This window comes from Canis lupus, chromosome 3, assembly GCF_011100685.1.
Source record: "Canis lupus familiaris isolate Mischka breed German Shepherd chromosome 3, alternate assembly UU_Cfam_GSD_1.0, whole genome shotgun sequence".
NCBI classification, from domain to species: domain Eukaryota; kingdom Metazoa; phylum Chordata; class Mammalia; order Carnivora; family Canidae; genus Canis; species Canis lupus.
In genome coordinates this window covers 58,219,423-58,290,404 of record NC_049224.1, presented here as the reverse complement: position 1 = coordinate 58,290,404, position 70,982 = coordinate 58,219,423, and the positions used below count along the sequence as shown (strand labels likewise).

The window sequence follows — 70,982 nt, the reverse complement described above, 5'->3', positions numbered from 1 at the left end:
AATTGTGGATGAACAAACTCTTTTTTAACATTTGGATATTTTATATTATCCTTTTGTCTCTTCGAATTCATTTTGCCAGTTCCCTTTCATTGCACAATTTTAGCCTAATAGAATACATTTTTTATTTATTGGTCACTCCAGCCAAATCTTCTATATTAAGATTATGAATATAAATGGAAATTGAATTTTTAAATGATTTCCCATGACTATAAGGCTCTAAGTGCTAAAAATCTCTTCTGGGCTGAGTTATCAATATAATTCATTATTAACACACATTTTAAAAAAAGCAATACAGATGTATTACGAATATGATAAATAATGATTAAATATTGTATTATTTAAGGTGATGATGGCTGTTTAACCAAATCCCCGGATTCCAAGGGCCCAGCACAACAGAAGTTTGTCTTGTGCTCACTTGCCAGGCTCAAGTGGATGTTCTGGTCTGTGTGCAGCATTGCATTCAATGATTCGGAGAATCTGCCTTCACTCCATTCTGTGGCTCCTCTGTCCTCGAGCGGCTATATCATCTGAGCAGAGCCAGCTGGGGGAAGGGACAGGAACAAGAAGGGAACACGCACCCCCATCTCTGAAGCCTTGGCCTGGAAGTGACTGGCCTCATGACAGCTCGCTTTCGGTCCATCGGTGACCACCCTGTGCACAGGTCCCTGGTGCACTATGTTTCTCAGGGACAGCTCGTTGCTGTAGGACGGGGCACGCGGGGCACACATTTTGGCAGGCGGACAAACACACATACAAACTACAAAACACAAAGCAAAGTTTGTTGAAAGTACATCTCTTAATGTGATGGATGGCTTTTTAAAGATTGTATCATATTCCACCGATGAGTTTCACTTGTTGCTGGAATGTGACGTGATTCAGCACCTGTTCTGTTCCTGGTTTCCATTTCTACAGATGCAATTGCTGAGAAATCTTGTTCTCAGAAATATGTGGGTGGGGATGGAAATCGTGTCATTGAGCTGCCACTCGATTCTTGGAACTCCCTCTGAGTCACAATCAAAAATGGCGTCCTTATCTACCAACATTTCCTGTTCAGTTCACGGCCAGCTGGTGACCTCCCTAGGCCCACCTGCACTGCTGTTGAACCACCTTTTTCTCCAAGAGGATGTCACCCATTCATTAGTGTTCTTCCTTATTCAAGCCTCTGAAAGTATAACCAAAAAAACCTTTATAATATGTAGGAAGTGACAGTGCATGATCTGTGCCATGTCTTCACTCACGGGCACCTTGTCGAGTCAGGAACGGGAGGTGGGATTTCAATTTCTGCTTCAATATAAAATTTCAATGCAATATTATTTTATAAAATGTTTTCACTGCTTTGCCCACTTAATAACTATTTTTATTTTGGGTGAAACCTTGGAACTGCACAGAGAGCTTATCAAGCTCATGGAGAAGTATGCCACGTGACACACTCTGCAGAGCCATCCTCGCTGTGAACCAGCACATCACGTCAGGCTGGCTTGCTTTAATAAAATTAGAAAGAACCAGCTTTATTTTCCGTGTGTTTTATTTTGAAAAGAACCAGTGAGAAATACCTCCGAGCACATCTTGTAGGATATATTACTAAAAGCCGTCAATAGCAAAGGGACATATATCTAATATTTTGTCTAGTAACGTACAGTGTGAAGTGTAGTTTGCAGACAGAGATTTATGAAGCTAGCATAGGAAGCATGGTCTTTAGGAAACACATACGTACTTGTATATCCAACATTGGCATCTAGCTTCTTGACATAATTAAGTAAGAATCACGTATAAGGATCAGAAGTGATCAGTCACATTAGATACCACAATCACACTTTCCTATGTACTTAAAGTGTGAAAATGAATCAGTCTGATGAGTACATAGTTGTGGGTATTTTTTGTTGTTGTTAAAAGGAGACAGAAGAGTATTAAACATTTTCTGTAATGAAATAAGAGGATGTCAGACTCTAATTGGAATAAATGTTTCATGAGACGATGTATTAAAACAGGCTCTAACTCCCTTGCTGAATGAGGCGTGCCAAACTAGAAGATCACAGAAGGCTTTTACCTGTGTCTGTTGAAGACCTTGGGCACTGGGAGAGCGACATGGCTACGCTGAGAGGGGCCAGAGCCACCAGGCCGCGGAGGCCCTTGGGTCGCAAATGTCTCAGAAAAGATTGGCTCACCTGGAAACATGGAAAGGGGAAGTATGTCCCTCATGTTTGATTGGACGACATTTGGGAATGAAAGGATGAAAGCCTTCTTGCTGCCTGGCCCTGCAATACCCCCAGGTGCTGCACACCCTGCCCTGTGACAAGCAGGTGCCAGCACGGCACTTCACCCTCCACCGGTGCCTCCAGGCCCTGTGCACGCTGGCAGCCCCAGGCCTGAGCAGCCCCCTGGCGCCTCCATCCATCTGCAGAGGAGCTGCCTCCACAGGCAGGACTATAGTTGTCTCTTTGCTCCACACCTGCTCAGAGCCACCTGGCCCTGTAGGACCCTGGAGGCTTGAGAGTGCCTTTGTCGTATGCCAGGAAAGGCCACTGTGTTCGGGGACAGGGAGAAGGAGCTGTGTGAGCCTTCTGACCTGTCCTTGGGCCGGTTCACACAACAACGACCACACCTTAAACTCTCTGTGCAAGGGGGACCCCCTGCCCCTCCCGGAGGCAAGTCTCAGAAACCTGTTCTGAGTGATTTGAACATCATTTGCACATGTATCAAGTTAAATTCATTAAGCTTAACAAGCAAGTTGAAACTTTTAAAAACACTTTCTATAAAACAGCACTTCTAAATTCCAGTATCACGGAGATAGATGCATCAATTAAAAGAAGATCTATTTCGCTTGACAAAGGATATTTGAATTTTCAGATCTTCAAGAATATGACCTTACAATTCCTTTTTTAAACAGGGCAAGGAGCTAACGACCCAACAAAAGGAAGAGGATGAATCTGGAACGTGTGCTAAGCTTTTGGTTTTCTTGGCCAAACAAGCATCACACGAATGTGCTTTGGCCACATCTGCCCGACTTTGCTGACTCGCTGTTTTGTTCACTCTTACTCTGAAAGTTTTATATATATATTTTTTCAAAGTCTTCTTTTATCACAATTTGATACTCATGGGCTGATTCCCGCCTGAGGCAGCTCCTACCACCAGGGGTGGCATTCTCTGGTTGTTGGTGAGTTTTAAGCAGGAAGAGAAACTGGTCTGTAAGGGCCTCAGCCTGGAATGCATGGGCCGGAGCCAAGGCAAAGTGCGCTCAGGCCCCATGAACCGGGACGAGAGCCCCAGCACAGACAGGAGCCGAGGTGAACTCGTCTGGGTCTCACTTTCCGCTCAGCTCAGCACAGACGGCTTGGGAGGTGCACACGTAGCAGAATGGGATGAAGGTCAAGTTAAGGTTCTCCGGAACAACGGGGAGGTAGCAGGCGATCTGCTCCCCCCAGGAAGGCGGCCTTTCCTGGCATACGACAGTCTTCATTCCTCCCTGTGGGCAAGCTCTGCACTGCTAGCAACTCACCGACCCACTTGGCTCAGGACGACTGCTGTGTGTCACCGAGGTCTGTTCTGCAGCCCCGGGTGCCCAGGCTGGGAGGCCAGAGTCAGTCTTTTGTCATCAGGACGTTGGGAGAGGAGAACAGCCAGCCACTCTGGCTGGGTCCCCGCCTTGTTGTGGCTGCTTGCTATCCCTCGGGGTGACAAACACTTTTGTTGCCGGATTCTTCGGCTGCTTGAAACTGCTCTCTGTGCAAAGTCGCCCCAGACACTCTGACCTATGGTCCCCTTGCTCCAGGAACCCGCCTGGCTCACCTCACCAGGAACGGCGGCACTAGAGCTAGAACATTGTATGCACAGAGCACACGCCCTGCCTCAGTTTCCCCAATGGAAAATTATCTGTACTGTATCCAAGAAGAGCTTATCCTCAGCATATCCCCTAGGACTAGGACTTGGATTTCTCTGGACTTTACCAGAAGGCATTTCCTCCTTCCCCGGTTTTGTGTCCTACAGCTGGTGATGTTTGACTGTCCTCAGTGATACGAGGACATTTCCAGGGATAGGCCGGCCTGCAGCTATGGGGTTGTGGCACTGCTGGGTTCTTACTCTACCCAAAAGCGAGGATGCAATGAGCAGCTCTGTAGGCACAGCTCCTGGAAGGAACTTCTTTCTAGGAAGGCAGGCCTTCTAGCCTCCATGATGGGTCTTACTGGGAAAAATATAATAGCTGTGAGTAGTCCCAGCTTCCTGTGCTGACAGACCTGCATGGAGCTGCTATCTCTGATCCCCCCAGGAGAGCACCGTGCCTCAATACACAGCTCCACTGCTGTTGCAAGGGCATCAGCTGGCCAGGGGATCTGTGGTCTGCGCTGGTGGCCCCAGCACCACGGGGGTCTGTGTCCCGCCCCACCATGGGGGTCTGCGGGCCATCCCCATGGGGGTCTATGGGCCATCTCCATGGGGGTCTGCAGGCCTTCCCCATGGGGGTTTTTGGGTCATCCCCATGGTGGTCTGCAGGCCCTCCCCCCAATGGGAATCTGTGGGTCATCCCCACGGGAGTCTGTGGGCCACCCCCATGGGGGTTTTTGGGCCATCCCCAAGCTTCCAGAGGCTACTGTACCTGTCATGTGCTTTGCACAGCTCCTCTTGGTGCTCAGCTACTTTGGCTGAGGAGATGGCTCTCCACACCACTCCCCTCCCCTCCTAGCTGGAAGTCCTTATCCTCCCTTCTTGATGTCCTGCACTTCACTCTGAGCTTCCACCAGCATGGATAATGGCTTTGCTGCCTCCCACCCTGCCTGCCACCCCTGCTCCTGGAATGTGGTCGAATCATCAGCTTACGGAGTAGTGTGTTCAGACACAGCAGCAGGGAACTTCCTCTAGATGGTCTTTCACAGGTGCCTCCTAATCTCATTCCTACCAGAGAGGATGTCCTTTCTTCCTATGGATGGGAGTCAGTCACGAAGGTATCCAGATGCTCCATTTTCCCTCCAAGGGCCCCCAGGCCTCACCAGTGCCGAGACCACCACGGGGGCCCTGGTGCAATCACCACTGGGGGTTTCCCTGTTCTGACTGCCCGTTGACCTCTTGGATGTGCTTCCCCAGGCAGGGCCTCTAGGACTCAGATCTTCAGGCAGTGACAGTTTTATGCCATGATGTCCTTTCCTGGCTTCCCTGCCCACCCACACAGGGTCATCGTTGGCTAGTTATCAGTGTGGACACTTGTCCGGGGGCTGGCAGGGTGCCTGGCTCCTGGCTTTGGAAGGTATTTTCAGGCTCTCAAAGATGACAGTTCTATGATCCATGGTGCCCTTAGGTGGAGAAAAAGGAATATTGGGTGGAGATCTGCACAGTGAGGAGGTCTGCAGGCCAGCCTCGGGTTCAGTGACTCACGAGCAGGAGGACGAATCTCTTTCAACCATCGTTACAGATTATTATAGCAGAAGATGGAAATTAACCCCAGCAATGGGAAGAGGCTCCCAGAAGGGTGTCAGAACTCCAGTGTGAGAAGTCGCTCAGATGGCGTGAACTTCTGCCAGCAGTAATGGGTGCCGAGATGCTGGAGTACTGCTAGCAAGCACATGTGCCTACATCGTGATGTCCAGAGTTTTCCCAGGGGGAGGGGGATCAGTGGCGTCCTCACAGCTGCCCCCCCACATGGCTGGCCTTTGTCTCTATCCTCTCCCGAGATCAAGCAGATGCCGGGTGGCATGGCTATTGTAGACTGCCCGGTGTGGCCCCAGGGCCCACTCCCAGGAACCAGGGGCAAGGGGCCCACCTTCCTTTGGGGAACATCATCTTTTCCAGCACAAGCTTGAAGAGCTTCCTCATTCCATGGTTCTGTTTCCTGGGAATCATTCAACCCTGCTGAGAAATCAAAGAAACTCACGTCCCACTGCCAAAGAGCTCCCAAATGTCCCATCAGGCACACCCAAGGGAGGAAATCCTATACACATATGTGCCGGTGGTGGGGTCTGAGCCAGCCCAGAGCTCTGGAAGCTTCCTTGTTGATCTGGGGTGAGGGAGGGGCCTCAGGAGAGCTCACCCTCGGTTCCCCTGCCAGCGCAAACCCTCAGGGCCGCACTCCTGGCTCCTTGTCCTTCTATTCAGAACCCACTGGCTCTATTCCCACATCTCTAGCCCTGTCCTACCCCATGGAATTTCCAGAGAAAGTTCCCCACCAGGGGGTTCGTTTCTGGAAGGCTGAGCCTCTGCTCTTGAAGAGGTGACCTCCAGCAGCTGACCCAGTAGCTTGAGTGATGGTCCCTGGGCCAAGGGTCACGCTGAGTGAGGGTCTGGAAGGGAGGGGCTCTGAGCGGCCACAAGTACCTTGCAGGTAATGGAGCAGTGAGACCAGGGTCCTGGAAAATGAGGGGACATGTGTGCACGAGGCACATGAGGGCAGAGGTGGCATGAAAACCTTGGGGGGGCAGAGGAGGAGGGACGCCCCTCGGGAATGGTGGGCATCTGTCTACAGATGGGGGCACAGGTGCGTGCACAGTCAGGGACGGGGCTGGGGCTGGGGCTGGGGCTGGGGTGGGGCCAGCTCCCCGAGGGCTTCCTATGCAACCCCAGGAGCAGCAGACCCTGCTCTGAAATCCCCCACGATAAACCTGGTGGTTCTGAGAGAGTTCGACCCCGACAACACTGCCTTCTTGCAGGCCCTGCAAAGCCGGAGCTGCCTGCCGACAAGGAGTGGGGATGATGGGGCGTACACTGGCTCGGGGCATTCAGGCCACGTGTGCTGCCGAGCCCCGGCAACATAGAGCACAGTTGAGGTGACCTTGGAAGAGTGGCACCCCACCTGTGCACAGTAGACCCAACTCATTTTAATTCATTCCATTTTTTTTAAAGGTGTGTCTGCAGGCTCTTTGGTCAGTTCCTGGACAACAGTGACCACAGCGACCACAGCGACCACAGTGACCTGATAAATGAAGCTCCCTACGTTTGGACATTCAACGGACCGTCCTCCTCCATTCGTGCTCTTCTACGGTGTCTGGCTGTTCTTGGCCTTTTACATTTCCACCTACATCTTGGAAACAGTGACCCAACAGAAAACAAAAATCTAAAACCAGTATCACTAAGTTGGGGTTTTCACTGGGGGTGCCCTGAGTCTACAGGTCATTTGGGGAGAAATGCATATTTGCAATATAGAGCTTTCTTCCTTTTTCATGTAGTTAAATCCTCCATATGTTTCTCTCAGTAAAGTTCTATATTTCTCTCCATATAGGTTTATACATTTTTTGATTCTTTGTATTTCTACAAATTTGATATTTCTTGGTGCTATGGTAAGTATTAATTTTTGAAAATACTCATTTTTTGCTTATTGCTGATGTATAGGAACAAAATAGATTTTATCTCCTATAATCTTTGTTTTCCTTGCTAACCTTACTAGTTTTAGTAATTGATCTGTAGAACTTCTGAACTTCTGAAAATTTTGTGATCATAATCACAACACCTGAAATTGTAGGAGTTTCATTTTTCCCATTGCGATCTTTATATATTTTCTTTCTTTCTCTTACTGTTTTGGGCTGACGAGCCCCCCCACCCCGGTATGTTGAATAAAAAGTGGTGATAGTGGGTATTCTTGTCTTTTTCCTGATGTCAGAAAGTAGATGCCAGTGATTTATTGTTATTAAGTACAATGTTCTCTGTGGCCTTTTCTTGTGTTTTTTTTTTTTTTTCTTTGTCAATCTCTTTATCATGTAAAGGAAGTCTGTTTCTCTTCCTAGCAAAATTTTGGAAGGTTGGGCCCCAGTGACCTGGTCTGCAATTGCCAGAATTGGAAGCTGTTAGTACTTCTAGGCCTAGATTCCAGGAAGGGAAGCTGGTGTAGCTGGTCCTGGGCTTGCAGAAAGCAGAGCTGAGTCCTGGTGGTGAGAGGACACAGGGCACCTCCGCTCAGAGCGGGGTTGGGGGGCACATGGGCAGGAACCACAGTGGCTGTGGTAGGAGGGGGCTCTGAGGACACTGGGCACGGGAGCCCAACGCCACGTATGATGCCAGCCACTCTAAACCATCTACGTAGACCACGTTATATGGAACTCCTTCTGCCTGGTGGTGTTCGGGAAGGCTTCCTGTGGAAGTTATATTTGAACCGGGTTTCAAGGGGTGGAAATAACAGGTGTTCCCTAGATTGGAGGAACAGAGAAAGCAGGTGAGGAGAGCCTGGGGGACCTGGTGGAGTGCCCTTTGGCTCCTTGACACAGTCCATGCTTTCCTGCCTCCTTTCTGCTCTCACGTATGAGCAGTCACCAGTGTAGGTCCAATTCCGAATGGGAGCTCACAGCAAAGGATGTTTAATTATGTCTCAAAAGCCCGAGTGCCAGAGAGGGGTGAGTAGTCAGGGTTCTCGTGTGTGTACGGGGAAGTGTGTGGAGGCTGGGAAGCTCCACGATCTGCCGTCTGCAGGTGGGAGACCCAGGAGAGCAGGTGGCCTTGTGCAGCCCAGGTCCCCAGGCCTGGGAGCCGGGGAGCCAACAGTGTGAGCCCCAGTCTAGAGAAGACGCAGGGGCAGAGGTGGGTCAGTGCACCCTTCTTCTGCCTTTGTTCTATCGGGCTGTTCACATGGCAGGTGACATGCACCCAACTGGGGAGGGCGGGCTGCTTTCCTCCTCGGTGGGTTCCAGTGCTCATACAGCCATGTTACTGTCAAACTGTGGCAAGGGGTCTGAGGCCTGGAGAGGAACCAGGAGAGCTGGTTTGCTGGGAAGGCGGGTGGGCGGGTGATGTTTGCAAGTAGCACTTGCATCTGGAAGTCTCTGCGTGTCGGGCGGAGGCCAGGCAGTTCTCAGGTCCGCAGGCCGCACGCAGCCTGCCTCGCACCAGTCCTGGGAAAAGCTGTCCACAGGTGCCCTTCTGACCCGGCCTCCCTCAGGCTGCAGACGTGGGGCAGCTCGTGGAATGGTGTTCCTGGACTCTCCCTCCCATGCCATTTCTTTTACAGGGAATATTTCAGGCATGCAGCTGACCTAGAGGGCAGCGTAGAGAGAGGAGAAAGAGAACATACCACCTGTGTACCTATGGCCTTGCCTTTATCAAATTCTGACCCCCCCGAGCACGTGGTTGTGCTCCGTGGAAAGAAGTCAGGCCTTCTGGGGAACCAAGGTGCCTCTCACCGGCCCGAGGCCAGCAGCCTCCCCTTCTCCCAGAGGCAAACCCTGGGGGTGAGTTTGGGCATCGTTCCGGGTGCGGGGTTGTGCGGTCGCGGCAGATTGATGGCCCCAGAGCAGCCTGCATATGGTGTCTCACTCCCGAGCTGCACCCACGGGGCTGCGTCGCCAGAACAGCTGGGCTCCTCCTCCACATCTGCCCTCTTTGCGTCTTCTTTGGCTCTGCCATCTATTGGCTTGATTGCATTTTCTGTGTCTTTTTTTTTTTTTTATTGTTGTTTTCAGTTTCTTTTGAATTGGAAACTACAGATAAAGTTCCTTTGCGTTCAGTATCTACTCTCAGTTTTTAAAAACGCCTATTTAACTAGACTTAAAAAAGACCGAACAAATCGTATTTCCACCCCGCCCCACCCCCGATCGTGGGTATGGGGCTTGTGTGTTCAGATACCCGTCAAACACCTGCCACTGTTGCTGTTATTATTTAGAATCCTGGTTGCATTACTTTTTAAAATAAAAATATCAAATACTACAGCAGATGTGGAATCAAACTCACGCAAGTGTTTTATGGGTGTCTCCACCATCGTTTCCTCTGTGGCCTGGTGTCCATTCACATTTTAATATGTCCATCACTGGCTTTTAATGAAAGTCTGTGGATGATTGTCTCTCAATGTTTATACGTCTTCGCTCTGCCCTTTCTCTAGAGAATACCATGGCAAAGAATGACATTTCAGGCGCACTCTCGGAACACCGTGCTGGGTTTTCTTTTGGCTCCACCACCGCTGATGAGAAGTCAGTGGTCCGTCCAAATGCCAACCGGCTGCTTGGGAAGTCCTTGCCGCAGGGCTCCGTTGACGTCGCTCCAGTCCAGACACGGCCTCCCAGCGACAAAAGTCAGGTGTTTCTTCATCTTCTGGCTTTGAATCTACCGTCTTTTTATCGCGTCATCTCATTGTTTTCCTCTGAATTCCAGAAGCAGCTGTGACGTGCAGGGGGAGCGGTGTGGGCTCTGGGACCGGGCCATTCCCTGTGTCCGGAACCAGCATGTGATGAAGGGCTTTAAACCAGGGAGAGACACAGTCTGATTTGCATTTTAGAAAGGTCTCCGACCTGCCTCCCTTCGTGGGCAGAACACTCCTGGTACTCATTATTCAAATGCCAACCTACTGGGCTCTGGGAAGGCTACGTAAAAATTGTATCTGTGAGAATTGTCAGATGTGATCCTGCCCTTATCCGCAGTGACAGCTGAGGTGGGGGAGTGAGACTCAGGCCAGCGGGGCTAGTGTGTGCTCAGGCCCCGTGGGGTGGGGCCTCCGCTTCTTCTCCGGCTCTGCGAAGCCAATGACACCTCTCCACCTCTCATCCTTGCCCGCCGGCCCGCTGGCACGAGAGCAGGTGGCAGATGTGGCTGCCGGTCCCGAGAACCTTGCTGCATTCCCCGTGGAAGATTTCCCTTCCCTGCTGGGAGTCGAGCCGATGGCCCAGCAGTATGGAGACCCGTGTGAATGCAGGAAGCACAGGTTTTGTAAGAAAGTCTGAGGTTGGTGGTGAGGTCGCTGCTGCTTCTGCCTCCTGGTTCCCGAACGTGCTTGTTCTAGATATCAAGATGCAGCAGCAGGTGGCCCGGGTTCAGGGCGTACGTACGGTGCCCTCTGGAGGGAACAGCCCCAACTCTGCGTGCTGTCTCCACTGTGGCACTTTGGGTCCCTCAGTGACACATCACTGTTCCCACGGGCTAGCACTTTCCAGGAATGTGGTATATGGTGGTCACATGCACATGCATCCCCTTTGTCCCAAAGCCTGTCCCTGGGTTTGAAGCAGTTGCGTTGAATATTTTGTGCCAGCGAGTCTGTCCTCGAATGGGGGAGCCTGAAGGGCCTGCATGGCCTCAGTGACACTTCCTGTAAGGTTATATCACCCCTGCTACTCTCTGCCCCAGCAAGGGTGCTTGTACTCTTCCTGCCATCATGTGGCTGGTTTGTCTTCTTGAGGAACGGTGCCAGAGCAGAGGTTCAGTGTCAGCCTTCACTGGTGATAGGACATTCAGCAGCCCCTGTAGCGTGACGGGCACGGGTGACAGGGGCCCAAGCAGCCTGCCTGCTGCCTCTGCGGTGTCTCTGTCCCTGGTTGGAGCAGCCTCCTGTGCCATGCACTCAGAGCGGGGGTGCCCAGACATGAGGCGTTTGTACATACTGTGCTCCTCCTGCACCACTGCCCCCAGGCCGCCACCTCAGTGTTTCTGGTCTCTAGTCTCCCAGCCCTGCTCCTTCTGGACCCCCAGCCAATCAGCCATTTGCCAGTACCCAGAGGTGGACCTGGCTCTCCCTTCCACCTGCTTCCCGCTTTGTGCAGGGCTGACCAGCCCGCACGGCAGTATCGGTGTGCTCACTAGGAGGATTCCCACGCAGGTGTCCTTCAGACCAGCCGGAGAGGGGTGTGGGCAGGAGTGTCCCTGCCTCGGTGAGCACCCACGAAGGGAGCCAGTCATCCACGAACAAGGCCTCAGGATTTCCCACTCTTCCCATGAACCAGGGAAGCCTCCTCTGCTCCCTGCTCTAAGTTCAGAAGGAGGCACGGGTGCCTCTCATGTGGGAGACTCGCAGCTTGGGCTTCCCACCGAGGCCACAACCAAAAATTCCTGGACCCGATTCTGAACATAGGACTTCATACAGCTGGAAGACTGCTCATGGTTGCTCAGTCATACCGGGGGCGGTATGCTAGAAGGGGCCTTCCCAGGGCAGTGGTCCCCTGCTGCTGATGCTGTGACCTTGACCTAGAGCTCTGGAGGTCTCAACGGCAGCTCTCCTGCAGGGCTGGCCAGCTGTACACAGAGCATCCTTCCTGCCACTGCCTCCAGCTCCATCAGATCCCCCTGTCGGACCGCCGGAGTGACAGGAGCTTGGTGCAAGTTGGTGTCAATGCACCTCGGATCTGCCAGAGAGTGCTCTCTCGCTCTTGCTCTGCTCAAACCTGGAGGCCTTCCAAGTGTGCCTGATAAATTGGTTGCAGTGACTCCCAAGTGCTGTATGTGCTGTTTCAGAATCCAAAGAAGCCTACAAAACATCTTTCTCCGCGGAGGGGGTGCGAGGTGCAGCAAACGACCTCGGCAGGCATGTCCTGGCGAGCCTCAGACCCCCGAATGTCTGGGAACTTCACTAATGTGACCAGGCTCTGAATTTCATGGATTTTCCTCCCCCCATACCCTGGTCATGTGTCAGTGGAGAATCTAAAAGAAGCACCATGCTCATCGGGACCGGTTAGCATGCTGTCCTCCGTACAGGGCACCATCGTGAGGTCTGTGAACACCACGACCATCCAGACCTCGGGGCTCTCCCAGGACGGGAGCATCCCTGCAGCCCCATGGCAATGCGGTGAGCCTGAGCACCCGCCCGTCCCGTGGAAGGGGAGGGGCCTCTATTCTCGCTCCTGATGGGGTTTGAGGAGAACATGTTTGCTGGATATCTAGCCGCATTCCTGGTCTTGGAGACTGTGTTTCTCTCTCTGTCCGGCACAGCAGCTACAAGCGAGGCTGCAGTTTGGCTCAGGTTATAATAGTCTGTCCCCATCCGACTTCTGCAGAAGCCCCTTGGATGGATGGAAGAGCAGACACGATGAGCACCGCCGTGCATGTCTGAAAACTGTCGAAGACGCGCTGGGATCTGCCACCCTGGAAGCTGTATGGCTTCTCGCTCACATCTTGGTTGGGGCGGTGGGCTGTTTAGGGGCTTCTGCTTGCCCTTCCTCCTTGACAGCTCTCCCACCACAGCCCAGGGAACGAGTGAGAGGTCCTGCCAGCTGCCGGGCATGATCATGAGCTTGGAACCAGAAAAATGACTGGAAGGTGGACCTACATGTACAGGGGCCAGGGCTGCACCTGACCTTGTGAATCTCCCCTCTGCCTGGGAGGGTGGGACGCACGGTGGCGGCCGTGCCGGCTCAGACCGCATGTACGGGAGTCTGCACACACATGGGCTCTGGGGAAGAGCCTCCGGTCCCTTTGGAGAGGTCGCAGGAGAAATGTCCATCTCGCCTCTGACACGTGATGCTCGGTCTGAGGGCACGCCATCCCTCCATGTGCTGAGGCACCCATCTGTCCCGTCAGCCCAGGCCCGCAGAAGGCGTGGCCACGGAGCCTCTCCAAGATGCTGACGGACTATCTTCCATGCCCGTCCCTGGGAGTTGTCCAAGTGGTAGGTTCTCTGGTCTATGAGTCCCTCTGGCCTTCAAGCCCTTCCTCCATGTGCTGTGGCACCTCTGTGTCATTTACTGAAGGCTGTTGTGTGGAGGTTTCCAGGGGCTCTCCTGGCAGCACATTTGCCTGGCCCCGCGGGACTCTAGCAGAAGCGTGAGCCCTGTGCCATGGGACTTGGTTCTAGAGCCACCAGGATTCAGCATCGGTCCTCCTCAGCCTCTTTCCCTGTGCTAGCAGGTCCTGAAACGTTCCGAGTCTGTATACCACTTCCTCCCAGAGTAGGGAGCCTGTTTTCCAGTTCTGATCACGCCGAGGGTCTGGAGCGATGCAGGCAGGTGGGCGCAGTTCTTGATGAAGCAAACATGGTGGCCAGGCCTCAGCCAGCTGTGGCCTTATCTACTTCTGCTGGTTCCCATCAGAAACCCATCAGAGACGCCCCGTGTCTGTGGTGGGGTGGGGAGGAGCGCTCTGAGCTTCAGACACTGGCTTGGGACAGTGGGAGGGCCCAGCGTCTGCAAAGAGGAGCTACCTGCATGTGAAAGGAACTCACCACAAAACCGTTTGAGGGAAGAAAGTAGAAGTGAGCCAAGAGAGGAACTTTGAGGATGCCTGCCTTTCAGCGAGTGGAAGGAAGAGAGGATTGTGCCAATGAGCTAGAGAGGGTGGGAAATGTTACTTGGAAGCTGGAAACCCCGGATCTAATTTTGCTATGTGGCTTTGTTATGTCATTCCTTTGCTATGTGGCTTTGGAGAAGTCACTTGACTTCTCTGTGCTTCGATGTTTCTCATCCTTAGAATGGAAGTGGTGGTAACTCCTGCCTCCTGGATTCGTCATGAGATTCGACAGGGAAGGACATAGGGGTGCCACAGGCAGGGCTTTGAAACTTGGCTCTTTCCCAGGGCTGGGGAGGGAGGGTCCACAGCCTTGCTGGGTTTGCATCCTTGTCTGGCCACCACACTACCTGTTGGCCTCGGTAATTTCATTTCCCTCATACAACATACGTTAGAAAGATAGGCAGGAACTTGGGACACCCGGGTGGCTCAGCGGTTGAGCGTCTGCCTTCCGCTCAGGTCATGATCCCGGGGTCCTGGGATCTAGTCCTGCATCAGGCTTCCCGAGCCTGCTTCTCCCTTTGTCTCTGCCTCTGCCTCTATCTCTGTGTCTCTCATGAATAAATAAACAAAATCTTTAAAAAAAAGAAAGATAGGAGAGAACTTGACATTGTATAGATTTCTCTGTGCATGCATAGCTTCTCTTTGTTCTGTGATTGCGTTTTCCTGACATCTATACCTTGCATTCCTCAGAAGGCAATAAGATGTCCCCAGTGCCTGGCAACCTGCTTCTAACTCCCCGGTGAACCTTGTGACAAGGACGGCTCAAGGTGCTACAGGCTGCAGGTGCAGAGAAAGGCTTTTCTCCAGGAGCAAAGATGCATTTGTTCACGGTTGGGAGGCAGCGCCTTGGAGCATCGCACTTCCGTCAAGATTCTCAGATACTCAGCGCCAGATCTTGTAGCCAAATGATGTCCTCACAGGTTTCTACAGATAAAACCATTATGGAAATCACTGTGTTTCTGCAGCTTTCATTATACCTCAGCCACAATGCCCCTGATACGGCCGGGTGGACGGAGAGACGGCCACTGCACTGGGGCGAGGACAAGCTGCACTGTCCACGGGGTCAGGAGCAGTGTTCAGAGCGCCTGTCCCTGGGGCCGCTCACCTTGGTTTCCCAAGTGAGCCTGTATTCCTCATTGGTAAGCCCAGGCTGTTGCAGGAGAGGAATTGAAGTCCTGCACCTTTTATGGAACAGTCAGCCAAGTGAAAGCATTTTGCACATTTCCCTCAGCCTTCTGTTTCATCAGAAAGTTTGGGTTGCATTTTAAGAAAAGAATGTCTTGGGGTGCCTGGGTGGCTCAGTGTTTGAGCGTCTGCCTTTGGCTCAAGGTATGATCCCCGGGGTCCTGGGATTGAGTCCCGCATCAGGCTCCCTGCAGGGAGCCTGCTTCTCCCTCTGCCTGTGTCTCTGCTTCTCTGTGCATCTCTCATGAATAAATAAATAACATCTAAAAAAATGTCTTTAGTTTGCCTGGAGCTTGCTGCCAAGCGGTACTCTGGGGGAAGGGTGGTCTGGCGGAGGGGAGAGCTGGCGTCCTAGTCCAGCAGCAGCAGCAAACAACTTGCCCTGTGACTTTGGATTATACAACAAATCAGTAACATTAGTTGCCCTTGGAGAGAGAGTCTAAGGAGCTGGTGACCAGTTTTTGGATGTCGTGGGCTGAATTTCGATAAGAACTCTGCTCACTTGGATTTGTACTCCTCACTATACCCCATGCATTTTACACACACACACACACACACACACACGCAAAATCTACCACCTGCTACTTCAAGGCATAAATGTCTAAAGTTAAATTAGCCCATAGACCTAGGAAGCTTACGTATCTGCTTCCAGAAACAAAACCCATACTGTGGTATTTCTCACCCAGGATTCTGGAGGCTTAGAATGGTTGATAGCGTTCCCCCCATGGAGTGTCCGCATGGTTTTATAAACAGGACATGAACATTATGACTCTACAGCATCCAATCCAGGTCATTCTGGAGTGTGAAAGGGCCCCGTTCTGTCTGTCGGAAGCAAGCACGACCCCTTTTGCTGGCGCATCTTACCGCATCTTTGCATCTTCCACGTGGCCAGTGACCATGGTGTGGCCCGCAAGGAGCGCTTCCACTGCGGAAGACTCTCCCAGAGTCTTCCCTGCACTCTCAGGGGAACTGGTTCCGTTGATGTCATCAATCCCATCACCAACTTAATTAAATGAGAAGTGTTTGTTGTTTGGGACTCATGAAACGATGCTGGGTGATTTCCCATGGATTTAAGCTTCAGACTGTGGGGAACACATAAGATGTACATCCTCACAGATGGACTCGTATGAACGGCGGACGGTCCTAGCATAAGGGACAGACAAAACTGTGAAAATTGGCAGCGCCAGCTCAGAAGCAATGATTTGCAAGAGGTTCGATCTAAATTATAATTTCCTGAGTCCAACACGATACATTTCCAGACACACGCATTAAAAAATGCAGGATGTGTTGACAGGAAGATGGTACCTGAGGTGTTTTCTGTGACTCTTTCTGGGCCCTGACCCTGAAGCATCCTTTGTCTTTGGATGTGTGACCTGAGTACTGCTGGTTGCTCACAAAGGCCCCAAGCAAGGGGGTTTGCAGGATTGCAGAGAGGAAGCAAAGCAGGGCCAAAGACCTGTTCAATGAACCTCAGGGTAGCCAAGAGCACCCCACCTCTGGCAGGTGAGTATGCATCCTTCCCAGCCTTCTGGGCTGCCAGTAAAGGTAAATTCTTCCTCAAAGAAGCTAGGCAGCTAACAGAAATGCAGCCAACAGGTGGGGGGCTTTATCCTGGGCTGTTCATGGTTCTGAATTTCATTGTTTGAATCTTTTCATCCTTTTTAATAGTTTTGCAACTCAGAGAAGGGCCAGAGGTGTAGAGTCTGGCTCACTGGAGAATCTGTCATCTGCAGCAGTGGTGGCTGTCCTCAGAACTCTGTGACTCACCTGCTCAAGTGCAGCGCATGCCAGGTGTGCTGTGGGACCCCCAGGAGGACTTGCTCTTCCCCGAGAAAGACCCAGAGCTGAGATAGATCCTTTCTATGGCCTTATGGATTGAAGACTGGATGGGGTCTGAGGAGGCAAGGAGCCCCTGTGTGGCTCTGGCTGAGTTGTGCCAGAAGCACGTTCATGGGGCATAGCTCACACCCGGGACGAGCTGAAAATGGGCTTCCTGTCTGCTGTTCCAAGCAGGACCTCAGCCATCTGGCTGGGGTGAAGAGAGACATGCAGATCTAGGGTACAGCTTTTCCCGGTGCTGTCCAGAGGTGAGGATCCTCCCGGCCACCTGTCAGGGGACAGCGCACCTCAGGCCCTTCAGACTGCATGTTATTAGATGTTCAGCGCATATCACGGGATGGACATGAATTGTTCGTGTTGTCCGTGGCCGTCCCACACCCGTCCCACCATCTCCTGAAGATGGCAGCTGGCCTCTGCTGCCCTCCTCCCCGCGCTCCCACCCCGGGTACTCTCTGTGGGTTAATTAGGTCTGCCTTTCCCTAACTGAACGCATGCAAAAGATTTATACGCGCCCTCCTTGAGTGTGAATTATTGAGAGGAGAGAAAACACAAGGGCTGAGCAGCCTGGGGTTCACATCTGTGCTTCCCGCTCTCCTTTATTTACAGCCTTTCAGCGAGTCCCCTTCCCTATGAGCAGCCAGCGGTGTCTGCGCCTGCACAAAGAGCCCTTGCATACACGTTAAGACCCCTGTGTGCCGGATCTGTGTCCACCAAGCAGTTTGACTTTTGTGCCTGCCTCTGGTCTTGCACTTGGGTGCCCAGTGAGTGCAGAGACAGGGGTACACCTTCAGGCATGTGCTGTGCTGGAGATGTGCACGACGAGGGTGCAGCAACAGGACAGAGGGCTGGAGGCGAGAGGCACACCAGGTCACTCCAGAGAGGGAGGGCCTGGTGCAGAGTTTGGGTGGGACAAGGTTGTGGGGGAGAGGCAGGGATGGGAAGGCTCAGCATGGCCTCCTAGGGCCAGCTGTCTTCAAGCTCATAAACACCTACTGAGGACCTACTATGTGTCTGTGGGGGGGCTCATAGGGGCACTGCACTGTGGGTTCTGGGGTGAGTAAGGTGGGATGGGGGATTATCTGGAGGACGCCAATCATGACAGCTCCTTGCAGAGCACACTGGGTCAGTGGGTACATCAGGAGGGGTGCCAGCCAGCACACTGGGGTGACACGGGGGCAAGAGTGTGAGCCCGTCCCATCCATGGTGAAGTGCAGAGCTTTCCAGCAAGTGCCAGAAAGTTAAGTCACAAACGTCAGCCCTCAGCTTGAGGACGTTGATTGAATCTTCCAGGCTGCTGGTGTCAGGATAGGGGTTCAACCGAGAAACCACGTTGGATCCTTATGGGGTCACAGAAATCCAGTGAGGTTTCAGGAGGGGACAGGGGAAGGTGTGACGAGGTCAGTCGGAGCAGAGTGGGTGGGGCTGGGAAGCACAGGGACTGCATGGCTGGAATGGGGACCCACAGGCTCCCACAGGGAGGCCCTGACTGTGGGGCTGGGGTTATTGACAAGGTCAGCAGTGGCAGCCACGGATGCGCTCCCAGCAGGCCCGTGGCTTCGTCAGTCAGACCCCGTGTCCTTTTTAATAAAGCAGCAGTTGCAGCTTCTTTAGTGTTAGGCACCAAAGCACAGAGGGAGCCTGCGTGCCCAACTCGGGCCACTTGTTATTAGCGATTCCCTGGGCACACTTGTCATGATGATTGGGGGATGATTTAATTACTTACTATTTTTCTACCTTCGGTGGCGGAATTCTTCCAAAGTCACAAACCCAAATCAATAGCAGTGGTGGGAAACGTTGGCACAGCAGTCCTGGTTCTAGGGCATTGTTTGATGGATTTGGATGAGGTCTGTGCTGGGTTGGGCTGCACACAGGGACCAGACAGTGCAGGTGTGGTCAGACCAGGCTCCAGGGCTGCAAGGGCTTTCCCTCTGCATGCTTCTGGGGTCTTGCATCCTAGTACAAACGCCTTGGAGCCATAGAAAAAGCAGTGCTCCCACAAAGGTCAAGAGACAGGAAACACACATTTTAATTATAGGCCTATGTGCTGAGAACATGGGGCCTGGAGACAGCTCCAGGGATTTAATAAATGGAGGCACCAGGACATGGCATTTTTTAAATTATCCCTTTTCTCTGCCCTGTGGTAAGGTCATACTTTTAAATAATTTTATTTTTTAACAATATATTTTATTTTTTAAAGATTTTATATATTTACTCATGAGAGACACACAGAGAGAGAGGCAGAGACATAGACAAAGAAGCAAACTCCCTGCGGGGAGCCCAACATAGGACTGGATCCCAGGACCCCGGGATCACCACCTGAGCTGAAGGCAGACCCGCAACCACCCAGGTGCCCCAAACTGGCAACTTTTATCATCTGCTCCCCACCTTCCAATCCTTGTCCACACACAGAGGTATTTTCTCTGCAGCAATAATACACAGGATTCCTTTTGTAGTTTTAAATACAGTGCGTGATAAACTTGTTTCTCCTTCAGATATTATGTTAATTTTATTTTAGTGGCTGAAGGACACGCCTTGTAAGCAGGTGTACCATACTTTTCAAAATCCTGCCCTAACCCCGGAAGCTTTCCTGTTGCAGATGACACTGCCACAGGCATCGTCATGGACAGCTTTTGGGAAATGTCTCTCTTGGCTTCCTACTCTGACTTTTTATAAATAAGTCTTAGAATTCTCAGTTGAACCCAGAATCTGGCAGCTGGGAGTGAGGTTTCCAGCATCGGGCACAGTTCTCACCTGGCACATCTGGTGGGGGAAGGCCTGATTTGTGATGGGACAGGATTCTTGGCCAAATATCGTGGCCAGCCAGGGTCGTTCGCCTGTCAGCAGATGTGGCCAGTGCACCCAGTCTGTGGCCGCTGCCAGGGATGCCAGTTTCCTTTTAGTGGGAGGGAGGCACTCTGCCAACGGTGGTGGCTCCAGAGAGATGGCCCAGCGCCTCGTGAAGTTTGGACTTCGAGGCAAATATGGGGAAGGGGAGGAAAACCCATTGTGGAAATAGCTCCAGACGGTGTAGGCCATGAAGTGAGGACACTGAGGCTAATCCAACCATGTACCCCCACCCACTGCATTGTCGCTGTGGTGGGATGGATGGGGAGCACGGCGGCTGCCCCCCTGGGGGCATCATGGGCTTGCCTCTGTAGCTTGCCAGGGTTGGCGGCCAGGCTCATGCAGTTGGAGGGCTCCCCGGAGCACCGCCTACACCCCTGCCCACAGTCTGGATACAGGGTGTTGTGACCCCGGCTGCCAGCGACCCCTCCCCCGGGGAATCTAGCAGACCCCCATCTTCCCGGGAGAGGTAAAGTGTCCCTGGAGGCACACAGCTGCCAGGCAACACATCTGTAGCCCAGACGCTTCCACCGACTGGCCTGGCCACGGTCACACCTTGTCTCCTTGCTGCAGCAGGACAGAGTCCCTGGAGGGAAAGTCCCACTGCAGCGTGGGTGACCCGCTCCTCTGCATGGCACAGGGTCATGCCCATTTCCAAGCCTGCGGAGCGGGGCTGCAGGAAGGGAGCCAGGCTACTCGCTCTGGGTGCTCTGGGTTGAAAGCTGGTTCCTGGAAGAATGTAAATGCACGTGTTGGAGATGCTTGTAGGGACTTGAGAAATAGCTTTGTTGTAAGCATTTTGAACACGGGCTCGGTGGTGCTGTTGATGCCATTTATCTGCACGGTCCGTGGAAACAAAGATAAACTGTGGTCCAGTCGTGGAATTATCATACGCTGTACATTAGTGTCATCCACGTTCATGAGGCTTTACCATAACCCCCCCCTGTGGAGGCATGGACCCGGCGGGGCAGGCCTGGTTGCTGGCTCTCCTTGCAGGTAACAGGGGCAGGGGCGAGGGGGAGGGGGGGCTGTGCGTGGGTCACGGAACCTGGGGGTGGGAAGCCTGGCGGTGGAGGTCATTCAGCTGCATTTAAAGTCTAAATATAGGATTTCAGATGGAAAGAACTTAAGGATCCTCTTGGCGGATCCTTCCTTCCCCCCGAGAGGAGATGGAATTAGTGAGGTGAAGCTGTTTGTCCAAAGTCACACAGAAAAGCTGGTAAGAGGCCCGAGCAGATGTTATTTAGATAAGAGATTTAGGTTTAAACCAGCTTTTATAAACACCTCTGTGAAGATTGGTTTTCGTGCTGCCAGCCTGTGAGCAGCAGCATATACTCATGGTCTAGAATCCAGGAGGGGCCCCTAAGAGCCGGACACAGAAGCCAGGGCAGCCGAGGGACACAGGGTGAGCACTGGCACAGAGAGGGGGCCAGCCTGAAGCTGCTCTTGGTCAGCTGGTGAGAGGAGCTGGGGCAGCAGGGAGCCTGACATTTTGGGGTCACCCATGCACACCCTCCCCCTCTCCCTAGGCAGCAGGAATGCGCTCCTCCAGCAAGAACGGTTATAGGCCCTGGCACTGGGAAGGCCGGCAGCTCCTGGAGGACAGAGGACACTTGTGCCCGGGTGCCCTGGGAGCCCGGCCAGCTGACCCAGTTCTGGCAGGCACTGAGCATTCTGTGGGGACAGGTCCTTGCCCTTCCAGGCAGCCGCCATCAGCTGACTGTGAGTCTCAGCTAGTAGGATGGGCCTCACGGCGAAGAGCCAGGAGACATTTAGGGAAAGCCAGCCCCCTGCAAAGGAGACAGTGTGTTCACACAGGGAGGACATTAGTCCTAGGGTGACCCATCTGGCCGGGCTGTGGTGTGACTGTGATGTGACTCTTCTGCCATAGACTCTGGTCCTCTCTTCTGTAGGGATGGGGCCAGGGTGCAGGGAGGGACAGGCTGGTAGGGAGCTTGGAGGCAGCATCATTTTTTTTTTTTTTTTGAGGCTGCATCTTGGTGGTACTTGGACAACGATGAGCTAAACTGTACCAGACCAGCTGATAAAGTGGCATGAACTAGCCATACAGGTCCAGGGGTGCTCCTATAACCCTTCAAGTCTCAGAGGCTGTGTGACTCAAAATAGTCTCCAGTGATATTTAAACCAAAGGTGAGATCACTGTGAGGTGGTGCCAACCTTCAACTGCGGCCGGGGCGGCCTTGGATGCCAGTGAACCTGTGCCTCTCAGCCGGCCAGTGGCGCTGTGCAGCCCTATGCCAAGACGGGGCTTCTGCCTCCCCCACCCACAAGCAGATGTACTTATGACACAAGAAAGAAATTTATAACAAAGACCTTATAAATGATAGGAAAATGCTAACATAAAACCTTCAATAAATGAGTTGAACAACAGTGAAGAGCATAGAGGAGTGAATGAGTGAACCGTCAGGCTGATTGCAGGGACACTCTCAGACCACAAAGAAGGGAGATGTTCAGGGACACAAAGGATCAATGCCGAGGTAAAATCATCCACATGCTTGCAGTTTTAGAAGCAGAGAGGGAAGGACACCTGCGTGGCTCAGTGGTTGAGCATCTGCCTTCGGCTCAGGGTGGGATCCCCACAGGGATCCTGCTTCTCCCTCTGCCTGTGTCTCTGCCTCTCTCTCTGTGTCTCTCATGAATAAATAAATGAAATCTTAAAAAAAAAAAAAGGCAGAGAGTAAGCAGAATGGGGCGGGGGCACAAGATCTGGAAAGTATGAAAACTCAGTGTTTGGGATCCCTGGGTGGCGCAGCGGTTTGGCGCCTGCCTTTGGCCCAGGGCGCGATCCTGGAGACCCGGGATCGAATCCCACATCGGGCTCCCGGTGCATGGAGCCTGCTTCTCCCTCTGCCTGTGTCTCTGCCTCTCTCTCTCTCTCTCTCTGTGACTATCATAAATAAATTAAAAAAAAAAAAGAAAACTCACTGTTTTCTACAGCTGTGCACAGACATCCATCCTCAGACTGAGAGGCTCACTGCCCACCAAGCAGGTGAATTAACTCGCAAGCCCACCAACAGCAGCTGGCCAGGTTGTCACGAGATGTCAAAGCTGCAGGGATTTAAACAAAATTCTGAGACCTCCCAGAAAATAGAGATAGAGCGATTATTTATGAATGAGCATCAAATTTACCCCAGCAGCACCAGGAAGCATAGCTATAGGATATATTTCAGGGGGAATCAGAAAGATACTAGTAGGAAAAAAAAGAATCAAGCATGAATATTTGCATATTAATTGTGTAATTAAGAATAATTTTTACAAACAGCTTTTAAAAGATAGTTTTAATTAAACTGGAAATCTCAGATACATCACAATGGGAAAGGAAACAACCGTGCATTTGATGTCGAAAGCCTAGGTGATGAGAATTTAAAACAAAATGTCTTTGAACACTTACATTTGAAATGGAACACACATGCGTGAGTGTACAGGTTGGTCTTCATTGGGCTGCCTACCCCTTACCTGTGTATCCCGCGGGCTTGGCCTGCTCGTTAGCACCTGTAGAACTGAAGGTGAAGAGAAATGAGATTTACCTGTAAGGGTCTCAAAAAACCCTGATCCATGGAGAAGAGCGAGGAGTGCGCACGGGGAGGAGCTGAAGATGGGGGCCCCCTGCGTGGGATGCTTTCACCAGCCTGAGACCACCTGCTCTCTGAAAGGGAGTCCAGGTGAAAACACTCAGTTAAATGTTTTGCTCAACAGGTGTAAGCAGAGAGATTGTCTATATTCCAAGTAAAATAGGTCTTATTTATTTTTCACGAAAGATGCTCATAAATCTGGTTCTATTAGCAAGTAAACTAATGGAGATGCTGATGCAGGGTCAGGTGTCACAGCAATACTTTATCTTGGTGATAGAATGCCACCAGATGTGAGTGCAAGGCAAATATTGTAAGAATTAGACAAGCTAACTGGGAGCTCTTAAAGCATCTTGTGAAGTGTAACATATCATGTAAACTTAGGTATTACTACTAAGCAAGCACCTACTAGAAAATAAATACTTTTATACTAATATATGTGTCTGTCTGCACATGTACATACATACAGGTGTGTACGCATGTGTCCTGGTCTTAGTACAGTACACTGGTAGTAATACATGCACGTATGGCTGTGTGCACAGGTGTGTGGGTGCCGGGGACGTGGGGAAGAAGGTAGAAAGGGGAAGCGTGGTGACTTTTCTGCGTGACACTGAAATGATGGACCACATGATACTGCATGTACTTGTTTCCCGTGACCACTTGAAACAACAGGAATTTATTCTCCCACAGATCCATAATCATATTCATATATGAGTAAATGAATAAGTGCGGGAGAATAGGCAATTTCATTTGTTATTTGGAAGAATTCCAAATGTGGGCTGTATCTGGTGACTTCCTTCCAAGGAACAGAGTTCAGAAATGGGGGGAAATAGGGTGACTTTGCAGTGGAGACGCATGATAAATATGACATCGGCAGGTGAGCAGATCGATGTGCCATGGGGACAGTCTGTCCATGTGGTCAGATGTGATGGGAAGGGCACTTCACCTTTGTGATTTCCTGCCCCAGACCCAGAACCCCAGGCTAATTAAGAGGGACCCCAACTGAGGGACCCAACCTGCTTTCCTCAAATTGCAAGGTCATCTTGAACAGGGCAGAACTGAGACATTGTCCCAGCTCAGAGGAGCCCAGGAGACATGGGGTGTGCATGGGGTCCTGAGCAAGGCAGTGGATACCAAGGATGGAATCTGGATGGCGTGGGCTAAGCACCCTTGATGAGCTGCATCCATGGGAGCTCGTTACTGGTGACACACGAGCCGTGTCGCATCTGGGACACAGAGGCCCTCCTTTCCCCCTCTGCAAAGTATCTGTGACTCTACACAGTTCTTCAAGATAAGCTTATGAGGAAATATAGAGCTCCAAAGAAAGCGTGTTTTGTTTGTGGGTTTCTTTTCTCCTTGCTCTTTCAGGTAATGAAAATACAAGTAACTAAATAAATACAGAAGAAGACCAAGAGGCCAGGCTGTGAGCTCCCAGTAGCATCTCCTCCCCCAGGGTCGTTTGGTGTTTGGAGCACAGGCTCGTGGCTCAGGATGAGCTGTGGAAACAGGCATTTGGGGACCAGGGCTTGGGAAGTGGCTATCCCCGAAGCCCCTAGATTCACCGGAGACTTCTGTGCTGGGACAGTGGACCCACTGTGCCCAAACAGGGATGATAATGCTACTTCTGGATCGCCCTGTATGGTTTTCATATTAAATCTTGCCATCAGGGATCCCTGGGTGAGGCAGCGGTTTGGCACCTGCCTTTGGCCCAGGGCGCGATCCTGGAGACCTGGGATTGAATCCCACATCGGGCTCCTGGTGCATGGAGCCTGCTTCTCCCTCTGTCTGTGTCTCTGCCCACCCCCCCCTCTCTGTGACTATCATAAATAAATTTTAAAAAATTAAAAAAAATCTTGCCATCAGATGCTCCTGATCACCCCGACGCAGGCAGAGGCGGGCTGTCGCTGTGCTGATCCCTTAGCACAGCCTTTACCAGCTGTGGTGGCCACACACAGACCAAGAGCCCCCTGCAGAAGCTGCCCAGGACAGCACAATTGTTGTTTTATGTTTGTTTGTTTTAAATTTCCATTATGTTTAAACTAAGACTTCTACACAGTAAAATCAAAATAAATTACTGGGGGGAAAATAAAGAAGATGCCCCAAAATATATAAGCTGCCTTGTTTATTGTTAAATTCAACAGACACAGAGCTACTCTGTCTTCCACATCTATGCTGCAGTGGGTGGGTCCATCTGTGGGTCAGCCCCAGCCCGGGCCACCATCTGGGCAGCAGCGTGTGTGGACAGGGACGCTGAGGTGGGCATCCCAGGACAGTCTCATGTCCTCGCTCAGGGTTTGCAGGCTGGCTGCTGCACCCGCCTGCACCTGCCCATCCCCACAGCCTTGCCCCACGGTGGTCCCCAAGGATGGCAGTGTCATCCATGCATGGCAGGTGGCTCCAGAAAGCAGCTCTTGGCCTTGGGCTGCGGGGCAGGGAGGATGCGATGGTTGCCCAGCTACTCTGGGGGTAGCCCCGAGTGTGGACAGCAGCAACACAGAGCCCGTCCTTGTGAAGCAAGCAGGAATCGGAGGGAGAAGTCTCCCCACAGTGGAAGGCCCAGGAGCAGATGGGTGGAGGAGGATCTAGGGGAATGGGGGGGGGAACACCTGCCCCACAAATCCCAGCAGAGCTGGCAAAGCCGGCATCACTCCAAGGAGAGTAACGTGTCCAGAGGAGGAAAAAAATCCTTGTTTTGGAGCAGAAGGATAGGGGAGGGGTGGTGGTGGTGGGAATGTCTCTGAATCCAGGGTAACAGGGTGGGGATGGGGGAGGGGGAGACATGGGGGCAGCTGTGCAGGAGCCACCGGGGAGGGGGGCACCCCCAGACCTCCACACTCTCCCCTCCCACTTGCCGCCTCCATAGCTGGCACGGGGTTTAGGGGGTGCTGGCCACCAGCAAGGCCCAGGCCGCTGGGGCCTACTTTGTCATTGGGCCTCACCCAGAAGCATCCTTGGACACATCCTGTCCCCAGAGCGTTGTCAAATGTTCAGACACATTTCACTGGGAAACGGGCAGCAGAGAGCCGCGGGGACTGCCTGGGATGAGGAAGGGGACCAGCACAGGGGCAGCGTGGCAGCCGAGAGTGACCACTAGGAGCATCTGTGCCGAGTGCGAATGCTGAGGCTTCAAACACACAGCACAGCAACCCCTGTGTGCAGATGCGGTTCGGAGGAGATGAGAGAGGGAGAGACACGGAGGAGATGGGGAGGTGGAGGTGACAGCCGGGACACGGAGAGGGGGAAGGGAAGAGCGAGGGGGGTAGGGGAAAGAGGGGATGCAGAGGACATGGAGGGGACAGGGAGGAGCTCTTGCTGCCCTCTCCAGGAATAGAAGCAGGGAAGCAGGGTCCCCATGACACGGAAGCCTGCGCACAGAGGGACAGATACAGACACAGGCATGCAAAGTAGGCTTGAGGAAGGGAAGTGAGCCAAGAACTGAAGGAAACACATTTCTAGATCAGTTTATGAACATGTTGCAGAAATGAAAAAATGTTTGAACTTCCAGACCAGGGTCCACATTGGGGTCCAGGAACCATTTATAGAATCATCAGCAACAGAGTCTGCTACAGGGGATGGGGGGAGAAAGAGGGAGAAGGGAGGGTGAAGGAAGGGGGAGGGGGAGGAGGAGGAGGGGGACAAGGGGAGGGAGAGAGGGGAAGGAGGGAGAGAGAGAGGAGTGAGGAAGAGGGGGAGGGAAGGGAGAGGGCAAGGAGGGAGGGAGGAAGGGGGAGGGGGAGAGAGGGAAGGAGAAGAAAGGAGAGAGAGAGGAGAGAGAAAATGCCTGAGGATTTCGTAGGCGGTGTTAGAAGCTCTCCCTGGTGTAAAGGCAGGAGAAAAGTGTTCAACATTTGAGAATGCAGAATGCATATTATGCAACCATAAAAAAGAAAGGCCAACGACATGCAAATCTACAAATATCTCATAACCAAAAGTTTACCTGAAATAAGGACTAGGCAGTCTTATAAACACTGATATGGAGGGATCTCCAAAATACCTTGCTGATGGTGAAAAGAATCAATGCTTAAGGTAATGTGTGTAGAATGTTGGTGTTTTGCAAAAGAAATACTGATCCACTGTTACTTTTATGTCTGTCTCTGCAGGAACACGCAAGACACTGGGAAGGCAGGTCTCTCTATGCAGGGTAACTGGTTGGCATTTTTTGGATATTGTTAAACTTTGTATATTGTATGCATTACTTACTCAAAACAATAAAATAAGCAATTTATTTAAGCAGAAACAGCAATTTATTTAACTGTGACCCTTGCATGGCCTGGCCTCCTGAGCTATAAGGACTTTCTGGGCACCGTCTTCCCATGGACACTGAGACTTTTGGAGCAAGTGCCATCATCTCCATAGTGTAAAGATGCATGCCCTAGGTTCTAGAGCCAGGCCGCCTGGGGTCAGCTCCCCGCTCTGGCTCTTACTAGCTACATGGTTGTAGAGAAGTAACTAAACCTCTCTGTTCGCAGATTTCTGGTCTGTAATGTGGGAATTGCAGCATTACCTGCCTTATAGGATTTTTGTAAGGCTTAAGCAAAGTAAGTCTCACTGCAGACGTCTGGCATGTACTAAGTTTTCTGCGTATTAGTGCTTGGCGACGGCTCTGCTTTTGGGGGCAGCTAACAGGGCCTGGTGCATTGTGGTGCTTGGCATTTGCATGGAATAAACAAATGCATTCTTCCCTGTGCTAACGAATATCCAGTGCTAATGAATCTGTCTCCTGCTTAGCTAGTAGATAATTCTGGATGATGCAGGTTGTCCCATAGACCAACGTCCCTGACATGATAAAGGAGAGGGTTATTTCAGTGGAAACCTGCGAGCATTCCCATTTGCAAACCCTAAAAATATTTTTGTTTATCTCAGGGATCCAGATGATACCAGGGAAATACTGAGGTCTTCCAATGAGAGGCCAGCCTCTCTCTGGTCATCAAATAGCCCCCATGGCACTGGCAATCTCCAGGCAACATCCGTGGATTTTTTTTTTTTTTTTGTAAATACTCTTCCCCACTGAGCTTCACTGAACTCTTCCTTGTCAGGGGTATCACTTAGGCACGCTGACCTGAGACCCACCTTCTGTTCGGAGTTCAGTGCCAGGGGGAAGTGTTAGATCAGCATGAGCGAATGCCCACTTTCTGAATGGCCTCCATGAGGTCATTTCCTTTACGGGGCTGAGGCTTGGTTCTCCCGACAGTGAGAAAACACATGATAACCCAAATCCACGCTCCCTGGCACCATGAGGATGTTGGGAAGCTAACGTCAGCTTGGTCTGGGAGCTCCCTGGGATGAATTGTGGGGAAACACAGAGATGACTCTGCAGATGTGGCGAGCGCCTACTACGTGCCCAGCCTTGCACTTAGAAGAGATTCATGTGATGCAATGTTTGCAAGAACATTCAAGTTGCTTGCCGCACATTTACTGAGCCCCCACTACGTTCCAGGCAGTATTTCAGGCTCCACAGAATCTCTTCTGCTTGCTTCCTGAGTCACTGGAGAGCTGTTGAGAGAAATAGGAAGGTCTAGTCACTTCTGCTGGGGACTCGTGCTTCAACTTCTAACATCAGCAGCGCCATCTATGAATCAGATAAGCACTGCTGTGTAGTTACGGTCTCAAAGAGGAGTCATGGTTTTTCTGCAGCAAAGGGCATGACTTATTGTCCCATTTGGACAGTGCAGGATGGCTGGGAATTTGGATGAACCGTGTCCCCCAAATAGCCATGCCCAGGACTTACTGCCTTCCCTACTCACCTGGTTCCTCTCCTGCCCCTTACCATGAAATTACAGAACTCAAAGCACGGACAAGGCTCCTTTTCCCTCCTGCTTTCTTCCTCTTGCCTCTCCTTCAGCAGCGTATCCAGAGACCAGGCCTAGGAGCTCAGGTTGTTTGCAGACTCTCCGGCATGCATCCCAGGATCCTGAATGCCAGGCCTGTGTGGCAGAGTTCTCTAGAGAAAACCTGATGCAAACTCCTTTTTCAGCACATAAGGAAGCCAGGCTAAGGGCACGCAGCATGGTGGCCAGGTGACAGATCCCGAGAGGAGGGACGGGGGACTGGACTCCCAGGTTACCCGCAGCTCACATGGCATCTACTGTGGCCTGTACCTGCAGAACAGTGCAGAGGGGGCTGCAGGAAGTGGCTGTTGCCTGGTGAGCTTAGCTCCGGTGTGGTTGGACACTCCGAGCTGGGTCTCAATCTTGTTTCCTGTCTGGGATTTCCAGGGCATGAGAATATCTGAGCATGGAAAACCAACTTCTCACTGCCCATCAGGACTCTGGGTCACCAGCATCAGATCCCAACTCTGGTCCACATGGATACAAAGGGAATTTCTTGGAAGCATCCCAGGAGCTGACTGCATTGGTGGGAAGGCCAGAGATCAGGCTTGGAGTGCACTGGGGGAAACTGGTGGAAGGGGCTGGGGTCATGGTCAAGGTCACGTGCAGAGTGGGCTCTGATAGGGCTCTGTGTAGGGAAGGCTCTGGTAGGGCTCTGCTCTTCCCACCTTGGGCTCTGGATGCCTTTCCCAACTGTTACCAGATTCTTTGGCTCCAGCCTCAAAGTATCAGGCTAGAGCCCGGGGTTGGCCAGTGCCCACTCCCTATCTGCCAGGGTTCAGGGGGAGAGGGGACAGTGAAGTTTCAAAATGAGCTTTCTCCAAAATAAGAAGAGAATTTAGAATCTGGGCAGCCACAAAATAACAAATGTCCTCTGCACCTGCCAAACCTACCACAACAGAGCCTCTGCCTGGAAAGGCCACTTGCAAAGCAGAATAGTAGAAACCAAGGGCTCACATTCAACGAGGGATGTGTCTGGCCCAGGGCCTGGCCTTCTGGAGCCGACCATGAGGCTGCTGGCCTCACCTCAGCCCAAAGAGGCCCCTAGTCTCCAGCCTCATCCGAGGATACTCCCCCAGCATACGGCATTTCCGGAAGCGGGGGCAGTAGGTAGGTAGCCCTCCGAGTGTGTTGATCTAGGATTCATGAGACCTCAGTTCTGGTTTCAGATCCGGTCCTAATTCGCAGCACCACCGACAAGTGTATAGCTCCTTCCAGGGCTCATTCTCATGATTGGCAGTCTGCTACAGCAGCCTTCATCCGTGTCATTAATTCACAGCCAACTAGTTAGGGACCCAGAGTGTACCCCACCTCACCCCAAATTTGTCCCAGAAGTCGATTACCCGAAACCCCTGCCCTGATGAAATCCTTCTGGGAACAGGCAATATATCAAAAAGGCTTTCCTTGGGAAGCACAGGGTAGAGGCCACTGTTCTCCTCTGGTTTGAAAACCAACGTCTGAAATGATCTCTGACATTTATTTCTGCTTGATAGCTCTCTCTGCAAGTCCTCAGATATGAGCCTGGACAAGCGAGGTTTCGTAGGTTGGGATCCAGAAAGCCCCGGGGGGTCAGGGTGAGGCCTGTAAGTGCTGAACTGGCAGGTGGCAGCCAGGGATACAGCAAAGCATCAGACACAGATTCTTGGACTTCACAGAGGAGAGCCGGAGACAGCACCCACACCATGGCATGACTTTGTGGGTTCAAGCTGCTCGCCACTTTGTCCAGCCAGCCGCTGGACAATATCCACTCCAAAAGGAGACTGCAGCTCAGACTCTCAGCTCCGAGGAGGGAACGGGCTCCCTGTGCTTCAAGTCATTGTTTATTGGTACAGGTAAGCTTTTGCCTGGGCGGCCAAGATGCACATCCTCCTTCCCACCCTCCCTCCCTCCCCCTCCTTCTTTCTTTCTTTTCCTTCCTTCTTTTCTTCCTTCTTTCCTATCTTTCTTCCTTCTTTCTCCTGTCATCTTGAAAAGCCACAGACACCTGCTGAATGCCCATCACTAGACTTTTATCTAGTCTTCTCAGTGACTCTTCCCAATGACCCCAGTCTTTCCTGCCCCAGTTCCAGAAGGCAAGACTGAGGCCAGCAGAGGTTACAAAGTGGTGTTGAGTGTTCCCAGACTATCAGCAGGGGAGCGTGGGCCAGAGCCCTTTGTCTGCCGCACTACGTGTAGCACCTTCCCTGATGCTTCAGGACAGCCCAGCATGCCCAGAGGAGACCTAGTTATGATGGACCTAGGAATGTTCTTGCCTGAGTGTCCACAACCTTCTCCCTGCCTTTGCACTGGAGGGAATTCTGACTCTGACCAGCGTGCCCCTTCCCCTCTGGAGGGAGGACCGTAAATGTGGAGATTTAACAAAGCAGAGGGGGAAGGGAGACAAACTGAGGTACAGCGGGGATATGGGAGTGCAGGGGGAGGACAGAGGCTCTGAAGCATAAGAGGTGAGAAGGGATAACAGACAGAGAGAGAGGAAAATGCTGTTCCTGAGAAACTCAGGTAAGGGATCTGAAGGAAGATACTTCTCTTTTGGCCACTGGACTATATTTCATTGAATGGGACACTTTACTGAGACCGGGTCACATTGCTCCCCACAGATTCACTGGGGCTTCACAATCAAGCTCGGATTCTGTATGATGGAAACCATCCATGTGTCTCAGTCCATATATTAAACATAAGTAAAACCCAGCATTTCAAGTGTTAAAGGACTGAGGATAAGTGGGGTTATTTGTCTGTGATCACATAGGTGGTTCATACCACTTAGCAGATGTCTACAGTGAGGCCCTCAGATTCCAAATTCAGTGCTGTTTGGCTTATTCCACACTGGGTCCTCTCCTGTTTCTGAATGGTGTTATGCGGCGGGGGCGGCGGAGGGGGAACGTAGGGGTCTGGGAACACAGTAGAATCAGGGTGGGGGCTGAAATCCACGGGGTTGCTGGGTGCTGATCCCATCCTGTGTTCATGTCTGCTGCTGTCCTCCGTCTCATCCCCTGTCTCCTGTTCTCCAGAAAAAAACAAAACAAAACAAAACAAAAAACAAAACAAAAAAAACCCCACACAACCCTAAAACAAAAAAAGACCTTAGCTTATCCTGGGAATAGAATGCATGACTTTCCATCATTTTGTCCCAACCTTTCCGCGTTGGGTCCATAGATAAGTGGGTGTGATCTAGTGGCACTCTGGCACAGTGGGTGGTGCAGAGAAATGACTCTGGATTATGAGGTCTCTTTCCTAGGTGGGCGAGATGGGGTGGATACAAGGACATCCACTGTGAGTGCACAGAAGGAAAGGGAGTCACAGAATTACTGCCACTTCCCAGAGAGCGACGGGGAGGGGGTGGGGAGCGGCTGGCTGAGGTGCTACTGCACCCCTCCTCTCCTGAGGAGAGTTAGCAGCCAAACAGAAAGTGGGAGGCCTCCTGGGACAGGCTTGGGGGAATCAGGAATCAGGACTTGGAAGGGACGGTATGTTGAGTTCTTTGTGACTATGACCACCACTAGCAAATTCCTGGCTGGAACCCAGTGATTTCAGCGTCAGAGAGCTATGCTCTGCTGGTTCGTTTTATGCTGCTTTAAATTTAAAACATCGTTATCCAAAATGGTTTTTCAGAAGAAAAAAAATGGAATGAACCTCTAGTCTTCCTCAGCTGAACCAGTATAAGGAAAAAGCAGATTTTGGCTCAATCTGAGCTTTAGGAAGTTCTGGTTTTCCCTCCTAGAACCTCTGTGGTGGTACTTCGTGGGGAAACCGTAGGGAGATCGAGAAAGTAGAACTCAGAGCAAGGGGAGGCAGGCACCACACAACTTCCTGTCCGACTGCTCCACGTGGGGGCCGCCACTCTGGTTTTGGGGAGAAACAGAGCAGTATTTTGCTTAGGTCTCCAGTAACCTGTCCTCTGAACATAAAGGGTAGGAGGCCCCTGGAAAGCTCCAGATCTCCTTAGCTACGACCAGACTCCTCACTCTGGCACCCCGTATTCTTTGGGTTTGTGCCTTTCTTGGCCACAAACCACATTCAGACAAAAGACAGAGGCAGTACTATTGCCGAATTTCTAGTCCCCGAGCAAAGTGGAAGGAATGGCAGGAACTCGACTCCCACCTCCCGCCTTCAAGTCCTTTTGTTCTCTCTGCAGGGGAGGTTTGCACTTGCCTGGCAAAAAGGTTCTAAAGGTAAATAAATTTAAAACCTCAAGCGGAGAGGAGCTCTGGGAAAACCCAGCCCTTCCCGGCCTCGCACTGATCGGGAATTAGAGTGTCGGTGGGTCGGCAGGTCCACTTTCAGAGCAGCGCCGGCGGCCGCATCGAGGCAGCGCGGGGCGGAGGCTGGACGGCGATCCGTGTCCCCCGCGTCCCCCGCGTCCCCGGGCCAGGCTCAGACCACAGGTAGCAGTCGCCGCGCTGGCATCCTGGCCGCGCTCCGGGGAGAGCCACCGCCTGCGGCCCAGGGAGCGGCCGGCCGCCGAGGTACCCAGACTTCGGGGGAGGGGGCGTTTCCTTCTGCAACGCCGTCCCACGGGCCTGAAACTCGGACTGTCCTGGTGCTTTCCTTGCCGAGGGGACCAGAACTCCGCGAATGCGAGCCTCCGCGCCTCGGGGACAGGGACGGGCGGTGCGGATGGAGGCGCCCGAGGCCCCACTGCGGCGCACACGGCGACTCGCCAGCGGCCGCCAGGGCCCATCTCCCGCACACCCGCCGGGGTTCTCGGGGGCTCGCGTGTGCGTGTGAATGTGTGTGCGCGTTTGGGGAGGGGGTGGTCACATGACCTCCAGGCTCCAATCTGGGTACCAAGTAAGCCAAGACCCGCCAGGAGGGAAAAATCCAGGAGCGAAGGGACCCCTTGGCCTGGCCTGGCCGAAGACTGCGGAGCCGGAGCCTGGAGAGGGCGAGCCCGGCGCCCCGGGGGGAGGCGAGGCCGCGGGGGGCCCGGTCGGCCGCTGGGGGCCGCAGTCACCTTCAGCTCCGGGGCGCGGGAGCCGCGAACCCCGCTGGTCGCTCCCGCCCGGCCGCCTCCAGCGCGCAGCCTCCGCTCGCGGCCCCCCCGCCCGCCGCCCGCCGCGACCCGGGCCGAGGACGCCGGCGCCCCCCGCCCCCGCCCCCGCCCGCGCCCGCGCCCCCGCCCGCCGCAGCCTCCAGCCGCGCCCCTCCCGGCCCGGCCCGGCCCGGCCCGCCCCGCCGTCCCCGGGGCGCGCGCACTCCCCGCCCGTGCGCCCTGCCGGCTGCGCGCCCCGGGCGGGCACCGAGAGCCGCGCGCCCCGCTCTCCGCCGCCGGCTGCCCCCCGCCCGTGACGCGGCGCGTCGGCCGAGACAAAAGACCGGGGCCGGGCCGCCCGGGGCCACGCGAGCCCCCGCTGGCCGCCCGCCGTCCCGGAGGAGCCCGCGCGCCCGCCCCCGCCCCCGCCGCCGCGCGCCCGCCCCGACCCCGCCCGCAGCCCGGGGGGCGCCGCGCGCCTGAGGTCGGCCCCGGCCCCCACCTCCTCCCGGGCCGGGCGGCGGCACCCGCAGCCCCCGCCCCCGGCACGCACCTCGGGCTGCCCCGGAGCCGCGCGGGGCTCGGATCCATCCCGAGGCGCGGCGTGGGAGGCCGAGCGCAGCGGCGCCGGAGAGCACGGGAGCCCCGCGGGGCCTCGGAGGTAACTTCGGAGAGCCCGGGACGCGCGGGGCGGGGGCTCGGCGGGCGGGACGTGCCGGGCCTTGGGGTCCGCGGTGCAGGCGGCTGGGGCGCGGCGCGCGGGGCGAGGGGGGGAGGCGGGGCGCGGCGGGAGGGCGCGCCCCCTGCCTCCGCGGGGCTCGCGGCTCTGCGGCCCCGTGGCGCTGCGCTCCCCGAGAGCTGGAAAAGGTGTTGGGTGGGGTGGGGGTGGGGTGGGGGCGGGGGTGGGGGTGCGGGCTTGGCCAGACCTGGCAGAGAGATGGGGAATCCGGGCAGAGGCCATGCAGTTTGGGGCAAGTTTTCACAGCTGAAAATTCGCTTCTAGAAAACGATATTTTCAGGGTTAAATATGTGAGCTCTGTGTGCAAAAAGCCTGACACATCAGAGGCGCGAAGTAAGACCGAGAGCTGGACAAACCCCAGGTGGACCCGCCAGTGCCTCCGATTCTTCAATTGAGATTTCCAGTCACGTAGAGGTGGAATGGGATCGTTGTTCTTCCTGGGCAGATAAGGATGTTCAACTTCACCTGCCAGGAAACACAGAAGCCAGGCCTGGGTGGCAGGGAGGGTGCACTCACATACTGTGTGATTCATGCATATGCAGCATCCCTACCTGCTCCAGTGTCCCTGCTAAAGCCACTCTTCCGAGTATTCCTGGCGGGATCAAATCCAGCCAGAGTAATCATTTGTCTGCTCCCCCGGGGTGCCCGGAGCTTCCGGTGGCATTTGAGTAGCTTAACTGTAATAGCGCTCAATCAGCACTGGAAGATTGTAGCTGGAAGACCGTAGCTGTGTTAAATGCTTGTGCACACGTTTGGTGAAGACCTGAGGGAAGGGGAAGCTCCAGAGTCTCTGCTATAAACAATAGAGGTCTGTCTTCAAAAGCTTTACCCCCGTTTCTCTTGTGGACGGGATGATTTCATTGGGAGGGGGCAGAGTTTTTGCTGCTGTGATCTGGAGCTTCATTGCTGGGCTCTGCTGTGATTTTATGCATGATGTGAAGAGTTGCCAGGAGTCTGGCAGCAGCTTTTGGGGCCAGTGAGGCACCCCTTCCTCCAGCACCCCTTCCTCCAGCAAATGAACCGCTGCCATCACCTCTTTGGGATGGAGAGGGTCAGTAAAGGGCCCTTCCTTCCCATCTCTAGAATCACCGACATCAACAGAGCCTGCCCTGCAGGTGGAAGCCGGCAGGCTGCTGTGGCCACGGTTGTCTTTTGGAATGAGCTCTGGGCCACCGGCTCATTGAAAGCCTGGCTGCAGTATTTCGAGCACTGTGGAAGTGAGAGAAGAGAGTAAGAGTGTGTCCGGTGCCTGGCACCGTAGAGAGAGTTACACACTGCCCCCCCCCCCCCCTTAATGGGCTTTCTTCTTGTGTAGCAGAGGAAGGTGGAGCAGGAGGGGGAGTCAAATCTGCAGAAAGAGCAAATTTACAGATTTTCTTAGCTTACTGGAGCCCGGAGGGAAAAACCTTAAATGTCTGGTAAATAAAGTTGGTTTTTATTGTGTGTGTCTGATGAGGTTTGTATAGATCTGGGACTATGTGAAAATAAATATCAGTTGCCAGGGAAAGAATAGATCAAACAGTTTATTTGCATTTCTGATGAGTTTGGTGAGGAAGTGTTGTATAGCACTTAATACTTGGAAGACAGACAAAGAGTTCTTTGTTGGTGGTATGTTCTTTCTGAGTTTTACATATAGAATGTCTTTTTTCCCTGGCTAGTGCCAGAGGCAAAATTGATGAGACTTTCCAGCTTCTAAAAGCCTTTGTATTTATTAACTCTGATCCTCCCTGTGAAGCATTTGTGCTCCACTGAGGGTAGGCTGTGTGTCCTGTTTCTGTCCACAGCACGCAGGACTGGTCTGGGGCTCTTCTTACTCAGGATTTCCAAAATAAGCCCTGTCTCAAATCTTGACAGACTGTGAAGCAGAAAGCAGTGTTGCAGTTTTGGCTTTGCGCCTGCAGGGCCGGGATCCGCTGGCCCGGGAGAAGGAAGGGGGAGGCTCTGCTCTCTGCTCCAGATCCCTTTGCAAATCTGTTGCTAAAGCCCCACTGATTAGCTTTTCCCACTGACATTGGGACGGTAGTTTTGGAACCTTACCTGCAGACTCGGTGTTCATTGAAATTAAAAAAAAGAAGAAGAAGAAAGAAGAAAAAGAACACACACCGTAGAGTTTGGAGACAAGCAGAGGCAGTGAGGGGCCAGCTTCAGGCATGCTCCTAACTCATCCTATGACGTTGATGAGTTACTTAACTTTCCTGCATGTTTATAAGCATGAAATGAGAGCACATCGGATCAGATCATTAATCCCCTTTCTCTTTTTAAAATTAAATATTCTATGACAATTGAGTGTGCGAAACAGACTAAAGAGTGGGGAGCAGCCTACTCACTCCGGGTGTGACTTCTCAGGCACCCTTCCGGAACCCCTAACGGCTCCACAGGACACAGTTTGAGAATCACTGGAAGGCTTCTCTCTAGAACATGGCATATTTTCTCTCTGTCTGTTGGAAACAAAATACTGTGGTTACCTCATTCTGTATTATAAATGTTTCCCTGGCACCGATCCTTCTCCACAGCTAGCTCTGTCCCCAGAGGAGCCTCACCATTGCTGCCCTAAATCTCCTGGGTCTGGCCCTGTGCCCAGCAGGTGAGTAGGGTGCTTAGTAGGGACTTGCTGGATGAATGAGGAAAAGAGTTATTCTGAGGGAACAGTGACTGGTAGTCGGGCTCTGCTACCGTGTGAATCTTAGGAAGGCAGGGGCTTTATCTGTTGCTGTGTCTCCAGCATCTAGGACACTGACTGGCTCATTGTAAGAAAAACTTAACGTGGTTAGAGCTGTTAACTGGGCTTTTGAGAATTCTAATGTGGGGAGTGGGTCATCCACACACTGGCAGTTCCTGGACACCTGGGTTCGGTTCACTTCTGACTTAATCTCCTTGAGACAGCATCAGATTCCACGGCTTACGGGCTCAGTCCTACAGACGGTCCCCACCCCATCCCCGCTTGACACACCAGCCAGGAGCCCTGGGTTGTTACCTGTGCTTCAGATTGGTTGCTGGCCACACAGCGGAGGTCCCAACTGCCTCCTCCTTAGGCTCAATTAATTTGCTAGAATGGCTCACAGAAACACTTAACGTTCACCAGTTTATTAAAAGATATTAATCAATAGCCAGGTGAAGAGAGATGCAGGGCAAGGTCCCAAGCAAAAGAACTACAGTCCTTTTAGAGCTAGGGGCCCAGCTTGGTGGAACATGGAGATATTCTGGTTCCTCGAACATGGAAGCTGTCTGAAAAGGGGGCAGAAAGCTCTCCTCTTGGGGTTTTATGGAGGCTTCGTGACCTGGTCACCATTGACTACATCAGTGGCCATTGACTCAAGCTCCAGCCGCTCTTCCCTCTTAGAGATTGGGGGTAGGACTGGAAGTCCCAACCCTTGAAATTAGGTGATTGGTCCTCCTGGAAACCAGCCCCAGCCCTTGGGTAGGATCCAAAAGTCACCTTCCTCAAAAATAAGACACCCATTTCACCCTTATGGCTCTGAAGCATTGTCAGGGTCTGTGGATGAAGGCCCAACATATTTGAGAAGTTTATATTTCGATTATCTGAAGGACCAAATACATATATATTTTTAAATGATTACATTGCACCTAGGAACGGGATTTCTACAAGAGGTAATAAGCAATATATGTACGGCTATTCTGTTCATAAATGTTCGGACACTTTCTCCTTCTGGGCACACATAGGATTGCATTTTCCAGCTTCTGTGAAGTTAACCATGTCCGTGTGCCTTGCTTGGCTAGAGAGATGTGCATGGGAGCTTTCAGACGTATAAGATGTTTCACCATAGTCTCCTTTTCCTCTGCTCCACTGGTAGTGAAAGCTCTAGAAGCTGGCCGCTCCCTCGGTCTGAGTCCTGGATCACAGATGACATGGGGTGCAGACCCTAGCTTACTCACACAGGATGTGTTAGAGTCCCTGGAGTCTGGGGACTGTGAATCCCCGCAGCAGGACCTGCCCATCCCGACAGGGGCAGTGCATACAGGGCTCAGGATAAGGCTGGCCTTGGTTTGGAACCCATCGGGAGGGCCCATGGCTACTGAGACAGGGCTTCAGGGGGGATCAGCACTGGGGTGTGGCCGCTGCGTGAGGATGTTGTCATCATTAGCTGGGTGGAGAGGTCGTTTGGGGATATACCCAGGTCACTGTTTTTGAGAAGGACCATGACAGCCCAGAGCCTGGTGAACCGGCCATGACACGCTGGCTCCAGTTTGGGGGGAAGAAAGTGAATCTGGTAAATGTGTTCACAGACCAGGGAGATTAGGAGCCAGATAATAAAAAGAAGCTGTGTCGTGACCTTGGAATCCAAGCTAAGAGAGCCTGTGGAAGGAACTGAAGGGCCAGTGTTGAGTAGCTGTGACCTGTGACGTGTCATCTGCTGGCCCAGTGGGCTACACACATGTGCACATGTGTCATCAAAGCATTGAGAGTGGATCTGTTGGACGTGCTCATAGGTGCTGTTGCTAGAGCTCTGCGTGTGAGTTCTGCATGCCCCTAGCCAGCAGGAGCTTCTGAGTGGCCTTCCCACCAGTATGGCCAGCAGGCACAGCGCTGAGCACCCAGCATCCCCTTTGCCTGGACTGTCCTCTGTGCGTCCCCCCTGCCATTCACCTTCTGTTCTGGAGCAGTCATGACCCCGTGGCTGATGGGCAGTGGCTACCATGTGGAGCCTCTGTGAACACGAGAATTTCAAAATAGGAAAGCCTCCTGCTGGAAGCTAAACGTGCAGGCTTTATGGGTCCTTGAGGGGACTTCCATAAAGAGCTGAGAACACAAGCCAGAGAGGTCAACAGACCAGTGGGGGCTGATGGGCGTCCCATGAGCACAAGGGGCTATGACTGTCACGGAAGCCTGCAGGGAGTTGGCAGTGCCGAGAAGCCAAGAAGAGCACGGAGCTGGGGGGAGTGGGGAGACCTTCCTCAGCGTGGCGGCTGGGGGGCAGTGTGTGGGCGGTAAGTGGGCAGTGAGTGGGGTGGACAGTGGGTGGACAGTGGGTAGGCAGAGAGTGGGTGTGAGTGGGCATAGATAAAGACTGGGTGTGGGCAGTGGTCTGTGGGCTCCTCCTCTCTGTCCCCATCGCCACGGGAGCTCGCACTGAGCTGTACTGACAGCTGTCTGCTGGTCTGTCCCCACTGAGCTGGGAGACCCTGGAAGGATGGGACTGCACCCTTCTTGGTGTCAGCCTGTGACTAGCATCGTATCTGGCCTAGGCCTGGTATGTCTGTGCATACCATCGGGTGAGGGAGGGAATGAGGTCCTGCTGATCTCTGCAGGGGTGTGGAAGGCCTGACCCTGCACAGCCACAGGAAGGAAGAGAAGACCACGATTCAGTCCCCCCACAGCCTGAGTCTGAGTCTACCACATGGTGTGGCCACTGAAAAGATCCTCAGAGCTCGGCTGAGGGAGGGGACAGTGTTCTGCACGCCACCATAAGGAAGCTCTCCTTGAGAAGTGCAGAACCAGTAGGGAATTATTTAAAGAACCACGGGTCGTGGCACCACGGTGTGACTCGTCCAGAATCCCCAAGCAGCTGCCCACCATCCCAGAGCCTCTCGGGGATCTTCACCAATATAGATTTCCAGGCTTTGCCCAGGGCTGCCCAGTAGGAATGTCTGGGCTGAGCACCAAGCCTCCGTTTACCCCACATTTTACACCTGCTGTGGCAAGTTGCCTGGAGGGGAGAGGGGACCTGGGTTTGAGCTGACCTGAGTCACAGGATGGAGCTTGCAGCCGAGTCTCATCAACGGAAAGGACTCAATGGCTGCAGCCGGTCGTGGATGGCTGGTTGGAGGAACCGGGATGGAGGAGCCACCTGCAGATCCTGGGAAAGCTGCCCCGATGTGTGACCCCTTGGGGAGGGGGGAGGCTGCCTTCTTCTGGCAGGGAGTGGAGGGCACTGCAGGTACCTACTCCGAAGGTCGGGCCTGCTGTGGGCTCCAGGAATGGGGAGCAGGATGAGGCAGCATGGCCAGCCACATTTCCCAGATTTTAGGACGTGTTTCGGGATTGCTGCCTGGGACAGTCCTTGTTCACACCACCAGAAATTCTTCTTGTTCTCCTCGGTCGCCCATCAGTAGCCAGTTCCCACTGACGGGCAGGGCCAACCAAGTCATATTTTATCAACTAGGGCAAAGCCTTCGCCCTCTGGGAAGGATGTCGTGCTTCCAGTTACATCTACTGTACATGTGAGAAAATGTGTGTGTGGGGGGTGAGCTTTCCTTCCGTCCGGGGGCTCTGGTGCCCAGGGATTTGGGTCCCCAGGGGGAGGAACCCATGGCAGGCTCAGGAAGGAACCTCCCCAAAGCGGCCTGCGGCCAGCCCCCAGCACCTCAGGCTTCATTAGGGTACCTGGCGGCAGAAGGGACTTTGCAGACGTGCATAAGTTAAGGACCTTGCAAAGGGAATTGTCCTGGCCATCTGGGTGGCCACTGCCCTCAAGCGGGCAGGAGAAGGCAGAGGAGTCGCAGAGGGAGCCGCAACCATGGGAGCGCAGGTGGGAGCCACGCGGCTGCTGGCTTTGGGGATGGAGGAGGGGGCCGCGAGTCAAGGATATCTGGATCTGAGCCCTGTGAAACCCTGAAACCCAGGTGGACTTCTCGCACCTGGCAGCCTCAGATGACAACGTCCGAGATGATCTGTATTTGCCGCCAAAGTGCGGGGAGGCAGACCCATGGCATAGCTTCATCTGACTTCTGGAGAATCCACACGATCTTCACCATGGCCCGTGTTCTCGAATCCTAGAATCTACCCTCTTGAAACTCAAGCCACGGAGCCCAGTTTGGGAAACACAATAGCAAAAGTTCAACACGGTCTCAAGAGCCCATCAGGCACAGGAGTCACAGAGCCATATACCTAGTTGTCAGGAGGCCACACGTGGGATCAGGGATGCACGTTTACATTTATTGCAGGTGTGAAAACAGCTAACACAAATTAACACAAAGTATAGGGAGTTTGTGCAGGAGAGGACGGAAAAACTTTCCCGGGTAAAAAGTGAACCAAGGGATTCTTGTACTGCTATGCAACACTTTGGCTTCCCTGGCATCACCTCCCCCCACCCCCCCCAACCCCAAAAATGCTGTCTGTCTATACGTCTCCATTCTGCCGCCATCATCGGGTCCAGGGCCTCACCCGTCCTGGGAAGTCAAAGAGGGGAGGCTGGTCTGGGGATGATTTCAGGCAGAGAAAGGGGAAGTTAAGGGACCTCCTACTTGTTACTAATATTTTGCCCTAAAATGAGACACGAGTGATGCCTGAGCATTAGGAAGGTATTCTTGGAGACATTTTGATAAAGTAATCATTTTGGAGCTAAATATTATGTGAGAGGTAATATACTAGTACATAATAATTCTTTACATACCATATCTTATAAAGTGCCTCCGCGGCCAGCCAAACATGCCACTTATGCTTCTGCCCCAAGGCCTTTGCACTAGCCGTCCCCTCTGCCTTGGACACTTGGTTTTCTCCTCATGGAAAAAAGGTAGGCACCTGGTTTATTCTATATATATGCAGGGACTTCATTCAAATGCAGTTTTCCCCTGAGGACGTCTTTGACCATTGTATTTAAAATTGTGACTTCCATCTGCCCTATTCTTTCTGTGTTTTCCTCTCTTTTTCTCCATAGCACTTTGCATCTCTACTGTACTATATGTTGTGCTTGTTTATTTTGCTTATCTCCCCACCTAGAACATAAGTTTACTAGGGGAGTTTTGTTTTATTTTGGTTTGCTCTGTATCCCGCTGTATTTCTACCAGCTAAAATAGTGCCTGGCACATACCAGTTACAAAATAAAGATCTTTTGAATGAAAAAAAAAAAAATGGATGTCTCATTTGACCCTTTTAGTGATCCCAGGAGCAGGAAGTGATGCCTTCCTTTTCTAGAAGAGAAAACCAAAGGTCATAGGTGATAATTTACTCCCCAATTTAGGTTGCTGGGATCTGCCTAAAATTTTTTCCTCTTTATTTTTCATTAGAAAGTCAGTTATTCAGAACATTTGAGTCATACAGACCTGAGACAAAAGGAGGAAAAAAAAGCACCCAGGGACAATTAGTATAAGTTTTGGTATATAGAGATGTATACATATAAACAACTGCATATCATATTACAATGTGCCATTTAGTAGCATGCTTTTTTACTTAAGAAGATGTCATTAATATTTAACATGTCAATAAATATACTTTTGCAACATGATTTATTAATGTGCTGCATGGTATTTCAGCACATTAATGTGATATGCTGAAATCACGACCAGTTTTTGGATACAAAGGTTATCACAAAGATGATATTTTCTTCTTATAAGCAGCATTGAGGAGAATGTATCTGTAGCATTTTTCTTTTTACGTGTATCTGATTATTTCGTTTAGAGAAATACCTAGAAGTATAGATTTGTTTTATTTAAAAATAGGTATGTTTTCATTTTAGGTTTTAAGTTTCATTTTAAATTTTACTGCTGATTACTTCCTGTAACAGTCACACAGATGTGTACCTCTCCAATGATACATGGGGATGCCTTCTTTCCCATAGCCATTCCCCTCCCCCCCCCATAGGGGTATGAGCCTTCTTAACCATTTCCAATCCATCAGGCAAAAAGCCCACATCTTGTAGTGCCTCCCCACCTCATAAAGAAATCATTTCAAATACTTTCTTTAGATTTATAAATAATAAGGTAGTCAAATTGCTGTGTTAGTTTGCTTTACTTATTATGACATACATTATTTTCTTTGCTTTTCTTTCTTTGTAGATTGACTTTTTTTTCTTTTGGACTGCTCCTTCTTTCCTGTTAGTATTTAGAGCTTTAAGTAAGATGCCAAAAGCTTCTGCATTCAGGTTTGTTTGTTATGTTTTTTTTCAATTTTCATGATGTTTATTGGCATTGGAAGTAGTCATTTCCATTCATCCAAACTGATCAGTCTTTTTCTCCATGATTTCAACTTCTGGAATCTTGTATGGAAGATGCTTACATGACCTGCCATTATCTATATCCTGACAAAAATTTCCTTCTTTTTATTTTATCCATAACTTCCTTTTGTGTATGGCAAGGACTGAGAGCTAACTTAATTTTTTTACCTGCTGGTTAACCAGTTATTCCAATAACAATTATTGGTGCATTTATGTTCTACTGAATAAAGCAGTGTTTTCTCATGGACTCGAAAGGCTTCCTTTGTCATATAGTCAGTCCTGCTGCTTCTTGTCTTTCTATTCTCCATTGATTTATCCATCAAATTATAATTATAGGAGCTTTGCACTAAGTTTCAATATTTGGCTATCCAAATTGATTGCCATTTTGACCAGAGCATCTAACTAAGTATCTTAAAGCAGATAACTTTTTAGTGTTCCCTCCAGCACACAGGACCTCTCACCATAAAAATGCAAAATCAATGAATATGAATAACAGCAAAACACAGTCTTGTTGATTTTCTTAGTTACTCATCTTTATAGCCTTATTTATAAAAATTTTCTTTTGGCGGTGCCTGGGTGGCTCCATCAGTTGAGTGTCCAACTCTTGATCTCAGCTCAAATCTTTTTTTTATTAAAGATTTTATTTATCCATGAGAGACACACAGAAAGAGGCAGAGACATAGGCAGAGGGAGAAGCAGGCTCCCTGCGGGGAGCCCGGTGTGGGACTTGATCCCAGGACCCCAGGATCACGCCCTGAGCTGAAGGCAGATGCTCAACCATTGAGCCGCCCAGATGTCCCTCAGTTCAAGTCTTGATCTCAGAGTCTTGAGTTCAAGCCTCACATTGAGTTCCACGCTGGGTGTGGAGCCTACTTACAAAAATACCTTTCTTTCCTTTTGTTTCCATTTTTGACAGGTTTAAGTGGGAACTTGTTTTTCTAGGTTTTAAAACATACTTTACCTTTAAATTAGTACATATTTTTAAAAGTGCATAGAAGAACTGAAAGTAACCTAAGAGATGTCCATCTACCACTGAGATTAAATAGGAGTTCACATTTGATCATTTTTGCTTCCATGACTTTTTTTTTTTAAAGAAAAACTACGTGAAAGCTCATGTTCCACTTGCCATTCCTTGTACTTTCATCACCTGCTCTTCACCCCAATGGTGAGAGGGAGGTTTCCCTTCCCTCCTAGGGCTATGTGGATGTCCATGCACCAAGCACCTGATGTTGGATAGATGATATTGACAATGGTTTATTAATCATGTATTCATGGCCCAGGGGAGGAGGAAATGGGGCACAAAGGGTGTGAACTTGGGTCTGTGGGAAGTAGGTGATATAGTGACAAGAGGGTGAAGTGACCCCTGGATCCTTGGGAGGCTTGATTGACTTGTTTGAATAATTCCATGGCTGGCAAGTTACCAACACCTGCTACTCAGGGACAGGTAGGAGCTATGCTTGATCTCCTTGAGAAGGAGGGATGTTGGGCTGGGGACCTTCTGCACAGGAGCAGAGTGTGGAGGTCATGTGAGACCCTCTGGTTTCACCAGATGTCAAGATGGCATGTAATTCTGGGTCTTACACCACATCTTCCTTCCTCCTCTCTCTTTCTCTAAAGGATACCATGATCCCAAACCAGACATATTTCATTTCCATAGATGTTTTCATACTTTCTGTTTTATATAAACATTCTAAAACAATTTTTTTTCAAATGACATCAATGATATGACACATTGATTTGTAACTTTCTTTTCCACACATTTTTGTGTTTTTGAAGCTCATCCTTTAATTTACTACAAATAAATTCATTCACAATAGCTGCTGTATAATATCAATTATATGATAAACCCATGTTTATCTCTTTCCCCACTGTACTCTTACTATTAAAAAGTGTTTTGAATGAGCAGTTTTGCTGCCTTATGAACCCATGTGAATGTCTATCTTGATGTATAACTAAAGGGGGATTTGGAAGGCAATAGGATTTGCTTATCTTGACCTTTATCTGTATAGTCAAACTGCTTACTCTTTGCCAGGCACTCATACATATAACTCAACCATGTGAGGTTGATACTATTATCATCCCCATTTTCAGATGAGGAAACTGAGACACAGAGACTAATAATGCTTAAGTCACCCAGCTCATAAGTGGAAGAGCTTGGATTTAAATTTGGGCAATTTGTCTCTAGAGTTTCTGATATTTAACTATTGTACCATTCTGCCTAAAACAAATACCAACTGTATTTTGATTTGGTTTTGGCTGATATGTCTTATTTCATCCATATACATTCAACCTTCCTGTGAAAGCATGTTTAGGTATATTTCTCATAGGTGGCATTTGGCTGCAAGTTTTTTTTTTTTTAAGACCCAATTTGAGAGTCACAGTTTTTTGATTGGTAAATTTAGCCTGTTTACATTTATTGTGATTTGATGTATTTGGATATATTTCTGTCATCTTGTGAGTTTTACTTATCTTACTTTGTCATTGTTTCTTTATTTCTTTGATTTCTGACCTTCTATTAATTTACTGAGTTTTTATTTACTCTGTTTTCTTTACACTAGTTTAGAAGTTCTACATTAAGTTCTGTAATTTATTCCTGTTCTATTGATGGTTATCCATAAATGTTTTCTAATATACATTTTTGAGTTAACATCTATATTTAACATATTTTTCCTCTTCTGGAGAATACCAGGTAATGCTTAAGGAGTTTTAACCCTGATCATACCCCTGCTTCCATCTTGGCTCTAAAAGTAATCATTACTATGCTTTTATATAGTTAATATGTGTTTAGAATTAGCTATATGTTTACTACTTTCTTCTGGATTTTCTTTTTTTTTTCTGAAGGAGCTTCTTTAGTAGTTTTTACAGTGAGGAATGTGTCTGCAGTTTTAATTTTTTTTATGAATAGTAGTTTTTCTGGTGTTAGAACTATAAGCTATAGGTCATTTTTCCTTAGCACTTCAAGAATATTGTGTTTATGTCTTCTAGTTTTTCTTTTTCTTTTTCTTTTTTTTTTTTAACTTTAAAAGGGCCAAGAATTCTGGACATCTGTTCATGGAATACACATAATGTGGATTTCATAAATAGACCTCAGCTTATCAAAAAGATGCCCCAAATTACCATCTCATCTTTATGCAACAGAAGAGTTCCTTTTAAAATGTATTTTATTTTATTATTTTTAAAGACATTTAATTATTTCAGAGAAAGAGTGAGCATGAGAATGTGAGAGGGAAGGGCAGAGGGAAAAGGAGAGAGAATCCTAAGCAAACTCTGTGCTGAGCACAGAGCCAGACATGGGGTTTGGTCTCACAACCCTGAGATCATGACCTGAACTGAAACTATGAGTTGGGTGCTTAACTGACTGCACCACCCAGATGCCCTAGACCCTTTTTCTCTATTCTTGAAAAAATTTATGTTTAGGTTTATTCTCTTCTCAGTAATTCATTCCCTTGCCCCACTGCCTCAGCCATTTTAAGGCTTTCTGTCTCCTTCTGGTATGCTTCAGTTTCCATGTGGTATGCTTTGATGTTTAGAGCTGAATTTATTTTTATAGATCTTCTTGTGGTTTCTCTTTGAATTTGAGGATTTGTGTTTTCAATTCTTGAATAATTCTAGACATTGTTATTTTGATTATTGGCTTTACACTATTCTCTTATCTTTCCTGGAATTCTTGTTAGGCATTTGTTAAGACTTCTCCTGCTCTATGTCTTTTGACCCTGATTTCATATTAAAATATTTATATTTCTCTATGCTGCATGTTTATAGATTCCCTTAGATTTGTCTTCCAGTTCTCTCTTTTTGTTGTTGCTTATGCTAGTATGTTATTTGATCTATTGTGATTTTTATTTCAAAGGCTATTTTTAATTTCTAGGAGTACTATTTGGTTCTTTTCCAGGTCCCTGTGTTCTTTTTTCACAATATCTTTTATTTGGATTCCCCAAAAATTTAGATATCTTTGCTTATTTAAAATATACTTACAGCTTTTTTAAAAATTGCTATTCCATTTTGCAAAGTCCTTAAGATTGCTATTCTACTTTGTGAAATTATTAAAGTCCTAATGGTCCTGATTATTTTATGTCTGCTGACTCTTACTCATTGTGAATACTCCCTCTTGTGTGCTGTAGTTTTTTCAAATATTATCCTGTGTTAGTGTGTGTGGCTTCTTATCTCTTCAGGGCACCGTCAGTTGTCCAGAGCTGTCTTGCACTTGTTTTGCTTGCATCCAGGGATATCACCAGCACGGAACCAATATAGTATTAATTTCTTAGCTTGAGAGTTCTTGAACCCTGTGGCAACATAAATTTTGGCCCCAGAGCATTTAAGGCATTGCCTTGCTTTGCATTTTAAGGAATAACCTTTTACTTTATCTAACACAGAGGCTGACAAGTTTCCTTGTTTCCTGAGCTCATGAGCAGTTTTTTTCTCTATTTCGTATTTTCATGCAGAGTTAGAGAATAGTCCTTCAGGGGTCCCAGCTCCAGGCAGACATCCATGTTCCCACTCGCCATGTGGTGGAGAACTCTTCTATCCTAACTCAGTGGGAACCACCTGCCCCATCTTCCCCACAGCAGCCACGTGATCAGTGATCCTGCTCCTCCTGTGATTTTCAATCCTTTCTCTGTTTCTGGCACATTTACCTGGCTCTTTCCCAAACCTAGCTGCACATGTTTTTTTTTTTTTTCTTTTAAGTATGTTTTATCCAGCATTTCTAGGTGTTCACAATGGAAGGTTTTTCACATTTTCTAAGCTTGCCTTCTCACCAGACCTGGAAATTGCTTCATAATGACCTGACTTCTTAGTCAAGGACTTTGCACCAGGGTTGAGCTCAGGGTAGGACATGCATCTGGGCAAGTGGAAGTGTAGCCCCTTCCAACTCCTTGCTGCCCTCTCTAGCAGATTTTGTGGCAAAGAGCTGCCTCTGGGAGAGAAAGCGGTCTCCCTTCAGCTTAACATTTTCACAAGGAAATGTGAAATTTCCTGACCACACGTTTCAGATTCCTCACTTCATGCCTCCCTTTTACAGCTTCCCTGAATCCACGGCTGCATTGAATCACAGCAGCAAACACCATCCTGGAAACAAACAACATCCAGAGGCACAGGCAAGCCAACACTCAGGCAGGAATCACACAGACACTGCAGGGAAACTGTTCTGCAGTGTGCTGTCCACGCTCGTGAAGTAAGGGCACCGCGGCCACATTCCACTGCTGCCCGCCATTTTGGCTTCTGAAGGATCAATATATGAGGGCGTGTGGGAAAGCCTGAATGAGAACACGTCATCACTGTCTTTTGCTAATCTGATTGAAGGTTTATATCATTCGTTTTCACCAGCGTTAAGGGTTGCTGGCAGAAGGGAAGATGAAAGCTTTAAGGCAGGTTGGTGGAAATGAAGTCCAGAGAGCTTCCCGCGGCAACTCTATGAGCTGTGGCCCAGGAGCATATTTCCCTTTCTTCTGCTCTGTTTTGGTTAACATCAGATGTCAGCACTCTGAGCTCTTATAAATGCATAAAGCTATGGAAAGGTGATGTTCATTTTAGCCTTATGGACCAGACAGCAACAACACTTGTCATGGCCAGAGAGGGACGTGAGAAAGGCATGCAGTGCTGTGAAGGGGTGAGACAACATCAGGCATCTGGGTCCCACCCTTCCCAGAGCCACATCTGTTGTGTGGTGGCAACAGCCTTGGGTGGGAGTGGAAAGAGCCTAGAGCAGGTGGTGCGACTCATGGTGTTCTAGCAGAGACAGCATGGGTCCGCCTGTGCATCCTGTGGGCTCAGTGCTCACCCCAACCCTCAGGCCTGGTGTTCTCAGCTCCCGCTGCCTACAGAGTCAAGTCCAGATGCCGCCCAGTCACCCAACACTCGCCTATCCAAATCCCCTGCTGGTGCAGGTCCACCCCCGTCTCTCCATCCTCACCAAACAAACTTCACTCCACCTGCCCCTTTGGGCCTCCTGCCCTCTGCCTGGAACCCCTGCTCTGTCCCCTCCCCTCTGACACAGCCTCTGAGTCAGTCTTTGGGGCCAACAGAGAAGTAAGGAGGAAAGAGCCTAGGTGAGTGGTGTGAGTAAGAATGTGAGTGTGTACACGCATCTGAGTGACTGTGTCCGTGTGTTTCCGTGTGTTTTTTTCCTCAAACAGACTGAAGAGTGGTGGTGCCTCCCTCTCCAGGCTGTGGTGCACGTTTCGTGTAGGCCCCAGTGCGTAGCAGGTGCTCAGGCCATAGTGGCCCCCCACCTGCCCCGTTTACTCCAGCCGCAGTGGTGATGCTTCTCCCCATCCTGCGCGCCTTCCACAGCATCATCAGCCCTGGGCCCCTAACCTGACTGTGGCCCCCAGACGACTCACTTTGTCTTGAAGGAGCTGTCACCCCTCCTAGAGCCTCAGTCTCCCCATCTGTGAAATGGGAGTGGCCTCCTCACACCATAGAGCTGCCTGTGTGGTCAAGTGAGGTAGCCCGCCTGTGACAGCACGTGGCAGTGAGACCTTGTCACTCGGTTACAGTGCCTCGCAGCCTACTTCTCAGCCGAGCACCCCGTTTCTCCCGATTCCTCCCTAGTTTCCTCTGGCGTACTGTAGGATGTTGCATGGGGTTCCCCCATAAGGATCCATGTCGTACACACGCAGGTGCCACGCATGCATCCATGTGCCCCCTCGGATGGGGCAGGTGCCCATCCCTGGCCATTCATCTGCCCCCAGAGTTCAGTTTTAATAGAAAGTGAGTCAGGTTTCTATTCTATTCCAGATCACTTGCGATTCCTTCATTCACTCCAGGAGACACTGGGCCTTGATTTCCAGATGCTGTTTCTGACCTGGGATAAGGAAGTTTTTAGCTAGTGAAGAGGAATAGAAAGTCCTCACAGGAAGCAGAGTCGGGCTCTTCTGGGCACTGCATGGGGGTCATCAGCCTTCCACGTCACTTCTCACTGCTCCCCGTTGCTGCCTCCTACCCTTCAAGGTCAGAGTGACCCTGTTCTCGGTGGTCAGGGCAATTGCAGACGTGACAGTGGTCTCATGAGGCTGTCGTGAGAGTCAACACGCAGTCGAGTATGAGGAGTACAGCTTGCCCTTCCCTCCTTACGTTCATGCTCTCTCTGCTCTGGTTTCTTTGCCTGCTTATCTTCCTGACACTCAAGCCCAGTGGGTTGTACCCACTTTATCAGGACATCCTGACACCCAGTGCATTCATGGGACGAATGTGGGGTTGGGCAGGACTGGGTGTGCTGCTGGGGAGAAGCAGGCTTCTCAGGGACTGGCTCTGTGTGGGAACGGGACCCCTCAGGGCCTTTGTGTCTTCCAGAGGAGGACATCCAAACCATGGTCTCCGCATGTCCCTGAAGACACATGTGGGTGAACACATGCAGGAGCCCAGGAACCCTTGAAATCTAACCCAGAGAAAACACACCGCTGCCCTACGAAATGGGTCGGCCATGTGGGCTGAGCCAACCCCAGCATCAGTAGGCCACCAAGCAGGCGTGAGCAGGGAGGTGGCGCCCTGGGCTTCCGTGTCTCCTGGTGAATCTCAGACCCAGTCCTCATTTATCCATGGGCTCTACTTGCTTGTGTGATATTTTGTGGAACGTTTGGTCTAACTTTTTCCATTCAGGATGGGTTGATGTAGCTGCTCCTTGTATTTCGAAGTAAGGCTTATTATTAGTACCGTGTGTGGATTATAAATAGCACATGTCAGAATTGTAGAAAGGGTGGGAAATTGTAAAGAAAACATAACATTACCCATAATGCATGAGGACACAGCGTGAACTGGAAGAGGCATGAGGGAACTTTCCAGGGCACTGGCAACGTTCTGGATCTTTCCGGGGGTTTTGGTGACTGCACAGGTATGCACATGTATCAAAGCTTCCGCAAACACACAACTAAGATTTGCACATGTAGATCTGATATTCAAAGAAAAACTGTAAGCAGTTACTGCACTTGGGTTAATGATATGAATGATGAAATGTTCAGGGGGATTGTTCAGACGTCTGCAATTGACTTCGAAGTGCATGAAAAAAAAATAAGAGGGCTTGATGAAGACTCGATGGATAGGTATGTGAGGAGCCAAATCAGTAAAATGTTAGCGGTAGAATCCAGATGGCGGACATATGAGTATTTGCTATAAAATTCGTTCAACTTTGCTGTATGTTTGAAAATCTGCGTCATAAAATACTGAGGGACAAAGATGATTATTAAGGAAAAATCCATATTTACTATCCAGACATGAGCACTGATAATATTGTAGTGTGCATTATTTTCTTTAATCTTCATTTCCAAGAACATCTAACTTTCTATAATTAAGACCTTCTTACATAAAAAGATTTATTTCCATTTTTCACTAAGTTTTGTAGCATAGTTGGTTTTTTTTTGTCATACAGAGTCTTCAGTGTTTAATTTTTAAATGACAAATGAATGTATAATTTACATGCAGTGAAACTCACACATTGTTCCACAAGTTTTGACAGATGCATACAGTCAGGGAAGCACCCTCCACTGACTCACACCCAGACCCTGAGGCCACAGATGTTTCCAGAATGTCATTAAAGTGGCATCCTACCACACGTAGCCTGTGACTGGCTTCTCTCACTCAAGCACAATGCCTGTGAGCTCCATCCACACCATTGTGTGTACCACCAGTTTGTTCCTTTAAAAAAAAAACAAAAAACTATTGGGGCACCTGGGTGGCTCAGTGGTTGCACATCTGCCTTTGGCTTAAGTCATGATCCCAGAGTCCTGGGATCAAGTCCTGCATCCAGCTTCCTGCAGGGAGCCTACTTCTCCCTCTGCCTGTGTCTCTGCTTCTCTCTCTGTGTCTCTCATGAATAAATAAATAAATTTTTTTAAAAAGAGATTTTATTTATTTGAGAGAGAGAGAGAGAGCTGGTGGGCAGGGGTAGAGAGAGAGAGAAAATCCCGAGCAAACTCCCCTCTCAGTGTGGAGCCTGACATGAGACTCGATCTCACAACCCAGACGCCTAACCGACTATGCCACCCAGGCACCCCAATTTTGTTCCTTTTTATTGATGTAATATTCCATCATAAGGATGCATATTAGTGTGATTTTAATGCTTGTGAAAAGTCTGTATGCCAGAACATGTTTTATTTATGTATTCTTTGGCTATTCGGATACTTAAGATGTTTTATTTTTTCACTATTATAAATGCCATCACAGCACACTTCTTTATATATAAATCATTGTCATCAATACCTGGGAAGGGAATGACAAAGTCGTACATTATAAATACTTTCAAAGCTGATAAGACATTTTTGAACTAAGAAGCTTTTCCTTGCATGTCCTTATGTGGTTGGTGACGCACGTGGCTTACAACTCCCCCGGTGCTTATGACCTCCCTCCACTTTTTGGTGTTGTCACTATAGAACAGGCTGGAAGACTCCACATCGGCAGTGAGCCTCTGACGTCCTAAGTCATGGAGACCAACCAGGACACGTCCCTCTTCTTGATGAAGATCTTGGAGGAGCTGGACAGCAAACAAAACACGGTTTCCTACCAGGATCTGTGCAAGTCCCTGTGTGCCCGCTTCGACCTCTCGCAGCTCGCCAAACTGAGAAGCGTGCTCTTCTACACGGCCTGTCTCGACCCCAACTTCCCAGCCACGCTGTTCAAAGACAAGATGAAATGCACCGTCAACAACCAGCAGTCCAAGAAGATTATGGTGGCAGCAGACATCGTGACAATATTTAACCTGATCCAAATGAATGGAGGCGCCGCCAAGGAGAAGCTGCCCAGTGGCCGGCAGAAGGTGCGCAAGAAGGAGACATCCTTCGAGTCGTGCAGGTCGGACACGGAGGTCTGCGCCGCGGCCGAGTGTGAGCCCCTGAACTGTGAGCTGAGCGAGACCTTCCACCGGGGCTACCCCACCCGGCGATCGTCCCAGGGCCGCAAAGTGGACCGCAAGGACTGCCCACAGTTCCTGCCCGCCTCCGAGCCCAACTTCCTGCTGGGCGTCAGCAAGGAGCTGAAGAGCCGTGCGGCCTCCCTGGACCGGCTGCAGGCCCTGGCCCCCTACTCCGTTGCCAGCCCCCAGCCCTGTGAGATGCAGAGGACCTACTTCCCCATGAACATTGAGAACGAGTCCATTTCGGATCAGGACTCCCTGCCCATTGGCCAGGGCATCAAGGAGACCTTCATTGCCAATGAGGAGCCATTTGTGGTCCAGTCCTGTGTCCAGAAAAGGAATATCTTTAAAGAGGATTTTCACAACCTGATGACTGTGTCCCCCACGTTGGTTGGCCCTGCTAACAAGGCCGAGGCTGAGCGTGGGGAGCCCCAGCGTCAGAAGGAGTCCCACAAGACTCCCTTCTTCAACCACAGCTTTGAAATGCCCTACAACAGTCAGTACCTGAATCCCGTCTACTCGCCGGTGCCTGACAAGAGGCGAGCAAAGCATGAAAGCTTGGATGACCTTCAAGCCTCCACATACTTTGGGCCCACGCCTGTGATGGGGCCCCAGGAAGCCAGGCGCTGTCCCGGGAGGCCGGGCAAGCAGACCCCCTGGCCGGTCAAAAGCTGGAGCCTGAATACTGAAGAAGTCCCTGACTTTGAACGATCCTTTTTCAATAGAAATCCTTCTGAGGAGAAGCTGCGCTACCCGAATTCCAGCAGCCAGAGCCCCAACTTCCCAACCCCAGACAGGCGCCCCACTTACCTGGCGCCAAAGGACCCACAGCAGCCGATCCTGCCTGTTGGCTACGTGGCAAAACCAAATGGGCTCAAATCTAAAGAGATGTCATCACCCGTCGATCTAGAGAAGCATGAGCCGGTCAAGAAGTTCAAAGAGAAGAGCGTCAGCTGCACCAGCGGACAGCTCAGCTCTGACACCAGCAGCGTGGGCACCCAGACGGAGCAGCACGTGCTGGAGCCCCAGAAGTGCAAAGACCTGTGCACCTCGGGGCAGAGCAAGTACGGCGACAGGCACACCAGAAAGCTGTCAGACGATGACTCGGAAATCATCAGCGATGACATTAGTGACATTTTCCGATTTCTGGATGACATGAGTATCAGCGGCTCCACAGGGGTGATGCAGTCTTCCTGCTACAACAGCACAGGGTCCTTATCTCAGGTCCATAAGTCGGATGGTGACAGTTCCCCCGAGCGCCACCTGACCAAAATTGCCAATGGGCTCTCCAGCGGCAAAGGGGAGAAGGGCAACCGGCCAGAAAACAGCCACCCCTCGGAAGAGGAGCTGAAGACCAGTGTGTGCCGGCTGGTGCTCAGGATCGGCGAGATCGAACGGAAGCTTGAGTCGCTGTCGGGAGTCCGCGAGGAAATCTCCCAGGTCCTGGGCAAGCTAAATAAGCTGGATCAGAAAATGCAGCAGCCCGAGAAGGTGAGCGTGCAGATCGACCTGAATTCCCTGACGAGCGAGGCGCCCTCCGACGACAGTGCCTCTCCGCGGTTGTTCCGCGCACACAGCGGCCCCCGGGCCCCCAAGCTGGAGAATGCGGCCGACTGGTACTGCTCAGATGCCAGCGGGAGCAACAGCGAGAGCCTTCGCGTCAAGGCCCTGAAGAAGAGCCTCTTCCCCAGGCCGTCCTCCAGGTCCCTGACCGAGGAGAACAGCGCCACGGAATCCAAGATCGCCAGCACCTCCAACTCGCCCAGAGACTGGCGCACCATCACCTACGCCAGCCGTGTGGGCCTCGGTGAGGAGGACGGCAAGGACCGAGGCCCTGGGGAGAGTAAGGACTGGCATCGCAAGTCTAAAGAGGTAATGTCATCCATGCCTGCCACCCTGGGCACTCCAGCCCTCACAGTCCTGGTGCATGTCCTGGCCCTGAGTGTCACGGGAGTCAGGAGAGAGAGAGGCCTTCCCTCCAGGTGTGGCAGGCTGTCCGTGTTAGAGCATGGAGGGCGGAAGGCAGCGTGTCTGTCCCGCCAGCTCCAAGGAGCACGTCCCGTCAGCTAGACACTGGAGAAAGCGGGGTTGGGATATGGAATGGGTGGTAGAGGCCAGATTCTCCTAGAATGGGGCGGGTAGTGGAGCGGCGGGCGTTGCCAAGGATGACTTCCTGTTCCTTCTGGAACCGCAGGGTGCAAGCAGAGGAAATGGGTGTGGGCACCTCCAGGCACGTGGGCGCGGGTGTCCCCTCCCTGTGTTGCGTGGATTCATGGGGCTTTTTATAGGTTCGAGTTTTTCCATGGTGAGATGGGTAGATGACTAGTAAGAAAAGCAAGACCAATAAGGAGATTGGTCCCAGCATGGCTGCCAGAGTACAGCAGCTCCCCAGATGGCCCTTTCCTTTGCTCTGTCACTGTTGCGTGTCACCCTTGTGTGCTGGGCTGTTTTCGTGCTAGCTTGAGTGTGTTCATCTCCCGGTCTGTCCAGGGCAAGCACACGCACAGGTGCTCCTATCCCTCGTCCCCTCATTCCCTGCAGCCGGGGGACCCGTGTCGGTGGCATCTGGGGCCGCTCTTCATCCCTGGGTTACCGTGATGCAGTTTTCAGGTGCTGCTTTCCTCAGCCCCTCCCCTGATTCTGAAGGTCGGGGGAAGGACCAGAGGGTCCAGCATCAGAGAGGGAGTGACGGTGGTGCAGGCTTGCAGACACATGGAGTCGCGGGGGGAGGCTGGGTTCCCTAGAGGGGGTCGAGAAGGAGAAGCTTGGAAAACTGGACCTCAGCAGGTTTGCAGTGTCCAAAGTGATGGAAAAGAGTAAATAAAAGAGGTGATATTTTTTCTGATCTCAAGCAACCATGTGGTATCTGTGCTGGCGGCTGTTCTATCCTTCTGCAGCCGCATACTGCACGTGGTGTTGGCAGGAAGCGGGTGTGATAGGGGCTGGTCCCCGTGCAGGTGCACGTTCGCACACACCTGCACAGCGGCTCACCAGGCATTCACGCAGACCCTCCCTCCTCCCTCCCTCTGCTCTCAGTCCTGGTTTCCCCTCTTCTGCGTCAGGAGTGCAGCTTCCTGGGGTTGGTGGTAGTGAGGGGGGGCCAGGGTTTGGCACCAGAGTGTTAGCTCCAGGCAGTGGTGTAACCGTTACCGGCTGTGCCCAGAGACCACTCCTGCCACAGGCATACTTGGTATCTGGGTGAATGAGTGCACCCCACTAGCTCTGGCCGCATCCCTCCAGCTGGCTGGCCGCAGGCCTGAGGATGTACACCCGAGGCCGCCCCACTGTGCTGTGAAATCCTAGTCTCTCTGCCGCCTTTCTGGACTTCTCTGTGCCTCTCTGCAGGCAGACAGACAGTACGACATCCCCCCCCAGCACCGACTGCCCAAGCAGCCCAAAGACAGCTTCCTGGTGGAGCAGGTGTTCAGCCCGCACCCCTACCCGGCATCCCTCAAAGCCCACATGAAGAACAACCCTCTGTACACGGACATGCGGCTGACGGAGCTGGCCGAGGTGAAGCGGGGCCAACCCTCCTGGACCATCGAGGAGTACACGAGGAACGCGGGCGACAAGGGCAAGCTGACTGCCCTGGACCTGCAGGTGAGTGTCTCGCTGTCCCGGGGAGGGGGGCGGCGGGGGGAGCCCAGCCATGCCCCGGCCGACACAGGAAGCACCTCAGGTGGCCTAGTCCAGCCTGCTCCCCCACCCTTCAGCGCCCCGGGCCCCCTGAACTTTGTAAGCCACAGAGCAGAGATTTTTAAGGAGGGGAACGTTATTTTGCTTATATGTTTGTAAACGATTGATTGTTTACTTTGGCCACCCGATTTGCTAACAGCGTGTTTAAGACTCTGTACCAAGTGCAGATTCTCGCATTTGCTCACGAGACCTGAGCTCAACCGTTTAATGAGATACAAGCTGATTTCTCCTTCCATACGTAGCACGTGGGATAAGCATATTTGTGGGAGCCAAGCTATGGACTATGTTTCCATACGGAGCAGTCCCAGGTAAGAGCCACCCCCGGGAGCTCTGTGAATGCAGTCGTGGCCGGAGGGCATGTTTTCTGTTCACCACACGCGGGGCTGGGGTTCGGTCACACGTGTATGCGGGTGGGCAGCTCCACCTGGTCCCCTTCGTGTGGCGCCTGTGTCTCTGCATCACCGCGGAAGCCCAGGCGGCGGCCTGTCCCTACCTGCAGGATCAGCTCTGTGGGCAGCGGGGCCATAGCCTCCACAGTGCCAGTGCTACATGTCCCAGAATGAGCGTGTCACTTAGAGGCCGTGGGAGAGATGCCAGCGGGGCTGGTGCGGGCCTGAAGCAGAGGGGCTGAGGTGGAGGGGGGGGCATGGTGTGGCAGGAAGAGGCTCCTTTGCTGTGGGACCCAGAACGTTCATGCCCCTGCTTGGGCATCCATCCCCTCACCTGTTTGGTGGGCACACGCACTCTCTGCCTTGCAGAATCATTGTGACGGGTCTGAAAATAAGGTATTTAAAGTATCAGCATGAAGTGGGCCATAACAAGGATTGTAGGGGCTGGTTATATGATGCTAAGATAGTTGAACTCCTCAGGGGCTTGCACAGCAGGCTGTGAGCGCAAGGCACATGGACCATTACGGTCTCCTCCAGCTTCCAAACAAGGGACCAAAGAGCTCCGTACTGGCCTGGGGTTGGACACGTCCAGATTCGATCTGGACCCAACCCACAGCCTGTGTTCTTCCTCCCATGTTGCCTTTCCTATTGGCGAGAGTGTCTGAGAGCCTCGTGTCCCCACCATGACTGCAATGACATTTGTTTGTACTGGGCCCTAAGTGATAGCAACGAGGGGAGGGGGTGGCTCTGGCCAGATCCTCCCAGTGGGGTTCGTAGTGGCGGCCACTTATCTACCGCATGCCGTGTCCCCCGTGTGTGTGTGGCAGGCCACTTTCTGTCCTCGCCCTGCTATCCAGACTGCGATGGACTCCCCTGCAGGTGGGCGGTGGACGGCTTGGCCATAGGCGCCAGTCACACCGTTCTCGGCGGGTATCAAGCCCTGAGGTTTGAGAGGCTCCGCTACTGCATGACCTTGAAAGGCACAGATTGAGTGAGTCATAGATTGAGAAACATCTCTATAGAGTGTGGGCAATGGAGGCTGCACATAGGCACATGTGACATTGCTGTGCCAGTGTTTATAGAGACAAAATTATAAGAAATAAGAGTAGATCTTCACATTAGAGCGTTCTGGATGACGTCACTTAGAAATGCAAAGAGCCGCATCTCTAGCTGCACAAAACAGGAGGGAATGTGGCTTGCATGGCCTGACGAGGATGTTTGCTGCAGAGCCAGGCCGACGTCGTCAGGAGCCTGAGGAAGGCAGCGCAGGCGGCCTGAGAGGCTCTGGTGGTGTCAGAGCAGCATGAGCACCTGGATGGTCTCCATGGGGTCCCCTTGTGTGCAGATGTGCATTCCCTGTCAATGGGGCCCTCCTGAGTGTGTTTTCACTGCCAGAGTCTGGCAGGCCTGGTGACAACAAGGTACCCTCCCCTGGTCCCTGGAAACCTTGGGATCACTGCTCTACTTGCTGTTATTAGAGCTTGTGCTTGCTGAAAAATTAAAATATTAAAATTAGTTTATTTCGCAGGCTGACCCCCAGCCCATGAAGTATACGTATATGGAAAGATACCGATTTCCTGTTTGAGCTGGAGGGAACACGACACCTGATGTGTGCTGTATGCGTGGCTTGCCTCCTTGGCACGGTTGGGAAGATGAGGTGGTTGGTGCAGCCCACGCGTGGCCAGAGCCTGTCTTGAAGGTCCAGGGCAGGGAGGGTAGCTGTCCACCTTCCGCCTGGACCCAGCCCCTTTGGGTGGTCCCCCACCACTGCACACCAGTCTCCCAGCCAGATATGCCCATCCTGGGTCTGTCTGTCCTGTCTAGTGTCTGTGAAATTGCTGAAAGGCTTTTGTGGCCACAGCCACACACTCCAGGTACCCACAGAGAGCAGAGCTTTGGTGGGAAGGGAGCTCTGGCTCGAGTGTACAGACAGGCATTGGTCCACACAGTGGGAGTGAGCAGCTCAGGGAGGCCGCGGCTCCTGGGACTCTAGAGGAGGACACTGTAGGGGGGCTCTTGCATAGATGGAGCATCCTGACTTTAGGACTTTACATGACCCGGGGAGTCCTGTTCTCATGATGGATGTGAGGGTGGCCAGCGTGACTTTGCGTCCTACAGATGATAAGAACCCATAAATGTTCTGTCTCAGTGAGGAAGGGGCCTGGGAGAGTCCCATCCTTGTCATTATGCAGTGTGGCATAGAATATACCAGAACAGGGGTTGTAAAGGTAGATGGTGACCAATCTAGGCCTCAAGGCCTCTCCGGTGTCTGTCACAGCTGCTTAACTCCACCATGGCTACTTGAAAGCAGCTCCCAAAGATCTGTGAATGGCTGGGTATGGCTGTGATTTGAGGGAGACTTATTTTGGAAGGCAAGATTTATAATTTCCTATAACGTTAACATAACATGAAATAATCTTTGATTTTGGCAACCATTTAACAATGTAGGGGCCATTCTCAGCTGGTGGGCTCTTCACAGGCATATGGTAGACTGGACATGGAACGATCAGGGAGGGGGCTGTTATTGTGTGGTGGGCAGGGTGAGAGCCCAGGGACCAGTACCAGTGACAGGACATTGTCACCCTGGGATCCGAGGCAGAAGGAAGGGAGCTGTTTCTGAAACTCACTGAGACCCACGGTTCTGCAGCAGGTGCCTGGTAGGAACTGAGAATTCATTGTCTGCTGACCGGGCCCACTTGGGTGGGTCCCTGGGGCCAGGCTCCTGGGACATGGAACAAGGCAGGAAAGGACAGAGGGTGCATCTGTGAAGGGCAGGTGACAGTCAGTGACATGGGTTAGATTCACCAGTATTCTCCCAACAATACAGTACAACTCAGTTTTTTAAAAGTTTTTGAAGGATTCACAAGTTTTGTGATCTTGTGTATGTGAAACAGACTTTTATGTGTACATGTTTAGAGCATTAAGCCGAGAAAAATCTTCAAAATGGATATTTTGTTTGAATTTCAAAGATTGAGGTGACCTTTCTTGGAATTTCATCGTTTGCTCTTATGTGACACTATATCATTAAATGCTGGCTATAAAAGGAGAACGCTGCCTCTCCTCATGGGAGGAGATTGTAACCATCCCAGGGGAGCGGGATCTGCGGGCAGTACAGGTTAAAGATGGTATTTTTTCTGCAGAGAGCGCATCTGTCTCAGGGAGACGGGTGACGTCAGGTGGGTCCTGCCTCTGGGGATGCAGCCCCGGGCACGGGGGCAGTCTGCGTGGATCTGTAGGACCTTGACTCTGAGCAGTGGCCTGACCTGCTCAGACTAATGTTTGAAATGGAAATATTTTATATATATTTTTTGAGCTGCTTATCTGGGAGGTGCCTTTGATTTTTCAATAGACCTTTGGTGAGGAACTGGGCCCGGAATCAGAGCGAGAGGACAGCCTTTTTCAAACAAAGGCTCTGTTCTTAAGGACTGCTGGGGAGAACATTTGTCAGGGCCATTGTCAGCTCCTCCTGCAGCGGGGCCAGCCTGCTCTTGGGGGCCAGCCCTTGCAGTCCTGCCCCGTTCCTCTCGGCCCTAATTTGCTTGCTCACAGAGAGGAGACCCGTGGCTTCCCCATGTCTAGACCCTTAGCGCATGGGCAACAGGGGCGAGGCAGGTGCAGTCCATGAGGTGTAGGAGTCCACGGCCTTGGCAGCCTGTCTTAGGCGGGGCCGGCGGGGGATGTCGCAGTCAGCCCTGATGGCCTGCTGTGGACCACTCAGGGGCGTCGGGACCTGGTTTCAGGTGTTCATCGCGTCTCTAACATCTTCTCTTCACTTCTAGACGCAAGAATCTTTAAACCCTAACAACTTAGAATATTGGATGGAAGATATTTATACTCCAGGCTACGACTCATTGCTTAAACGTAAGGAAGCCGAGTTCAGACGAGCCAAGGTCTGCAAGATCGCCGCTCTGATTGCTGCTGCCACGTGCACAGTCATCCTGGTGATTGTGGTGCCCATCTGCACAATGAAATCATGAGCCCGGGGCCGCCTCGCGGCACACAGCCCATGACTACCGGCACCTCCCTCTGGAGCCTGAGGTCCCGGGGCGGTGTGGCACCAGCTTGCTGGAGTAGAGATGGAGTCATGGAGGCTTCTGCCAGTGTGAAGATGCTCTTCAGAAAGTATGCATTCCACAGAAAAATCTACCCTCCTCTTGGTTTTGACTTAATGACGCTCGATACATTTGGGGAAGTGCAATATCTTTTCCTAGCAACAGAATGTACTGAACTATCTATTAGTAGATACAAATTGAATTCCAAGCAAAAAGAAAAAAAAAAGTGAATTGGACCCTTTCCTTGTTAATGACGTTTCATGATGGGGAATATGTTATAGGGAAGATATTTAATACCTGCCTGCTTGGGGAAGCTAAGGGAGATAGCAAGAGTTCTGTTTTCCTTCATGTTTTCAGACGACTGCAGGTGAAGTAACAGGTATCATGCTCATGAAGGATGTCACTTCTCTGTTGACTTTATCAAGGGCTACCAACTTTTCCTTCTTGCCCTTCTGTCATCATTATGATCTTCATTGCAGATCTTCATGGAACATTCTGGACCTTCCTCCTTGTGCACAGGGTAGGAAGGAGCTGAACTGGCCCATCAGGCCTGGCATGGAGTGTGCTCCCTCTGCTTACTAGGTTGAGGCACTTAGGCCAGGAGACCTTCCTGACGCCACGCTGAGGTGTGGGGAAGAGCTGCTTGCCAACACTGTAAGGTCGGTATCTGAAAATCATGGCCACCGAGGGGTCTCCCATTCTTGCTTGTGGGGTGTGGCTCCACACCTTAGTCTTCTGTCTCCTGGTGGCACTGGCTGCTCTGCTTCTCACAGACGAGGTAAAGAGTTTGGAACTTGTCCTTGTGCCTTGAAGAGTAGAGACAGTGGCTAAACTTTGACGTTCTAAATGTAAACCATGGTTTCTGTGCGCCACTAGTACTGGCCATTTCCAGTGGCTCTCACAGGATCTTGAATGCTTGTCAGTAACACAATAAAGGCACCAAGGTATTCTTAACCACAACACCAACTCCAGAGTTCTGAATACTTGTCAGCAGTGCAAAAAAATTAATTCTCTATTTAACCATTTATCTATCTATATGTCTATCTATATACCTGAGTTTGGGTTATTGTCTTCCCTGTTGTTAAATAACTTGAGAGCAAGGTTTCTCCAGCGTACAGGAAGCTGTTGTAACTCGATCAGAAATTGATCTCAGTTTCCACCTGTCGAATGGTGCTTCGACATAACTGGACAGAAAGAATCCTTTTTAGCATTTGATTCTAATGTCTTGTTACAGGTCAAAGAAAAATGATTGACAGATCCTAGCTACCTTAATTCTTCTGAGAACAAGGTGGGATATAAACAAATGTTGGTAGCGAGAATAATCGCCCTGAACGGTATAATAAATTCCTGAAAGAGAGCTTTGGGGTGCGTCTCAGATTTTAAAGCAATAGGAGTCCAGCATCCATCCCAGAAACCTTACAATAATGCTTAGCTTGCTCTGTCTAATCCTATAGATCCCCACATGGAGTAGTCAGGACCTTTCATGCAGTCAACAAATAAGGGATGGATGCTTTCATCTGTAGTGAGCCTTCATTTTTAGGGGTCTTCGTGATACCTGTTTCTATTCTGTTTATGTGTGACTTCCAATTAGGTGACTGAAACTTAAGCCTTAGTATGAAGAACTGAGGATTTATAATCGAAAATGAAAAAATATATATACATATATGTTACTGTCTATCGTCAGAATTTTATTTTTTTTTTTTTTTTTTTTTTTTTTTTTTTTTTTTTTTAATTTTTATTTATTTATGATAGTCACAGAGAGAGAGGGAGAGAGAGAGAGGCAGAGACACAGGCAGAGGGAGAAGCAGGCTCCATGCACCGGGAGCCTGATGTGGGATTCGATCCCGGGTCTCCAGGATCGCGCCCTGGGCCAAAGGCAGGCGCCAAACCGCTGCGCCACCCAGGGATCCCCTATCGTCAGAATTTTAGTCTTTTGGTGCTCCATCCTGGGTTGGGTTCACTAAATAAGGTTGTTTCTTTCACCCCAAAGGGGATACTAGAGTCACACCTGCAAGAGTTGGGAGTTGCCAACCCAGCCCTCCTGCCAACCAGTATGGCTCTGTGACACGTTGTCCCTGTTACCACAGATTAAACCACAAGAGCATCAGAGCTAGGTAGTTCCCAACCTCTTGCTCTATGGTTTTCAGAGAAGTGGAGATACACTTACCCAGGATAAGAAAAACTTTGTCAAATCCCAACCACTGCTCTCCTTGCCAGGTAGGACCACGGGGGATGGACCAAACCACTATTGCCACTGCTCTTGGGTGCACCTGTTCCTAATGGGCCCTGCTTGAGTCATGTGTCTAGCTACCGAGGTGGGGGGGGCGTGTGACCATTCCCACTCCATGTGCAGAAGAGACAAGACTCTATAGAATTTTCTTCTACCCTTTTCATATCTGAGGAGGTAGCAGAGAAATTTAGTCCAGTATAGCTTTAAACTTGAACTTGACATCATTGCCACATAGTGGAGAAACACCCAGACCTGGTGATGTCCCTGGGAAACCAGATGGCCCCAAAGGCAAGTGTTTTCCTATGGAAATGGGTTATCCTCAGCTTTATAGGTTGGAGTGTGGTGCCAATTATGGATCTTTGCTGTGGCTTGAAGCTGATGGTTGCTCGGGGTCTTGGGATCTAAAGAAGATAAAATTCATAGTTGGGTCTTTTCTCTCCTTTGACCTCAAGCTTATGACAACCTTCTTTCCCTGAACCCCAGACTCTTCCATCCCTGTATTTGCAGAATGGGGCAAGACCAGAGTCTGGCTGGGAAGGAGACCTCTACTCATCCCTCTAAAATTGCCTCTCACCTCCTGCTGCTATGAGCTCCCAGTGGGGACCGCATGGACTGGCAGGTCTTCTCTGCTGGGCACCTCTTTCTACCACACTCTCTGGCATTTTCACATAAAGTACAATTTTTTATGCCAGGGCCTAAAATCACTACCCTATCAAAACTCACTTCATTTCTCTTGCTTTTAAAAGATGAACAATCAGATGTCGTTGCCTAAAGGAGTATCCTGAAATCTGATATCCTCAGTCAGTCGTTAAATTCAGAATCATTTAATTCGTCTTTTCTAGTCTGATTTGCTTTGAACACAGCCTTGCAGAAAAGCAAAAAAGTTCCCAGCTCAGTTTTCAGATGGTTTACATCACTATCCCCTTCTTTAAACTGCAAATACAGTAAAGCAAATCATATTTATAATCACCCATTACTAGCTGATCATAAATTGTTAATATTTTAGGGCATGCGGCTATATGATTGTTATCTGCAAGGCTACTCCAGTAGATGTGCTAACACCCAACTGCTCTGTGTGCCATGAGTTCTGATACCCTTATTGGAATCAAGGCAGTGCTGTTTTTGTTTACAATTAATTTATCAATATAAGAGTAATGGCACCTCATTTTTTTTTAACAAAAAATAAGCTCTGCCAACAGTAAATGATTCTGTTAAGTGGTATAAAAATTTGTGAATGTTGAAATTCAACATGCTTCATATTATAACCAACCTGCAAGAATATTGTGGTCAATTGTGTGAATACCAAATCAATATATACTGTATATTGTACTATGGAAATTTGTATTTAAAGGCAAAGATATTAGTAATTGTTGGTATAACTGGGGGAAAGGGTATTAGATATTTATTGATTAACAATGAGAAATGCAACAATCTTCCTTATTTATGCCTTATGAATAAAAGGGTGTGAAATGTAAGGTGAAGTTTTATGTGTGAGACTCAAGGAATGGGTATTTTTGAAGGCAGGGATTGTCTTTTCTATGTTTGTTCTATATAGTTGTCAGCACACTCTTGGTGCTTGATCAATGTTATATAATACCAATAACTAAGCACATTTTTAGATCTTTTTTCAAATGGCTTGTGTATAATTTGGTTAATGTACGATGGTTGGTTTGAAGCTATCATGTAAAATCTGCCTCTCCAAATATAATCAAAAATAAACTGAAAAATTATAAGCTATCTTTCAGTGAGATTTTATTCTATGTGTAAATTATAAGTGTTCGGTGTTATGCACACATTGTAAGTGTCCAACTTGGTGATTTTTCACAATTGTAAACCCTCCATAACCATCACATTTGCTCATTACAAGCACCAAAATGAAAAAGCAGGACATTCGGATACCCTAGAAGCCTCCCTCATGTCCCCTTCCCATTAAAACCTGGCAAAGAAAAATGGCCATCCTAACTTCTGAGGGCACACATTCGTTTGCTGGTTTTTAAACTTTATATAAATGCGTTCATGCAGTTTGTACTCTTAAAAAAATATACTTGACTCAGTGTTACATTAGTTTCAGGTGTACAACATGGACAAGTCCACATGGGATGCTGAGCTCACCACAAGTTTAGCTACCATCTGTCACCACACCGCAGTATCAGTGACTGTATCCCGTGACCTTCCCCATCTCATAAACTGGAAGCCTGGACCTTCCCCTCCCCTGTACCCACCTGTCCATCCCCTGCCCGTCCCTCTGGCAACCACCAGTTTGTTCTTTGTATTTACGGGTCTGTTCTGTTTTCTCTGTGTGTGCTACATGAAATAAGTCAGAGAAAGGCAAATAACATATGATTTCATTTATCGGTGAGTTTAAATAACAAATGAATACACACTTTGTGCTCTTTTGTGTCTGTCTTCTTTCACCCAAAATAATACTGTGAAAACATTGTGTTGCAGTGTGGTCTTCCCACTTTGTTGCATTAACTGAGGGAGAACATGGTACAATTTATTTATCTCTTCTACCGTTGAAGGACATTTGGGTAGCTTCTGGTTTGCAGCTATGAACACTCTTGTCTGTGTTTTTGGTGAATGCACGTGTGCATTTCTGCAGTTAAAACGGAATAAAGTACTGCTCTATGGTTTTCAGAGTAAAACCATAATAAAAACGGCTGAACCATGAGGTATAATCAAGCTCTGCTATAGCAGATATGCCCAAAAAGTTGTCTCACATGGTTCCACCAACTGACACTCCCTTGGTAACATGCACTCAAGGTCCAGTTGCTGTACATCCTACTCACAAGGCACCCTCTCTCATTGTAGCCATTGTGCAGGTATGTAGTGGCACCCCATTGCAAATTTAATTTACATTTTCCTGAGGATGAATGAGACTTGCTACCTTTGTGTGTTCGTTGGCCCTTTGTCCTAGTTTGTGAAGTGCCTGTTCAAATTTTTCCCAGTTTTCTATTAGGCTGGTTTTCTTTTTCTTAGTGAACTGTTGAAATTCTGTATACATTTTGAAAATGAATTATTTGCCAGATATACATTACAGATACTATTTTCCATTCTGTGAGCTGCATTTTTATTTTTTCAATGGTATCTTTTTGATCAATAGATAGTCTTTGTTTTTAAATGATTTTATTTATTTATTCATGAGAGACACACAGAGACAGAGAGAGAGAGACAGAGAGGCAGAGACACAGGCAGAGGGAGAAGCAGGCTCTATGCAGGGAGCCTGACGTGGGACTCGATCCCCTGTCTCCAGGATCACATCCTGGGCTGAAGGTGGCGCTAAACCGCTGAGCCACCCGGGCTGCCCTTGATCAATAGAGATCATTTATTTTGATAGAGAAATGTACCGTCTCTCTCATTTAGATTGGCAATGTGAGTCCCGTTTAAGACCTTTCTACAGACTCTGAGGTCATGGAGATGCTCTGGTTTCTTCTCGAAGCTTTATTGTTTTACTTTTCATGGTTAGATCTGTACATCTTCTGGAATTGGCATTTACTCCTGGCGTGAAGTGGGGGGTTATGGAATGTATTTTCCCATGTGGATATCCATTGATCAGCACTATTTATTAGAAAGATCATCTTTCCCCCTTTGACATGTATTGTGTTGTATGTTGAATGTATATATGGTTTTCTGGACTTCCTATCCTGCTCCGTTTGTCTATTCATCTGTGCTTATGTGAGCACAGCGTCAATGTAAATTTTTTCATCCCAGAGATATGAAGACATCCCTCAGTGTGCAGTAAATGAATCATCGCTGACTTGGGCAGAGGCCGTAGCACATCTCTTGCTTGTGAAATCGTATCATGGAGGATGCTGGAGAGAGAGAGAAAGAATTCATCCAGCTTCTTTTATCTCATTCTGCCACTCACAAATGTCACTGAGTTCCCTGCCTGAGTCATTAAAGAAAACTGATTGGATGCAAGTCAGAGCACACTGCAAAAAGCAATTAATATCTTGACACTTAAACACAGAAAGAAGTCTGATGTGAGCTTGGACAATGTTAGAGTTTAAGAATGCTTCTCAGTTTTACAATAAAATACAGATTCAGACCTAAATACAAGGTTTGCATACAGATCAACCGAGCCTGGATTGCATTTTGCCAGAGTGCTCTGAACAAGTAAATTAAGGAAACAATGTGTAAGTAATCTTGTAGGGAAAATGTTTATCCTCCCCATGAGGACAAATCAATGTGCAATGTGCAATCGTAAGACATTTTAATCTGTCATTAATTTAGATTCCTCCCCACCCCCAAGTACCAGCAAAAGTCAATACTTGGTTAACTTACTTTATGCCATTGAAGGTACCTTTTTAAAAAAGCACACCTTCTCCTCATGCTCCAGTTTTCAGGCTTTGTCCGTGGTAAGCCGGAATCACTGGGATTTGGCCATAACTGGATGTGGATTATCTGTGGACCAGTCCTCTTTATAGAATGGAGGGGAGGAGGCGTACCTGGCTTTAGACAGATGTGATACTATGTTATGTGAAAAATACACCAGTATTAGAAAACAGGAACAGAGCAATGACATTTCTGGCTGGAGCCCAACCTGTGCAGCATGCCGTTTCTCTGCTGTCTCAAATCTGACTTCAGCTCACAGTGGTTTTTGAAGAGTCCTGAAAGATTCATTAAATCCTGGACATAAAATTATTGTTGGAAATCAGCAGTGTGTGTATGGTTAATTGCAAATATAGTTTCCTTTCCTTTGTCAGGAAAAGCACCTAATAAATTTTGCCTCATAAGTAACCAAGTAGTCACCTGTGAAGAGAAGATACATAAGTGCTATTTTCATGCTGGCTGCTCACAGGCATATCCCACATTGTAAGGATTTTTGTGTGATTTCAGAAATCCCAATGAGGAAGGCTTGCCTGGCTCGTTCTCTCTGGGAACGAGAGATGTTTGTTTGATGGGGATGTCTCTGCCAGCCTAAGTTAGCATTTTATTACTAATTAACTTTATTATTAAAGCTCGGTCTTAACATAAATGATGTATGGATGTCCTATTTCTTTCTGATCCAACCTTTTTCCTGCCCTTTGCTCTACTCATTTATTTATTTGGCTGATATTTATTTATTAAGCAACTTGAATGTGCAAGGCCATGGCTAGGGGCTAAATTCCCCAGAAGGAGCAATGTCTTCAACATAGTAGATGCTAAAAACAACAACAACAACAACAACAACAAAAACCATAGTAGATGCTTAATAAATATTTGTTGAATGATGAGCGATAAAATGAATGCATGGTATCTGAGATCTGATGTCCCGGGATTTCCATTCTAATGAATGTACATATAGCAATCAGGTAAGCAAATAAATAATTTCAAACAGCCAGAGGTGTAAGGAAAGATGATTTTTACCTCAGAGGGAAGCAGAGGCACTGCCTGAGTTGGGGTAACCAGGGAAAGCCCCCTGAGAATGTGGTATGTGGGCATCTCAAGGTGAGCATATCTGGCAGAAGGAGTTGGCTGTGCAAAGGTCCTGAGGTGGTAATAAAGACTGAGAAGGCATGTGGCTTGAATCTCGTGAGCACAGTAGGAGGGAGATTGATGAAGTGGGCAGGAGCTGGATTAGGCAGGGCCTTCAGGGACCATAAAGAGGTTAATTTTTTTTTTAATTATTTAATTAAATTCAAGTTACTTAACATATAGTGTTGCATTAGTTTCAGAGGTAGAATTTAGTGATTCATCACTTGCATATCACACTCAGTGCTCATCACATCACGTGCTTTCTTCATACCTATCACCCAGTTACTCTATCCTCCCATATTCCTCCCCTCAAGCAAACCTCAGTTTGTTTCCCAGACTTAAGAGTCTCTTATGGTTTGTCTCTCTGTTTTCATCTTATTTTTCCTCCCTTCAGCTATGTTCATCTGTTTTATTTCTTAAATTCTCACGTATGAGTGAAATCATACGGTATTTGTCTTTCTCTGACTTATTTCTCTTAGAAAAATACTCTCTAGTTCCATCCACACCACTGCAAATGGCAAGATTTCATCCTTTCTGATGGCTGAGTAATATTCCATCATATATAAACACCACATCTTCTTTATCCAGTCATCTGTTGATGGACATTGTGGCTCCTCCCACGGTATGGCTATTGTGGACATTGGTGATATGAACATTAGGGTGCAGGTGTCCTGGCGTTTCACTACATCAGTATCTTTGAGGTAAATCCCTAGTGGTGCAATCGCTGGGTCATAGGGTAGCTCTATTTTTAACTTTTTGAGGAACCCCCAGAGGTAAAGGATCAGTACTCTGAAAACAATAGAACACTCATGAAAGAAACTGAGGAAGACACAAAGAAGTGGAAAAATATTCCATGCTCATGGATTAGAAGAATAAAATTGTTAAAATATCTATGCTACTCAAAGCAATCTACACATTCAATGCAATCCCTAACAAAATATCATCAATATTTTTGCAAATTTTTTTCTCTTCAAGATTTTTTTATTTTTTTTTCATTTGTTTTTTTTATTTTTATTTATTTTTTTACATATATATATTTTTAAATTGGAGTTCAATTTGCCAAAATATAGCATAACACCCAGTGCTCATCCCATCAAGTGCCCCCCTCAGTGCCTGTCACCCAGTCACCCCCACCCCCCGCCCACCTCCCTTTCCACCACCCCTTGTTTGTTTCCCAGAGTTAGGAGTCTCTCATGTTCTGTTCCCTTTCTGATATTTCCCACTCATTTTTTCTCCTCTCTCCTTTATTCCCTTTCACTATTTTTTTTATATTCCCCAAAGGAATGAGACCATACATTTGTTTTTATTGAAGTTCGATTTGCCAACATATAGTATAATACTCAGTGCTCATCCCATCAAGTGCTCCCCTCAGTGCCTGTCACCCAGTCACTCCGTCCTCCTGCCCACCTCTCCTTCCACAACCATTTGTTTGTTTCCCAGAGTTAAGAGTCTCTCATGGTTTGTCTCCTTCTCTAATTTTTCCCACTCAGTTCCCCTCCTTTTCCTTATAATCCCTTTCACTATTTATTATATTCCCCGTAT

General features: G+C 50.0%; 1 protein-coding gene across 3 annotated transcripts; it reads left to right on the top strand.

The window, feature by feature from the left end:
* The first annotated feature begins 33,365 nt into the window (after positions 1–33,365).
* Positions 33,366–63,427, top strand: MINAR1 (membrane integral NOTCH2 associated receptor 1). 3 transcript variants are annotated; one of them, XR_005357135.1, is made up of 5 exons: positions 34,691–34,803; positions 53,138–55,488; positions 56,962–57,216; positions 57,555–57,620; positions 61,481–61,607. XR_005357135.1 is itself a non-coding variant. In XM_038533029.1 (4 exons), the coding sequence occupies exons 2-4, from the start codon at positions 53,188–53,190 to the stop codon at positions 61,676–61,678; spliced, it is 2,754 nt and encodes a 917-aa protein (XP_038388957.1). In that variant the 5' UTR covers positions 33,366–33,636; positions 53,138–53,187; the 3' UTR covers positions 61,679–63,427. The 3 variants fall into 3 exon arrangements, 2 of the variants coding, with proteins under 2 accessions (XP_038388957.1, XP_038388956.1); XM_038533029.1 differs by lacking the exons at positions 34,691–34,803; positions 57,555–57,620 and adding an exon at positions 33,366–33,636 and having other exon boundaries at positions 61,481–63,427; XM_038533028.1 differs by lacking the exon at positions 57,555–57,620 and having other exon boundaries at positions 61,481–63,427.
* The last annotated feature ends 7,555 nt before the right edge of the window (positions 63,428–70,982 follow it).

Bases quoted from the DNA above. Each gene is read 5' to 3' on its own strand.
- MINAR1 (XM_038533029.1), top strand. From the start codon at position 53,188: ATGGAGACCAACCAGGACACGTCCCTCTTCTTGATGAAGATCTTGGAG. The intron at 55,489-56,961 runs GTAATGTCATCC...GCCTCTCTGCAG, and splicing joins GGCATCGCAAGTCTAAAGAG to GCAGACAGACAGTACGACAT. The intron at 57,217-61,480 runs GTGAGTGTCTCG...CTTCACTTCTAG, and splicing joins TGACTGCCCTGGACCTGCAG to ACGCAAGAATCTTTAAACCC.